Source organism: Musca autumnalis, unplaced genomic scaffold, assembly GCF_047663935.1.
Source record: "Musca autumnalis isolate F117 unplaced genomic scaffold, ASM4766393v1 scaffold_4, whole genome shotgun sequence".
Lineage (NCBI taxonomy): Eukaryota > Metazoa > Arthropoda > Insecta > Diptera > Muscidae > Musca > Musca autumnalis.
Genome location: NW_027411977.1, coordinates 108,922,550 through 108,994,638, shown reverse-complemented (window position 1 = coordinate 108,994,638; position 72,089 = coordinate 108,922,550). Strand labels below are relative to the sequence as shown.

Genomic DNA, 72,089 nt, shown 5'->3' with positions numbered 1-72,089 from the left:
CACATGGTCGTATGTCAAACTGTCCTGAGTATGCTTATGTCAAATGACGTCTGGCGACACTGCGTGTTGCCTAGGCCAAAAGGTTTTTAGGGCCCCTCATACATAAAATCATAAAAAACCCTTTAAAATAGCTTTACGTAACGATTCATAACATTTTTAATTTTCATGATTTTTGGTGAAGTTGGGCCCCCCCCGAAATGAAATCCTGCGTACGTCCCTGAAGCGAAGCGTAAAGGGAATATGGCAAATAAACTCGAAAATAAACGCCATAACAACATGTAGTGAATAAAAATGTGGGGTTGGGGGATACCTATAAGTTTAAGTAAAAAAGCCACGGCTGAGCTAAACGAAAAAAATCAACACTCACAGCACTAGAGGACAGCAGTTAATAATAATGAACAAATTTACAAAGCACAGCAAGAAACACAGTGTCAAGCAAAAAGGAATTATATACACCGGACTGTCGGGGGAGAGGCATATACGAAAATAGCAAGAGGGAAACATGCTACATAAGTAGGTGGTAGGTAAAACATAGACTCCAATAAAACCAGACACTGGCACTCTATGACTCCTCTCATACATGAACTCTACTACTACGACATGTAGAAAACACATGTATTGTGGATTTACGTGATGTTGTAAAATTGCCAACAGCCAACAATACCAAAAACAACAACAACTACCATTACAGTGTGGCAAGAGACAAACAACAACAACAATGGCATCAGCACAATCTAAACTGGCTCCCTCGCCACCCACTCAATGTGAGTTCTAAATAATATGTGGTGCAGAGGGCGCCAAATTTGCAATCAGGACACACAAATAATACCCGAAAAATAACTTGAAATAACAAGCGAAAAACCGTGGTGATGAAGGGTGGATACAAAGAGGGAAAGACACACAAAAACACAAGTAAAATATAACTAGTGGCGGAGCTGCCACTTAATATAAGCAGCATAATTGGCAAAAGATGTCTGAAACCTCTGTGAAAAACAACGAAAAATAAACAACAACAATAACATTTGTTGTTCCCCAACAACAGAAACAACAACTAGTGAAAACGGGAAAGCAACAGCATGAAATTATTGTCCGCATGTTTAGCTAGCCAAGTGTCAGAAAGAGATGGCTTCAGGCAAATTGGGAGTCTGTGGTCGTTAAAGAGGTACCATTATTGAGAAAAAAAAAAAAAAACAAAACAAACGAAAAAAGAGGAAACAAAACGACACACTCAAAGCAACATGAAAACAAGCGAAATTACCCCCTTACTACCTACGTACCAATCCACCATGCATACGAACGAGCCAATATCATCATTTGCTACCCAAACGGGCTCCAATGTTGACTCTATGCTATGCAATAAGACTGTCAAGTTTTTTTTTCAGTTTTTGTTATCTTTCTTTCTTTGGCCAAGGAGGAGAAGAGCCTGGGTGTGTTGGGGCTGGAAGCAAGGAAAGGTTTATTTAAGTTGTTTGAGCTATTGCTGTGGCTGCTGCTGTTTTTTGTTTTTCTTCTTTTTTCCAGCGTTTTACATTGATGTCGTTATACATCGAGCCAGATACATTTGTATCTTTTGTATGCTGTTTGTTGGTGCTTAAGCATTTGCAGCTGTTGTGTAGCTACTTCATGATGATGCTGATTACCTACCACCAACCCAATGATGAAGTTAGTGTGTAGCTGTATTGTATGGTTTATATGTATGAATGCTATGGCAGTGATGATGACGGTGACGTTGGTGAGGATGCTGTAGCTACTTCTGTTGCTGGCTGTAGCAGTATCCATGAAGTGTGTTAACCAACTTAACGCCAAGTTAGTCTTTTGTTTATTTAGTTTTGTTTTTATACCCTCCACCTTAGTATGGAGGTTTTTTCTGTTTGGAACTCAGCGAATTAATCACTTGCGACCCCATAAATTGTATACGTTTTTGATCAGGGTAAAATTCTGAGTCGATCTAGCAATGTCCGTCGTTTCGTCTGTTGTAATCACTCTAGCGTCCACAAAAAATGAGCCGGAACCATTTATTTCTTCACCCGAATGTATTTTTCCATAGACAGGTCAAGTTCGAAGATGGACTAGATCGGGCCACGTTTTGGTATAACCCCCATAGCCGCCCCATTTTAGGTATTTTGAGTACTTTAGCTACATTTTTGACAGAACTACTTGCAATTTTACATTTGAGGTATCCAGTGCTAACAAAATTTATCTACCAGCAATTTTCAACATACAGCTGTGTTCAAAATAATAGGAGTGCTCATTAACACCAAGGGAATGGTCGAAAAAACATGGTTAAACTTACCCATTTTGGTTTATTTTGAATTTGTTTAACATTGTTGACATCCCAACAGTTAATTCATCAGCAGAAATGTGGTAATCTGTTTTAAATTATTTACTGTTTACACCAACATTATAAATCGCCTTCAAATTTGTTGTTCAAAAAAATAGGAGTGCGGAAGAAAAAGGACAATAAAAATATTTTTAGTTGAGTTTAAGATCAAAAGTGTCTATATTTTAGTTGACAGTAGTGAATCCAATAGATTTTATGAAATTTGATGGCTGTTGGAAAACAAAAGTTCTTTTGGAGGTAGCCTAAAAACAGGTGATTGTCCTTGCAGCGATTTTTTCCATAAATTGAGCACTTATTGGGTAACTCAATGGATTTTGTAGACAGAACTTTAGTGATTAGAGCAATTAGAACAATATATAATGATCGGTATCCCAGAAATTTGTGTATTTTGATCCTTGAGCCAAGTTTAAGCCGGTTTCCGTTACCTCTTTACGTAAGCATCGGTTAAAAAAGCGTATCTATAAGGCATTAATATCTCAATCAAGTGATTTTTTGAGGTCCTTAGCATCTTAACTGCACGCAGAATTCATTATATGGTTCATTTTTGAATAATTGGATGATTGGCACATATGAGACATTTTTCAAAACGCTTTGTTGAGAAGGAAACTTTAAAGACAAACTTTTGAAGTTGGCCTAAGACTATTTTTATTAGGTTTTGCATCGTATAATAAAAAGTTTTCTAATGAAATAACCTAAATGAAGTATTTTTGAGTGAAAAACGTAAGTTTATATTGAAAAATATATTACGGCGTATACCAACCTTAGTGCAATCCCAGCCTGCGTATCACTAAATGGTTCAAAGTACATTTCAACCGTTCACATTTTAAACATTTTTTGAATAGAAGCGAAACTGATTGCATATACAAGGTTAGCATCCTAAGGACTTTTAAATATTATTTGGTTAGGGGAATAAATTCCTTATAGATACGATTTTTTGGACGATCCTTGCCTTAAGGGCTAATGTAAACTGTCCTTAAACTTGGCTCAAGGATCAAAATACACAAATTTATGGGATACCAATCATTATATATTGTTAGAGATAACATCCATAGCATCAAACAAATCTAATCGTTAAAGTTTTGTCTACAAAATCCATTGAGTTGCCCAATAAGTGCTCAATTTATGGAAACAATTTCTGCAAGGACAATCGCCTGTTTCTTGGCTACCTCCAAAGGACTCTTGTTTTCAAACAGCAATCAAATCTCATAAAATCTATTGGATTTACAACTGTTAACAAAAATATTGACAATTTTGATCCTAAACTCAACTAAAGCTATTTTTATCATCCTTTTTCTTCCACACTCCTATTTTTTTGAACAAAAACTTTAAACACGATTTATAATGTTGGTGTAAACAGTAAATAATTTAAAACAGATTGCCACATTTCTGCTTATGAATTAACTGTTGGGATGTCAACAATGTTAAACAAATTCAAAATAAACCAAAATAGGTAAGTTTAACCATATTTTTTGACAATTTTCTTTTTTTGTATGGGCGCTCCTATTATTTTGAACGCAACTGTACATATGTCATAGCAATATGACATATGAGGTTCCTATTGTTAAGAACACTTCTGTACCAAAAATTTTCAATATTGGTCCATGTTTAAATATAGCCCCTATATAGCGGTACTTCGGGATTTTGGTTATTTTGAGAATTTTAACTACCTTTTTTACGCGAACTACCTGTAGTTTGATATTTGAGGTTCCCATCGGCCACAAAACTCGGGCAAAAATGGTCAATATAGGTCCATGTTTTGGTATAGCTACCATATAACTGTACCTCCCGATTTTCGGTATTTTTGAAGGTGTTAGGTAAATTTTTTGACTGAACTACCAGTAGTTTGACGTTTGAGATTCCCAGCATACAAGAAACTTCTACACCAAAAATTGTCAATATAAGTCAGAGATGGCCACCAACACCAACTTTTCTATGCCCGCACGTACACAGCCCTGTAGGAAATGTCAATAGTGAATCTATACTGACTTACTACTGACATTGTCAACAGTACTACTGACAAACTGTAGACAACTAATGTAATTTCCTATAGACATTTTATATGAACGTGTCATTCGAAAGTCAGTACTGACAATGGAACTAGTATGTCAATAGTAAGTCAGTAGTTCCTGAGGAACCATGTGTTGACATTGGAGGTAGTGAGTCAGTATAGACATTGGAAGTAGTAAGTCAGTATAGACAATGGAGGTAGTGAGTCAGTATAGACATTGGAGGTAGTGAGTCAATAGTACCAGATTTTCAATACTAAATTTTTTAGCTTATTTGGAACTTTTCATAGATAAAACAGCTATATAGTACGTTTAATAAGAAGATGAAGCTAAACATTTGTTTAAATACTATATTTCATTAAAGAATAAAACAAATAATATTGAAAATGCAAAAAATTTACAAATTGCGTATTACAGTATTTTTATCTTTTTAAATGGCTAAGCCAAAGATTCCACATAAGTAAAAATTAGTAAATAAAGAAAATGTTTTCAAGGCTTGTTAAACATTTTAACATATAAATAATAAAAAAACGTTTTCGATTTATTTTCTTGGCCAAGTCGCACCAATGACTTGTCTGCTTAATATAGTTCTTCTTCTGTTGCACTTAACGTTTTATCAGGCGATTCGCTGAATGTTGATATAACATCTAGGAATTGAAAAGAATAAACATGTATAAATAAACATAATTAAAAAATATGTCCTTAAATTTGCTTGCCTATTACAGCTGTATAACATTGGAAAAATCTCGCAATCGATTTTTTCCAAATAATTCTTCAACATTGTAATTCATTATTATGTTTAGTTGCATTCAGCATTTCCAACGAGACGGGACAATATATACATCAGGCTCCACAATCTTCTCTAAAGGTTCCACATAATGTCTAATTGTCAAAATTTCACCACAAATGTTGTTAGTCGCCTCAGAATTCGTACTTTGCTATAGAATTGTTTATTTTTTACATGTCTTTTATATTTTCTTTTGCTCATACTTGTTTTTGAAATTATATGCTTTAAGTTTTCACGATATTTTATTGATTTTTACAAAAACACTTTTTCACCAACCGCAAAAATTATTTTACGCCAAACAATTAAGAAAATTAAAAAAGGATGCTTCGTTGGGCTATCATCTGTCAATATACACAATGCTTCTTCTTATTAAGGCAAAGGTATCAATAGTTGACAACCTGGTGACAAAGTGTTGACTTTGTCACCATATTAGTAGACAAAGTGGCGACATGTCAACACATGACCCCACACTTCCTACAGGGAGTAAACAAATTCGTTCGGTTAATGCATTGTTTACGTTTCCACTCACACTAGCGCAAGTTATAATCTGCAAATGTGTGTTTTTGGCCATCACTGATATAAGTCCATGTTTTAGTATTACACCCATGTAACGGTACCTTCCGATTTTGTGGGTGTTTGACTTAACTACCCGTACTTTGACATTTGAGGTACACAGCAGTCAGGCAACTTTTCCACCAGAGGTATACATACTTCGGCCCGTCCGAACTCAAAGATATTTTACTTGTTTCTTTAACGAAGGGGGTAGTTACGCTAGGTATTGTGATAAAGTTGGCGCATCGAAAATATTAGCAATTATTTAAATGTCTTGACGGGACAGAGGCTCAAAAAAATTGCCCGAAGAGGCACTCATAAAATGTTTTATATTACCCAGTAAAAAATTATGGTACTACATGCGGAACAACTCATTACAAAGTAATGTAAACAAGTTTCCTTTTCCATTGCCAGTAAAACTGGGTTATTTCTTTAAAAATCTACAAAGCAAAACCACTTATTTTATTCAGTACCACGTAAAGAGTATAATTTAAAATTATGCGGTAGAGTAACAGGTCAACTTTTCAGAATAAAGTAAATTTGCTTGGCAAGATTTCAGAGAATTTACTGATTCAGAGAGCTATCTGCCCATTTTCGGATCCTCAAGTAGCTGAGAGAATTTTCCGTTGTTGTTTTTAATATGTTTGTAAGATCATTTTCTGCTTAATCTGGGTCTATCTTCAGTTCTAGAAATGTGGGTGCTTCAATGGGATGTAAACACAGATCTACTAGAGTTAGTCGAGTAGTTTTGGTAGGGCAGTTGAAAATGTGTGGGGTGTGGGGTCCTATCCACCATATTGTTATTAGGATGGCTCTCACGGTAACACCCGAACAAGTACTGGAACGAAATTATGTCATTGTGTTCCTGGCAAATGAGTGTGATTAGCTTCATCCTACGAACCCCGAAGACCCAAGCTTTAGGGAAATTAGTCTTGAAGTCAACAGGCTAGTTAATAGACGAGCCCAAGTGGAAAAAAGTGGCTAGACCACCTGAAGCAATGCAACATTGTTACAGAACTAAGTCAATTGTGGACAACGGTTAAATCACTCTCGAATCTGGGAAAGAAGAATAATAAAAAGACTGTTGCTTTCAACGACGTGACAGCGGCAGATCGAAGGAAGTGTGAGTTTTGTTTGATCCGGCAGTTTAAAGACCACCTCGAGAGTAACAGAGAGAAGAGCCCTCTAAGCCGAAGAGGTACTACCACAATTTACGGTAAGCTATGTTGCGAAATCATCCAAAGCGTTAGCCCAACACAGAATTTCAATGGTAATGTTGAAGCAACTGGATCAATATTGCGCCAGAAACCTGGAAAGTGGACATGGTGGTGCCCCTTTTGCAGTCAGCAAGGATGCCGGCAGAGGCGAATCGTAAAGGCCGATCATTCAACATCAGCATGGATCCCGCTGCACAGTATCACAACAGCACTGCGCGCGATATCCACACATATCAGTTTTGGTGGCTCTTTACCCATCGATACCGTCAACCATGCAAAGTTGTTCGAGGATATAGAGAAAACGTCCCTGCAGTCGTGTTTGAAACGCTGGAAAATCAACTATATTTGTGGACGCACCAGTTCTGTGTGGAATTTACAAAAAAGAAACATAAGACCCGTAGAAGGAAGTTCCCCAAAGCGGGGTGATATATGCGGAACTGTTTAAACTCTACCTTGCATAAATTCCACACCCTCCAGACGGCATAGAGATCGTAATGTATGCTGATGCTTGTACAATATTGGGGTGAGACCCTTTCGACGATGACATATGTGATAGGTTAAATATCTATATAGCTGACTTAGTGCAGTTTTTTCATCTGAGGAATATGAAAATATCCGGAACTTAATACACTACCAAATTGTTCACCACCTGGACGGTGAGGCTCTCCGTGATCATATTGGTCGATGGTATCTTGATACCGACTTCTAACTACCCCACGATATTGGGTGTAACGTAAGCCACAGCTATTTGCGACAAGATCAGATGTAGGAACAATGTATTCAAGTCGTTGTCGGTTAACGAATTTTTTAATTTGATTGTATATAATATTAATAGTGGTGATCAACACAATAAACGGTCCAGTTTTGCGGCTTTAACTGTCAACGAAGACAAACTCCATTGCGCTCTTTCAATCACCCACCACAATATAAGGAATAATTAAAAACAATAACAAATATTTAAAAGGAACCACAAATTTACGACAAGATAGATTTCCTTCCAAAAACACTTCTCAGATTGTGCCGGTATTAGCTCAATCATCAAAACCCAAAGAAGAAGAAGAAACAGATAAAATCAAGAATCTCATTGTTGGAGTACATACAAAAAAAAACAAAGTCACCAAATTGTTTTTTCGCCACGACACCGATTAACGAGAGCAGAGAATAAAATTATCGAAGAAACGTGAATAATATCGTCCAGTTGACAAAAACTATTTTTGGATTTGACCAAAGCAATTGTTGAAATTGACAAAAACGATTGTTGTTGGAGTCACAATACTATATACGGTATCTAACAATATTTTACAATACATATTTTGCTCTTCGAATATTGTTGGATCAATCATATTTTTTCTCTGCATGCAGTCGAGGTTGCAGTATTTGCAGATTAACAGAAAAAGTTATACGAAGAAACATATTTGAGTTGCCACAGCAACAACAATATGGAACCGTCTAGGGATCCTGACACACCCGAATGGGGGCCATATACACCATACAATGATTAGACTGACTCTAATACCCAATCAGGGTGCTGTCGGATATTTGCTTATTGAAACATTGAAAAGGAAACACAAATTTACGACCAGATAGATTTCCTCCCAAAAACACTTCTCATATTGTGCCGGTATTTGCACAATCATCAAAACCCAAAGAAGAAGAAACAAATAATATCAAGAATCTCCTTGTTGGAGTACATACACAAAAAAACAAAGATAAAATCATCCTGTCATACAAACCAAAGTCACCAAATTGTTTTTCACCACGACACCGATTAACGAGAGAAGAGAATAAAATTGTCCAAAAAACGTGAATAATATCGTCCAGTTGACTAAAACTATTGTAGGATTTGACCAAAGCAATTGTTGAAATTGACAAAAACGATTGTTGTTGGAGTCACAATACTATATACGGTATCTAACAATATTTTACAATACATATTTTGCTCTTCGAATATTGTTGGATCAATCATATTCTTTCTCTGCATGCAGTCGAGGTAGCAGAATCTGCAGATTAACAGAAAAAGATATACGAAGAAACATATTTGAATTGCCACAGCAACAACAATATGGAACCGTCTAGGGATCCTGACACACCTGGATGGATTCAATATACACCTTACAATGATTAGACTGACTCTAATTCCCAATCGGGGTGCTGCCGGATATTTGCTTATTCCTCGCGGGACAGAGGACAAATATTTGTTGCAAGTTCTAGATGAGTTTTATGGGTTGCATGTTCTATATGGGTTTATCTAGGGGGTTTATCCGCAATATTTTACTTAGTATTTATATTCTGTTGGGTGACGTAGGGGGTGGAAGATACCACGGAACGGTCCTGACCGGTTTTAACATGGCATAGCCCAGGATTTATCTTGGTCCCTCTTTCATCTCAAGTGGACACTGACCTCCCCGTTGTGTCACCTAGGGAACTGCCTTTAACACCCGTTAAAGGTAGTGAGCTAACATGTGCCGCGCGTTCACCCATAAGAACGTTAAAAACTTGGGTTTGGGCGTCGGGCTGGTAACCCTCCCCTAGAAAAAACAGCATACTATGAAAAAACGAAAGAAAAGAAAAACAAACCCCTCTAAAGTTGACGAACCCCGCAAGCGTTTTAAGGACCATGATCTGCGAATCTGCACCTGGAATGTTCGCACTCTTTATAGAGAAGGTGCAGTCTTCGCATGGCAGACGTACTTGAAAAGTACAAGGCAGATATTACTGCCATACAGGAAATACGATGGATTGGGAAAGGCGTCACAACAACACCTAAAGGTGACGCACTGTATTATAGCTGCCATGACGTAAAGCATGAGTTTGGTTGCGGATTCGTAGTTAGTCGGAGACTAAAACATCTGGTATCCAGCTTCACCCCAGTGAATGAAAGACTTGCTGCAATTCGAATAAAAGCTAAATTCTTCAACATCAGCTTTATTTGCGCTCATGCTCCCACTGAAGAAAAGGACGAACAGACCAAAGATATATTTTACGAGCGCTTAGAAGAAACATATGACCGCTGCCCTGCCCATGACATTAAAATCATTCTAGGCGAGTTTAATGCCAAAATTGGAAAGGAGAATATCTTTGGCCCAACAGTCGGGAAATTCAGTCTCCACAGTGAAACATCTGACAATGGTATGAGGCTGATAGACTTTGCAGCTGCAAAAAACATGGTAGTTAGCAGTACCAGATTTAATCATCTCGATATTCATAAGGGCACCTGGCTGTCTCCAGATCAAAGAACAAGTCATCAAATTGATCATGTTGTCATAGATGGAAGACATTCATCCAGGGTGTTGGATGTACGATCGTTCCTAGGCGCAAACATTGATTCGGACCACTACCTTGTTGCAGCAAAGGTACGTACCCGTCTAAACGTTGTGAATAAAGCACGAACAGACACAACACGGAAGTTGGACATCGGTAGGCTGCAAACACAACAGATAGCAACAGCATATTCCACTCAACTAGCCCAATTGCTTAACGCGAGCACTCCTTGTCCCGATAACATAACAACACAATGGCAAAATATTGCCCACTCCATGCAAACAGCCGCAAAATCCATACTTGGATTCCAGAGACCTCCACAAAGGAATTCATGGTATGACCAGGAGTGTCGTGCTGCTACCGAAGAGAAAAATGCGGCATATAGAGCTACTTTACAATCAGTAGCAACGCGTAGCGCGCGAGAGAGATATCGGGAGAAAAGGAGAGAAGAGAAACGTCTTTTCCGCTAGAAAAAGAGAGAAATGGAAAAGCGGGAGTGTGAAAAAATCGAGATTACAGGAGCCAGAATGAAGTCCGAAAATTTTACCAAAGAGTGAAACATCAAACAGATGGCTTTGGTACAGGCACATCCTCCTGCAGAGACCAGCAAGGTAATCTGGTAACAGAAACAGATAGCGTGCTTAGGATATGGAAGGAACATTTCTCCAATCTGCTGGTATCCAATAGTAGCGAAGACGATGATGCCACAGATCCAATCCCAGAAGATGGTATAGAATGTATACCGCCCGGCCAAGATGAGGTAAAAACAGCAATCGACCGGCTGAAGAATAATAAAGCAGCAGGAGCCGATGGCTTACCAGCCGAGCTGTTTAAAACCGGAGGCGATGCGCTGATAAGGTGTATGCATCAGCTAGTTAGCACCATCTGGCAGGAAGAACGCGTACCACACGATTGGAACCTGAACATCCTATGTCCCGTCCACAAGAAAGGAGATAAGACTGTATGCTCCAACTATAGGGGCATAAGTCTTCTCCCTATTGCCTATAAGAAAGTGTCAGGGATATTGTGCGAACGACTAAAGCCAATGGTCAACGAAATAATTGGACCACACCAATGTGGCTTTATACCTGGCAAGTCCACCATTGACCAGATATTTACCCTGCGACAAATCCTAGAGAAGACCCAAGAGGTGCAGATCGACACATATCACCTTTTTGTCGATTATAAAGCAGAATTCGACAGTCCACTCCGATCAAAGGTATTCCATGCAATGTCTGAATTTGGTATCCCCGCAAAGCTCATCCGGCTTTGTAAGATGACTTTAACTGATACTAGGTCCTCAGTTTAAATTGGAAAGAACCTCTCCGAAGAATTTTGTACCAAAGGAGGTTTCAGACAAGGAGACAGCCTTTCGTCTGACCTATTCAACATTTTGCTGGAAAAGGTAATACGAGATGCAAATGTCAAAAGAAATGGCACAATTTACACCAATAGCCACATGTTACTTGCTTATGCTGATGACATAGACATCATGGGACGATCAGTAAAGGAAGTAACTGATACCTTTAGGAAGGTCGAAGCAGAATCTGCCAAAGTGAGTCTGGCGGTAAACGGCGAAAAGACCAAATTGATGGTGTCGACGCGCAAAGCGTCCATAGAGCTCGGACCAACTGTGGAAGTTGGTACCTACAATTTTGAGATAGTTAAAGACTTCGTCTACCTGGGCACTGCCATAAACACAACAAACAACATCAGTTGTGAAATAAGAAGAAGAATTGTATTGTCCAACAGATGCTACTATGGTTTAAGTAAGCAATTTAAAAACAAAGCCACATCTCGTCAAACAAAAATAACACTATACAAAACGCTGATACTACCCGTGCTAATGAATGGCTCCGAAGCATGGGTACTTGCGCAAGCAGATAAGGCAGTGCTTGGTGTGTTTGAGAGGAAAATTCTTCGAAAGATCTACGGGCTGATTTGCGTTCACGGTGAATATCGACGTCGTATGAACCACGAGCTATATAATATAATAGTTAAACGTATCGAGATGCAACGATTGCGTTGGCTAGGCCATATCATGAGAATGAGCGATGATGAACCCGCTAAAAAGGCGTATGAATACATGCCACATGGCGGTGCACGCAGAATCGGCAGGCCTAAGGTTCGATGGAGCATACAAGTGGATGAAGAAATGAAAAGGCGCGGTATTCCAAAAAGTCAAGCGAAAAACAGAGAGGAATGCAGATCTTTTCTTAGTTCGGTCTATGGAACAAATGTTCTGTAATGGCCAACTAAGTAAGTAAGTATTTATATTCTGTTATTTCTTTGTTTGCGTTGTATCAATCTAGTGCATGTAGTCTAATGTATGTATGACTACATGCTACCCAGATATGTACATATGTATTGTAAATACTTATATCTAGGTATGTAACTACCTCACCTATCAGGAGTTTACAATTGTGCACGCCTGTTGTTGCTGCTGGGCAGAGGTATATCATCATTCCAAATCCAAATAAGGTCATTGGGCGGGGGATTGAATTTGAGTTGTTTGCTGTTTTGTGTCTTCGTATTTTACTTTTTCTTCGTCACATGTTTTCCCGCCATACTTAACTGTCTCTTTTTTTGTTTTGTTTTTCGCTTGTATGTAGTCATTTTAAGCTTTCATAAGCTTCTAAATTTGTGGTATTTTCATACACGTCTTTTTTCGGGCCATTGTGTGGGTACGACGACTACTTCTCTTTCTTCCTTTTTCCTACGTTGCGTCAAGACGAACATTGTGTTTGTTGCTGACATGAATTTTAATCTAATAGATACAAATGGAAAGGTGTTCCTTTTATGTAGTCACAGCTAAATATGTATGTAAGTGATTTGCGTGTTATTTTCCCCTTAAGACACCTGACTATTATTTCTTTCGAAAAGCACCAACATCAGCCGCTACTAAAACGAAAAGCTAGTTTTTGTTTTCGCATTTATCGTTTTCTGTGGTTTAAATCATTTTCATTTTTATGCCAAGGGTTGTTTATGTATCCTGTGATTTTGTTCTGTATGATATCCTGTTCACCTCTCAATCGACCACCCAATTTCAAGCTAAGTTACAACTTAGATTCTTCACGACCTTCCATAATCAGTTATAAAGGTTGGCGTTAGTATAACCACTTCGTTTTTTGTTGTTTTTTTATGCTTTTGTTCAGTGGGTGTTTGTTTTTGGGGTTAGAGTGGGTGGCTGCTTGCCTGGCCATGTTGCCATTGTACGAAGTTGGGGGAACATGGTTTTTACATGTGTCATGTATTTGTCGTATCTTGTAGAAGTGTAAAACTTGTTCCTTTTTTGTTGCTTTTTGTTATACTTTGTCCTCTGCCCACTCACACACATATACACACGCTCATACTCTCTTAAACAAGAATCGATATATTTGTATTTTTATTGCTCCCTACCGCCCTATTGCTGTCATTTGGTTTTTATTGTTGTTGCCATCGTTGTTGGTTCTCCTGTGGCAGTTTTTGGTGTCTGGAACATCCTGCCGTTGTCTCTCGAAATGATAATAATAGTGGGTGGTTCTCATTTGTTATATGTCGATATTTTTCGTTGCCTTTTTATGGAGGATTTCAAAGTTGTGTTTTATTTTTTTTTTTGTTGGTAACCACATTGGTATTTTTCACGGATTGATTTTCCTTTCTGTCCTTTTTGTTTTGAGTCCTTGTATATATTATTTTTTGGGATCTACGTAAGTATGCATGTATGTGGTAATTGCTTTTGTGTGTAGAGGGTTGTATAAGAAGAGGTATGTAGGTAGCTTTTATTAATAAAATCGCAATCATTTTGTTCTGTTTTTTGGTTACGCTATTTTGTTTGTTTGCTGCTTCTTTGCTTTAGGGTATTGGTAAGAAGATATGTTAACATTTAAATCAATTCCATGTATATTGAATAATGAATGATGCACTTCCCCCGAAGATTAATGCTTGCGATGTATTTGTTTCAGTGTTGAAAAAAGGACACTAAGTATGGTACTGTTTGAAATTCTATTTCGTATAAACTGTTATATTTTAATGATTTTTTTTTTCATAGAAAAAACTCACAGACTGGGGTCTGAGAAATTTTTTCTATAGAAAAAACTCACTGGGGTCTGAGAAATTTTTTCTATAGAAAAAATTCACAGACTGGGGTCTGAGAAATTTTTTCTATAGAAAAAATTCCAGACTGGGGTCTGAGAAATTTTTTCTATAGAAAAAATTCACAGACTGTGGTCTGAGAAATTTTTTCTATAGAAAAAATTCACAGACTGTGGTCTGAGAAATTTTTTCTATAGTAAAAATTCACAAACTGTGGTCTGAGAAATTTTTTCTATAGAAAAAATTCACAGACTGGGGTCTGAGAAATTTTTTCTATAGAAAAAATTCACATACTGGGGTCTGAGAAATTTTTTCTATAGAAAAAATTCACAGACTGGGGTCTGAGAAATTTTTTCTATAGAAAAAATTCACAGACTGTGGTCTGAGAAATTTTTTCTATAGAAAAAATTCACAGACTGGGGTCTGAGAAATTTTTTCTATAGAAAAAATTCACAGACTGGGGTCTGAGAAATTTTTTCTATAGAAAAAATTCACAGACTGGGGTCTGAGAAATTTTTTCTATAGAAAAAATTCACAGACTGGGGTCTGAGAAATTTTTTCTATAGAAAAAATTCACAGACTGGGGTCTGAGAAATTTTTTCTATAGAAAAAATTCACAGACTGGGGTCTGAGAAATTTTTTCTATAGAAAAAATTCACAGACTGGGGTCTGAGAAATTTTTTCTATAGAAAAAATTCACAGACTGGGGTCTGAGAAATTTTTTCTATAGAAAAAATTCACAGACTGGGGTCTGAGAAATTTTTTCTATAGAAAAAATTCACAGACTGGGGTCTGAGAAATTTTTTCTATAGAAAAAATTCACAGACTGGGGTCTGAGAAATTTTTTCTATAGAAAAAATTCACAGACTGGGGTCTGAGAAATTTTTTCTATAGAAAAAATTCACAGACTGGGGTCTGAGAAATTTTTTCTATAGAAAAAATTCACAGACTGGGGTCTGAGAAATTTTTTCTATAGAAAAAATTCTCAGACTGGGGTCTGAGAAATTTTTTCTATAGAAAAAATTCTCAGACTGGGGTCTGAGAAATTTTTTCTATAGAAAAAATTCACAGACTGGGGTCTGAGAAATTTTTTCTATAGAAAAAATTCACAGACTGTGGAAAAAATCACAGACTGGGGTCTGATAAATTTTTTCTATAGAAAAAATTCACAGACTGGCGTCTGAGAAATTTTTTCTATAGAAAAAATTCACAGACTGGGGTCTGAGAAATTTTTTCTATAGAAAAAATTCACAGACTGGGGTCTGAGAAATTTTTTCTATAGAAAAAATTCACAGACTGGGGTCTGAGAAATTTTTTCTATAGAAAAAATTCACAGACTGGGGTCTGAGAAATTTTTTCTATAGAAAAAATTCACAGACTGGGGTCTGAGAAATTTTTTCTATAGAAAAAATTCACAGACTGGGGTCTGAGAAATTTTTTCTATAGAAAAAATTCACAGACCGGTGTCTGAGAAATTTTTTCTATAGAAAAAATTCACAGACTGGGGTCTGAGAAATTTTTTCTATAGAAAAAATTCACAGACTGGGGTCTGAGAAATTTTTTCTATAGAAAAAATTCACAGACTGGGGTCTGAGAAATTTTTTCTATAGAAAAAATTCACAGACTGGGGTCTGAGAAATTTTTTCTATAGAAAAAATTCACAGACTGGGGTCTGAGAAATTTTTTCTATAGAAAAAATTCACAGACTGGGGTCTGAGAAATTTTTTCTATAGAAAAAATTCACAGACTGGGGTCTGAGAAATTTTTTCTATAGAAAAAATTCACAGACTGGGGTCTGAGAAATTTTTTCTATAGAAAAAATTCACAGACTGGGGTCTGAGAAATTTTTTCTATAGAAAAAATTCACAGACTGGGGTCTGAGAAATTTTTTCTATAGAAAAAATTCACAGACTGTGGTCTGAGAAATTTTTTCTATAGAAAAAATTCACAGACTGGGGTCTGAGAAATTTTTTCTATAGAAAAAATTCACTTACTGGGTTCTGAGAAATTTTTTCTATAGAAAAAATTCGCAGACTGGGGTCTGAGAAATTTTTTCTATAGAAAAAACTCACAGACTGGGGTCTGAGAAATTTTTTCTATAGAAAAAACTCACAGACTGGGGTCTGAGAAATTTTTTCTATAGAAAAAACTCACAGAATGCTGTCTGAGAAATTTTTTTCTATAGAAAAAACTCACAGACTGGTGTCTGAGAAATTTTTTTCTATAGAAAAAACTCACAGACTGGGTTCTAAGACATTTTTTCTATAGAAAAAACTCACAGACAGGGGCTTGAGAAATTTTTTCTATAGAAAAAACTCACAGACTGGGGTCTGAGAAATTTTTTCTAAAGAAAAAACTCACAGACTGGGTTCTGAGAAATTTTTTCTATAGACAAAAATCACAGACTGGGGACTGAGAAATTTTTTCTTTAGAAAAAAAATCACAGACTGGGGTCTGAGAAATTTTTTCTTTAGAAAAAATCACAGACTGTAGTCTAAGAAATTTTTTCTATAGAAAAAAATCACCGACTGCGGTCTGAGAATTTTTTTCTATAGAAAAAAATCACAGACTGGGGTCTGAGAAATTTTTTCTATAGAAAAAAATCACAGACTGGGGTCTGAGAAATTTTTTCTATAGAAAAAAATCACAGACTGGGGTCTGAGAAATTTTTTCTATAGAAAAAAATCACAGACTGGGGTCTGAGAATTTTTTTTTTTTTGGAAAAAATCACAGACTGGGGTCTGAGAAATTTTTTCTATAGAAAAAAATCACAGACTGGGGTCTGAGAAATTTTTTCTATAGAAAAAAATCACAGACTGGGGTCTGAGAAATTTTTTCTATAGAAAAAAATCACAGACTGGGGTCTGAGAAATTTTTTCTATAGAAAAAAATCACAGACTGGGGTCTGAGAAATTTTTTCTTTAGAAAAAAATCACAGACTGTAGTCTGAGAAATTTTTTCTATAGAAAAAAATCACCGACTGCGGTCTGAGAAATTTTTTCTATAGAAAAAAATCACAGACTGGGGTCTGAGAAATTTTTCTATAGAAAAAAATCACAGACTGGGGTCTGAGAAATTTTTTCTATAGAAAAAACTCACAGACTGGGTTCTGAGAAATTTTTTCTATAGAAAAAAATCACAGACTGGGGTCTGAGAAATTTTTTCTATAGAAAAAAATCACAGACTGGGGTCTGAGAAATTTTTTCTATAGAAAAAAATCACAGACTGTGGTCTGAGAAATTTTTTCTATAGAAAAAAATCACAGACTGTGGTCTGAGAAATTTTTTCTATAGAAAAAAATCACAGACTGTGGTCTGAGAAATTTTTTCTATAGAAAAAAATCACAGACTGGGGTCTGAGAAATTTTTTCTATAGAAAAAAATCACAGACTGGGGTCTGAGAAATTTTTTCTATAGAAAAAAATCACAGACTGGGGTCTGAGAAATTTTTTCTATAGAAAAAAATCACAGACTGTGGTCTGAGAAATTTTTTCTATAGAAAAAAATCACAGACTGGGGTCTGAGAAATTTTTTCTATAGAAAAAAATCATAGACTGTGGTCTGAGAAATTTTTTCTATAGAAAAAAATCACAGACTGGGGTCTGAGATATTTTTTCTATAGAAAAAACTCACAGACTGGTGTCTGACAAATTTTTTCTATAGAAAAACTCACAGACTGGTGTCTGACAAATTTTTTCTATAGAAAAAACTCACAGACTGGTGTCTGACAAATTTTTTCTATAGAAAAAACTCACAGACTGGGATCTCAGAAATTTTTTCTATAGAAAAAAATCACAGTCTGGGGTCTGAGAAATTTTTTCTATAAATTTTAATATGTTAAATGAACATATACTGGTTGAATTCAGTGCAACAAGACAGTCTCTACAAGAATGTGTAAGGAGATATCTCAAATAATATATTTAGAATAAATATAAGTTATTTTATGTAATTTTTTACCACAGTCTGTAAGGAGTAATGTTCCATAGACTGTTAATGTATGAAATAAAATGAAAAATGAAAATGAAAATGAAAATGAAAAAACTCTCCGACTCCGAAATTTTTTCTATAGAATCATTTGGGTTTTAAGAAATATATTCTATAGAATAAAGTTTCTCAGAATGGGATCTGAGAAATGTATTCTATAGAAAAGAAACTCCCAGACTGGGGGTTGAGGGTTTTTCAGATCTCATAGAAAAAGTACTTACGACATATTGGAATGATCCCATTGGCCTGACTATGGCCATTCTTCCAATGCTTGTTTTACATTTGTATTTTTATTTTAAAGTCTAAAATCTAATTGTTGCATAGTCTACCCTGTCCTATGGCGCGTCTATTTATCACTAATTAATGATGAAATGTAACAATAAGACGAAAAGAAACTATTGAGCAGACACTATTGGTGATGAGGTTGTGATGTTGTGTCAGGGTATAGCACGCGTTAACAAACGAGACAGTTGTTATGATGCTACATACAAACAGCTGCTGCTTTTGTAAATGTCTTATGATGGTGGTGGATGTTAGATGGCTGTGGCAATGAGGTAGTAAATGTTCTATTGAAAATTAGTATATTCAATGTTAGTTTCCCATTACAAAAAATACATACACGCTTTATTTTTATACCCGGTTAATATGTACATATCTACATGAATGCATACATATGTATACATATACATATTTGTGATTGTTCCTTTAATTATTAAAGTTTAATATATTTTTTAATATAATCTATATTAATGGTGTTTCTTCTTAATCCCTTTATTTAAAAAATTATAACAAAGAATTTTAGGTTAGTACAAAGGATTGCAATGTTTCTCATTCTCCTTATGAAACCATAAATATTCAAGGTGTTTTTATGTAATTGTATACATATGTACATATGTATTTCCATAGCTTTGATTAGTAAATGGTTATTAACCTATGTTTCTATACTTTGTACTTGTAAGTCGCTTTAGTATAAAACATGTTTTCTTCTGTTGTACCTATTACATCTAACATGCTTTAATCATGTTTCATTTAAGTTTGATGATTCGCCTTTGTACAACTACTTATTGTAGTTTATTCCATTCTTCTGTAAAAAACAGCAAAGGTTAACGTTTAACAACTATTTAACCTGGAATCACCATTATCAGTGTCATGTAATTTCAATTCTGTGTACTTTTGTATTTTTCAAACCCCACCTTTTGTATTTTAAATTCGTTTGAGTAACATGAATCCATTTCTTAAGAGCGACTAATACCAAATATTCCCCCTAACAAAAGATTAGCCATGTGTCGTGTTATTTGTGTACTAAACTTTGCAAATGACTTGTATTCTCATTACTAATGCTTGACTAAGGGATAATTTCAATTTTCAATTTCATTTTCATTCATTCTTTGTGATGAACGTAAGTTCTTGATTTTAAATTCGTAACTGCGGAATGTGGAAAATTCAATGTGAATTTAATTCAAATTAAAGAAAAAATTGAAACAAAACTTGTAACTCATAAGGAAAATTAAAGTAAATGTGGTAATATACACACATTTGTGATGAATGTCCCACAAATCATTTATTTTTGGTCGACCAGATGGTTTCTCACCAAAAGGTTGTCATTCTAAAAAATACATTAATTTTTAATACGCAATTTTAGACTTTGACTTTGACATATGTAAGTATATAGCAAAATAAACTTTGTACAGACCAAAATATTTATCTCGACCGGCTGAGTCGATCTGCCTATATGTGTCCTTCCATCTAAACATGTAAATCTTGAAATTACGGTACAAGTCGCAATTTTGACCAGTAGTGCGATTCTCTAACTCATTTTTTGAGTTACCGACAAAAGTCGGTAAAATTAAAAAGGCAAAATTACGAATGAAAAGTTGAAGTGAAAGTTGACAGCACTCTTGCTAACGGTAGAACATTACGTCTGCCTTTTATTTGTCGTTAACTTACCGAAAACATCGTTAATTACCGAAATTATAAGCATTTTAATTTCACCGACAAAAAATGTGTTAGAGAATCGCACTACAAATCGTCATGAAGATGTTGGAGATGATGGCAATAGCTCCATATCTATTTTGGGACCGAAAAGCTCCGCTTCTATTTGAGTACCCCTATTACCTGTCAATGAAAATAGAAAATCCACCTTTACAACGATACAAAGTAGGTTGGTGTTGGTGGTCAAACAACAGAGATATCGCAATAGTCGCTATTCCAACCAGTTTCCCTATTCTTTGGATCGTCATAACAAACGAATAGCCTAGCTTTTTATAGACAATCTTGCTATCAGCACGATTACTTGCGAATTGAGTACAATTTCAAGTTTCTAGTTTGTCTTTATCGGACTACAACTTCCGATACCCATCTCAAAAGTTAAAAGTTTACGCTTAAATGCAGTTCGATGTTCGTTTTGATCCAAAAGCTTTACAAAATCCTGCCATGAACAATATACATACATACATGTCTAGAAGTGCCTGACATTCGTCCAGCTTTTGCACATTGTAATATAGTACCTACATATGTATCTCTCAAACCTACATATATGAAGTTCCAAGAAGGTCTATATCAGACAACACCTTAACAAAAGTTCAAAACTTTGCTTAAGTGCAGTTGAAGAACTGTTCGACTAAATGACCCAAAAGCTCAAAAATCCTACTGTGACCAAATAAGATTACTGGTTGCCGCCATGACTATCGAACTGAATTACTTACTAGTCAAATTAGATCAAGTTTCAAGAAAAACTATGGGAGGTGGAGATTTTGATAGCGTGCAACAACATTATATAATTTTTTGCTAGAGGAAGACAATACTTCCTGAGATACACGCAGAAAAATATATGTTAGAAATATGTTTGGATCCAAACATAGTAATTTGTTTGTGTCCAAACAAATATATGCTTGCATCATTTTGTAACATATCTCAATTTTATATGTTTGGGTACCAGCATATTTTTATGTTAGAACATATTTGTTATGGGTGGTGAGGATTTTTGTCAAAGAGAGTAACAACAGGGCTCTCGCAGAGCTGTGTACATGGTGTAATAGGAGACGCAGACGATAACGATTCAAAACGATGCGGGAGGAGATCTTAAACTTCACTTTTTGCGAAGAACTTGATCGATATAGTCCATATTCGAACCCGATCTATGCCTGAAAGTAATATTACCATATAGGTACAAAGTAATGGCCAATTCGGTTACTCCCTTGGAGAACTATTATGTGCACCATTTTTGCGAAACGTGTTCAACTTTTATGTGGAAAGTACCGGAAGGAGTGGACCGACGAATGCCAAATTTTGGAACCGACCGGTTGCTTTGTTCGAGGGTTATCATGCGCACCGGTCAGACAGACAGGCGGACGGACATTGCTCAGTCGACTCTAAATTGTTTAAAACAGATTTCTTCCAAACATACTTTGGGTCTAAACCCGTTATTTCCACGGGGCACATTTTTGGCCGTATTAAAGTGTATATACCCTCTTTGGCCTAAAGTATGAGGGTATAAAAATCAGTAATTCGTCACTTAAGGTTGTCATATAAAGGCGATTACAATTTGACCACAGTCTACTACCTTCTTGATATTGATGTAAAGCTCTGCTGGTTTGTCATTAAAATCAAGACTTCAAAGTACAGTAGAATCGCGATAATTACGACCTCGATAAATCGAAAATTCGTCGGTCCCTTGAACCTATTTCCTTCGCACTTTTAACCTCCTTAATTCGAAATCCACGATAATTAGTATAAAATTGCCGGTCCCTTGAATTACGAATCATCGAGGTTCTACTGTATTACAATTGGGATAGCTTAGCGCTGACCTGTAAAAAATTTCCAAATATTCAGAGCGATTTTGCCACCGCCGAAGAAGTTACAATATTACGTTACGAATCACTGTTGCTATACCGGGCTGTCAGAGATATTACATCTTACATTGTAAAATTTTATAAAAATCTATCAAACAAAGAACAAATTTGTTTCGCTCGACAATTAAAAACCGCTAACATAATAAACAGTTTTTTAATAGATAACACGTAAATTAATATTCTGATTAAGAATTACAAGAAGTTAGATTTGGTAAGGAATATTTGATGTAGACTTGTGGTGTATTTTTTGTGTAGTTTATATTGTAGTTTATATGGTTTTTGGAATAGAACTCTCGGTATTGCGACGTATTGGCGAAACTATATATATGTGGTAGAAGGTAATAGTGAGTACTATATGTGTAGACAATTTTATTCCCGTATGGATCCTATTTTTTGGGGCAAGAAAAGTTTGAATCATCAATAAAACAAAATATGTCTAAAAAAAATCAGCTGACAAAAATATTGCAGCACAATTTGAAATCAAAACCAGTTAAAGTATTACAAGAGAATATTCCTAATATAAGAAATTACTTTTTAAGCCATTTATGTAACAAAATGTAAACGAAATGAAAAGATTAAATAAAAACTGGCATTTTAAAAGCAAAAAAACCGTATGGATCCGTAAACTTATAGAAAAATACTTACACATAGCGTGACACTTAAAAATTTGGATATTTTTAAGTATTGGGCTGGGAGTGGGACTTGTCAATATTACACAAGTTGCGAAATTGGATAGTTATCTTAATCGAGTTATACCAAGCATTGAAGTCTTTTATGTTAATGACCTCTTAATTTAGTAATTGGGACTACAAAAACCTACTAAATTTAAAAAACTTGACATGTAATTATAAAGAATTGAAAAATTGAACGCGATCGCGGTATTCTACATCCAAATCATCAATTAATGATGGAGGGTCAATTACTGTTGTATTGTATCCCAATACGTCAAATGATCTCTGAGATTTCGCGTTTGGCAAAAACCCGCTGTGGGGGAGGTTCCCCGCCCGCTCCATTTTTCGCAATAAAAACTACCTTACGAACTATTACATATATGTAGATATATCACCAATATTTTTGAAAATTTAACATAGCTGAAGCCAAGGTTTACCCTTTTAGAATACGCGACTTGTGGTTCTATACTATGCAAATTAAATATTTTTGGATACAATGAAATGTTGTTGGACGTGGCAAAAAATATTGGCCTTAAAAGATAATTTGTGTGGAAGCTGTGGCTATATTTATGTTAAAAAATGGGTGAAAATGGGTTGAAGCCACCATGTCTTTTTTTGTTTTCACTCGATTTGTGAGTAAACCACACTTCTCTCGATTTTCCTGTCAAAGTAAAAGTAGAAGCAAACTAAATAAGGATCATCTCACTAATGTATTACTTTTCAAAATTTGAACTGCTTCTACCATTAAATGATGCTGACATTTTGAAGCCAGTTTTACAGTGTTTTTTGACATTTTCTTCTAATTTCATTCCGCAAACAGGTTTTACAAAAAATCGTATATAGGATTGTAGAACTCGCGATTCTGAGTTATTTGATATATGTGTCGTGAATGTAGTCTACACAGCTTCATAGAAATCTGCATCCAAATACGGAAATTTTGTGCGCACATTTTTCTAAAAATCATATTTTTCGGGCCTAATTTTTACAATTGTCATTCGAATTCCTCGTACTTGATTGCACATTTTAGTTTTTTACGTTCCGGATCCATTAAATCATTCCCCGTGAAAATCCATCCACTAAAACGCGAGTTAAAAGAAAGTCCAAAGTAGAAAAAATACCTAAAATTGTTTTTGGAAATATCGCGTATTTTATCGCGTTTTCTGCGGTTCGTTTTCACTGCAATGAAAAAACTAGTGCAGCATCTTCGTTTTAGCGGAAACAGAGTTTTGAAAACTTCACTGATAAGGGAGCTACATTCATTTTATCCCAAAAAATAGCGCGTGATGCTACATCCACGGTTCTTAATTGATCGCCTTGAAATAGATATATATCGATGTAGATTTTCATGGTGGACATTGAAATCGGATGCGGACAAAAATTGTATGCACTTTGCGCAAATTAGCGATATTTTATAGGTATTTTAATGCTAAGATGCAGCTGATGCTACATCTTAGCCTCCAAATTAAATTTCGAAAAATATATACAAATTAAAAGATATGGTCTTGCTGTACATGAAAATCACATGCGGACAACATGATTTTGATAATTACGCGATTTACACGTATTTTCAAATGCATATAAATAAAAATGGGTTATTTGACCTCTATTTCCATTTCAGAAGCTTTGACATATATCCTCATTAACCCAATTAGCTTCCCTAATGGGAAAGCTTTAATATGAATGTCAATAAAGCAAAATCCGTCTATTTTATTGGGAGATTTAAGCAAAATGAAGGAAGTATTCCTGTAAATTTTTACAATATTTTCTACTAAATAATGCATGTGAAAAAAATATTTTTTCGAACAAAAAATTATTTTTTGACCAAAATATGTGCTTATTTTGGCTGTAACATCCAAACTATAACACCAATCTGTATGATAGCAGTCTCATTTGATACGCCGTGAAGTTTGGATCCACAACAATTTTTTATGTAATTGTATAACCACTAAATGGGCTTTAATTTTGAAAATAGTAGACTTATATTCAATAATTTAGCAATTTTATGTACATTCCGCGAATTCTGTGTAACATTTTGCAGGTATTATAAAATCTACTCGCTGAAGTCACTTCGAGAGAACTTTTTTGTAACAATCGTGCTCATTAAAATAATTAGCGTTTTTATAATATTTTCTTTCTTAAAAAGCGAAATAAAAGCGCCATAACTTTTGTCCGCAACAACCAAAAATTGGCGCGCGACCAGATTCGTACTGGGAATCTTTTTCTTAACCTATATATCAAAAATCGTTGATGTAGCGCGAAAAAAAATTATCCTTTTTTTCTGAAATGGAATATGAAATAATTGACAATATTCCTGATATATACCTGAACCGATCAGAACCATATGTTCTGGACGTGATTCTTAATTGATCAGGATGTACCATATCAAATTTTAAAGTCATCGGATGCAAATTGTGACCTTAGTGCGGCTTAAATATAAAATCGGATAAAATCGGTTGAAACATATATATGCAAGGTATATCTGCATATATCTGAACCGATTCCTTCCAAATTTTTCAGATATATTTTTATGCTCACTATAAACATTAGTACGAAATTTGAAAGGTCTAGCAGCTTCCAGTGACTTGTTGCCTCAAAACCCTGTAATTGGGCCCATAGTGCATTGATGGAAAACATATTAACTTTTTCAAGGAAAATGTTAACAAAAATGCCACCAAAATTACGATCTCATGGGCCCCTCAAACTGCATCCCAATATGGATACCCATAATGTCAGACATTACAGATCTTCAAACATCTGTAATAGAAATATTGCAAAAACAATAACAAAAAGATCAACCCATTCTGGCAACCTAATCTCTAAAACATACTGACATTAACACAATCAAAATAAAGAAAGTTGGTACAAATGTACGCCCCGTCAACCAGACAGCGGAGTCTGTCAGTGAAATTGTTAGATGACTCCCCATCACCAGCTGAAAGCACCACCCAATGGAGGAAAAGAAAACAATAAACTGAGACTAGTAGGTAGGTATATGACGATGAAAATAGCAATGCAGAAAATATTACAATATGAACATAACGAAAACAACGAACTAATACTCCAACAGGAAAACCAACAACAACAAAAACATCACAGTCAATAACAGCCATTTTTCGAGTTGTTAAGTTAATTTTTTCATGTTTTCTTTCATGCAATAGCCAGTCAATCGTCGTTTATGGGATTGTGTGGCGGGCAAACGCTGCTGCTGCTGCTAATGTTGCTTACTGTTGTCTTATTTTGATGGGTGTGTGGGTAAATATGCTGGGATCTGCTAGCCAGCAAGCTTACTTAGCAGCCCGCCAGCTGAATGTACATAATGTTCTCTTGTATTGTGTTATGTTGTATTACTACAAAACATTTACAACTACTACTACTAAGGCCACTGCCACCACCAAATCATCTTAAAACAAAATTACAAGCGCAACAAAAACAAGATTTCACAAATTAAAAGAAACACAAAAAAACACACGACAGCACAATGAATGAACTACACGGTCATCATCATTGTTAGAGCACCGTTTCTGTCCACGACGTCATATTGGTAACATAGTTCTAACTCGCTCACACCAATGTTTTAGAATAGAGACAAATGTAGGTGGTGGTTTCTCTTTCTTCACTTGGCTGTTGGTCGGTCGCAAACAACTACGCCCCAGATGAATGCGATGAGTGCACAAGAGAGAATGCCAATAGAAGAGTATGAGTGAATATTCAATATTGGCATTTGATTGCGAGAGTATGAGTAAATGGGAGGATGAAGATGGATAGATAGATAGATATTTATTACGTTTTTTGTTGTTGTTGTTGTTCGTGTTGCAATATTCTTGCTCATGGAGTCATTTGAGGTGTTACTACTGTTCTTGTCGTTGTTGTAATTTAGCGTTTACTTTTTTATGCCTTTGTGGTTGTACGTGTTACTGTTGTTGTTTTTGTTGTAACAATGTTGCTAGAACGGAATATAACAACCGTAACATTTGTTCAAGCGAAAATATTGTAACTACAACTTCAATAATACAATCGAATTGTTGAAGTTTGGATGGAAATGAAAAAAAATAGAAAAGTTGCCATTTCCTTAAATCTTATTGAACACAATTGTCTCATTCTCACAGGCATACTAATGAACATGGTACTTGTGTCACATAAAAATATTTATGAAGACTTAACATTCAAATTAATTTACAAATATTTGGTTTGAACTTTAAAACAATTTGGATTTCATTTAATTATAATAGGTACCTACCTATAATACCTAGGTATAATATAAACAAATTGATGCCATCAGCCTGCCTTTGTAACGAAAAACAAATTATACTCGTTCGTAATTTTTGGCAAAAGACAACACACTTTTGCTTTTAAAGTTAAAAAAAAAAAATTAAAGCAAACCGAACGAACTAAAGCAATTAAGACCAAATGTTCGTAAAACGTACATATGTTTATGATAGGATTTTAAAGATGCAAATCGCTTTTAAACCTTCCGAAATTTTCTAAACTTATTTGTTGTAATTTTTCGAAAGAAAAAGCCTTACAAATATGACTAATTTTGGAGAAAAAATGAACTATGTATTTAAAATGATTAAAATGGATATTAGGGTGGGGCGATTTGTGTGGAAGGTAAAAACCTTAATGGGCCCTTCGCGTTTCTGATTCCTGGGATTGAACTGAACAAAAAAGTCCACTGGACCATATATCTACGGTGAAAATCGAGCCTCCCGATTTTGACTTTAAGTTTTTTATTGAAATTTTTTGGACATATTGGCATATAACAGCCAAACCATTGAGATTTTCGATCCAACACAAGGGCAAAAATTTTAGCCAAGACTGTAATTAAAAACTCTCGAATGCATCGCAAAAGCATTGGAACGCTCCTTTAGACAGTTTTGGCCTTAAGAATGTGCAAACTTCTCGGAAAATGTCGATAAATTGTATTGTGCTACAAAATTTTACCAGAAAATTATTCAAGCGTTCTGATGCAAAATTCTATCGTGTTGAGATCCATGGACAACGAAAATGCCTTTAGTTCGTTTGGGTCACTTCGATTTGTTTTTTTTTTTTTATAACGGTAAAAGTCGTGAAAATCGAATAAGTTATTATTTGTTTCAATCGACAAATGGCTAAGCTATAGTGGTTTAAGTCTGAAAACCCCCACAAACAAAACTATAACTGAATTTCTCACAATTTTCAAAATAAATATTGAACAAAACAAAAAAACATTATATTATTGAAAATTGTGAGGAATTTAGTTATAGTTTTGTTTGTGGGGTTATCAGACTTAAACCACTATAGCTTAGCCATTAGTTAACCGTCCAAATAATAACTTAATCGAAAGACATTAATCCCCCCTTTAAAAGGAAGAAAAATCAATAGAAATCCGTTGTGAAAAAAAGAAGATATGCCCCTTTAAATTTAAGAATGTAATAAACCCAGATTTTCACTACTTTTACCGTTATAAAAAAACAAATCGAAGTGACCCAAACGAAGTAAAAGCATTTTCGTTGTCCATGGATCTCAACACGATAGAATTTTGCATCAGAACGCTTGAATACTTTTCTGGTAAAATTTTGTAGCACAATACCATTTATCGACATTTTCCGAGAAGTTTGCACATTCTTAAGGCCAAAACTGTCTAAAGGAGCGTTCCAATGCTTTTGCGATGCATTAGTGAGTTTTTAATTACAGTCTTGGCTAAAATGGTTGCCCTTGTGTTGGATCGAAAATCTCAATGTGTTGGCTGTTATATGCCAAAAGGTCCAAAAAACTTCAATAAAAAACTTAAAGTCAAAATCGGGAGGCTCGATATTCACCGTAGATATATGGGCCAGTGGACTTCTTTGTTTAGTTCAATCCCAGGAATCAGAAACGCAAAGGGCCCATTAAGGTTTTCAAATCGCCCCGGTCTAAAAAAATCCGAGTTTCTAAAACCAAGGACTAACTATATATTATTCACGCCTTAAATTAATTTAGCAAATTTCCTAAGCTTTTTAAGAACTGTTCGAGTTTGCGAGGAGTACCAAATATTTTAGTTATAATATTGACCAAATTGAAAATAAAATACAAAATGTCATGTACACGTCCCTGGGCCCACGTATAATAGATACATACACCCCGATATACAATATTTTAATGATTTTATTTTAATATATTATAGGGGTTTCTGTTATTTAAAAATGTGTTCTCTTATGCTGAAAACGTTTAAAAGTACCAACACAGTTTTTGGTTAAGCCCTCACATAAATTGAAAGTTTTTGCCATTGCACTATAGGTAATTTGGCCTGTTTCTGAGGCAAAAATTAATAGCGGTGACCTTATTGACTTTTTATACATTTTTAATGCTTTAATGCAAAAGTAAGATAAAACATAGAATTACACAGTAAAATTCGGATATAGCGAACATCGGTTATAAGAAGCTAGCGAACAAAGTTTTGTGTTTCCAAAGAATTTTTCATAACATTAGTATACACATTCAACTTCTTAAAACGCGAGTAGAATTCTTTACAATTTGCAAAGATTTACAGGCCCGCTTTAAAGCACAAGCGGATAGCGACGAATTCAAACACTGTTTCAAATATTTTAACATATGATATTTAAAAGTAAGCCTTAATAAGAATTTTACAGGTGAACCCGATTATAACGAACGCCGGATATAACGAACAATTTTTCTTTTTCCTTCCCCCTATTCTCATGTTACCTATTTTATTCGTTCCAACCCTATGAACGCGGTTAAAACAAAAGAAAAATGGTTATAATGAACTAAAATACTGATCCTCCAAAAGATTTTTATAAACATTGATATGTTTAAATCTTAATAAATATTTGGTTTTTAAAAGATCCTAATAAATCACGCAATCATGATCCCTAGTTAGAATGTATTACGGCTATAATTAACAAAAATGTTGTCCATGACACGTTTGTAAATTTTTAGAACACATGGTGAATATTTCTTTAAAGAAAATGTCTTTTTAGTTCAAATCGGATGCTTTTTTGTGTTTAATATTTCCTTCACCAAACAAAAAATAAAAAATATATTTTTTAAAAAACGCAAAAAATCGCACCTTGGTAATTATGTAGTTGGTTTAGAACCCTTTGCTGAAGATTTTCCCGGTGGCAGAATTTCTGACAAAGTTGGACAATTTTGTAAAATACTATAATATAAAACTACTATTTTTTAAAAAACAAAATTCTTAGGTTGTAGATTTTTTATGCTTTAACAAACATTTTCAAGAAAATTATTTCTTAAAACAGAAAGTACACACCGCCACCATTCCACTAAATATCATAAATATGTATTTGATTATTACCAAACTCTTACAAATAGAGTTTAAATTCTGCTCGGAGTTTTAATATTTTTTAACATTTTTATTTGTCTTCGAAATTATGGTTTTAACTTCGAATTATACCGCGGGTTTTGAATATTTTTGAAAACAAATTGCACTTCCATAGAATTTGACATGTTCTTTCTTCGAATCAAATTAGAAAACTCGCGTTGTTAAAAGTGCAAAAATCGACTTTTTGCCTAAAAAACCTGTCCAAATTACCTATAGTGCATTGGTATACTAAAAAAAATATAAAGCTTTGTCCAAAATCTAATTTTATTACCACCTGATTTAACCGATTTTATAATATGTGGACCTACAATTTTGCAATTGATTTTCTTTTAGTTCAGTATTTTGACATTTTAGGGAACAGGAAATCCTTCAAGCAAAAAATGATTAAGATTATCTCACACTTTGGTCTAGCTCCCATATAAAAGTACCACTCAATTCTACATACATATTTTCTACGAAATTTATGTTCAGAAGAATTAGGATTACTTAAATATTGTAAAATGTAAAAATACATATTATTGCTGCAACGATATATTTTTGTGAGGCACTAAATTGCACAAAATTCATAAATGAAAACTATAACTAATGATACTTTTAAATTCTCAATAAAACGGCGATTACAATAGAAGTCCACAAATGGAATATTGACAGAGCTTATTAACGCTGTTTGCTATTTTATATTTGACCACTGATTTAAAACTTCGTATTTGTTATTAACTTATTATATGTGTTAGTACATCAAGTAAAAGCAATGATATTTGTCATTAAAATAAATATTTAAAGTGTTTGGTGTTGGTGGAAATTCCTATATCTGAGTGTCTGTTTCTTTATCCACATTTTATCATCGATTTGTTAAACCAATCCGAATTATTAAATTAAAATATTACAAACCTACGCAGCATTGTAAAGGTTAGATTTTCCACTTTATTAATTAATTAATATAATATTCACATAATAATTCCCACAGTGTTTTGCCCATAGCAACCTCTGAATATTATCTGTCCATCACCAAAATCAAAGGGCTTTTTCCTCTCTGGACCTCCATCTCCACTAAAAAAAATTCACAATAAATATTGCTCCCTGTAACGTGATTACCATGTTTACATGTACAGACTGACGAAGATACATAGGCTCGACTCGATAAGACATTCATTTTGGTATACATAAGGCCAAAACCAATTTATAAAACCCTCCCCACATAGTGGGGTAGGGTATAACAAATGAGAAAAACATTGTAATATTTTGTCGGAACTTAGATCATGTTCGAAGACTGACCATTCGCTAAAATTCTGCGCACGCTAACTCTCGAAGGGAATAACTGGTTTGATCCAACGTAATATTCCTTCGGCCCACTCCATTGGGTACCTCCCACATACAAACTGAAAGAAAGTGAAATGAATGTGAAGGGCCTGCTCTCTCAAATCGTTTTGATTTTATTGCAAAAGGTTCTTCTCGGAGACACTATTACTGATGTACATGACGACTTTCGAACCTGATATTGTGTTGGTCCAAAGTTTGCACATCGTAATATTACTGCGAATCCTATATAAAACTCGTAGTATTTTGTCCAGAAAAGTAAAGGAACAGAAAAAATTTTAGATCTGGTAACAATGCACAGTGGCCAAATCACCGAAAAACCTTTGCAAAAATCGAAAAAAAAAACGTTTATCAGTTTACGCAAAATAGTGTCAAATATTGTTTAAAGAACGCCACTGCGTGTAGGTATGAAAAAATAGACGCCTTTTATGACCCGCAATAGGGTTAATTTTTTTAAGAAAAACATTCGTTGCATTCTTGTCAGTAAAGTTGCCAAAGACATTATGCACCTAAAGTGCAAGGATTCCAAGTAATCTTAACTCAAATATTTCCAAAACTTTAGAAATGATTGAAGCTTCTAACCCTATTTTAGTTTCTTGGTATTTTGGCAAAATTGATACCGACATTTCCTTGGTATGTAATGCAAATAGAGATTTAAATTCTTTGGGTACTTATAGTGAAATTTAGCGGAGAACATTTTTGTCTTTGACGCCATTCATCTAAAATAATGATTTGTATGACAATTTAGCCAAAACTCACATGAAGTACTACCTTAAGCCTAAAATGTGTTTTTAATTTTGAATATTTCTGGAGTTTGGGTAAGATATAGAGTTTTGGTGTATTCTAGGACCTATAGTAAAAATTGATGGCGAACATATGTGTAGAATATTTTGATCTGATACGATCACATTTTATAGAATAAGGGACCAAAAAGACAACTTTAATGACCGTCTGAGGATTAAAAAATATGAAAAACGAAATCAGCGACCCGAAAAACATAAGAACATAAGGCAGCGACGACCACAGAAATACAACCAAAGCGAAGACATGTATGAACGTATGAGTGAAAAAAGCAACAACCACATTATGTTTTTGTTTGTTTTCATTTATTTACACTGTACGTGAGAGAGAGAAGCAAATGCAAAAACAACTCAGTGGGCGCCCTCACTATACGATCTAAGCAAAGAAGCTCGTCCCTGACATAAGGTTAAGTCTAAATCCATTCATTGTTAGAGTTTTGGCCTGGTTTTTCGAAAAATTGGCCACTGTGCAATGTCAAGAAGAAACATAAAAATTCATTTTCTTCCTTTTATTTAAATGTCTTTAATTTTGTTTTGATAGCGTTCTATGTTTTTGTTAATTTTTTTCGTCATTGTCAAAATATCAGTTCCACCATTTTTTACCCGAAGAAATTTGTCTAGTAGACTGCGGTAGAAGAGAAAGTCATTTTCTTCTCTCTCGATCAGGAGGGTTACCAGATCGACTAAAAGAGTACCAGACCTTATTAACAGTAAACGGGACCAAACAGGACCTAAACGTGGTTTATTTAACTCAACTTTATCATCTTATCAAAATAACAAGTAAAAAAAGCGTTAAGTTCAGCCGGGCCGAACTTGTTATACCCTCCACCTGCAACTGTATTGCAGTGAATACCAACTATTGGGAGATCTCGTCCTATGGGTTTCACAACCTTCAAAATACCGAAAATCAGTAGGTACCGTTCTATGGGGGCTATATTAAGACGCGGACCAAATGAAGAACAAATACCAAATTTCAGCCACTTCAAAATACTGAAAATCGGGAGGAACCGTCCTAGGGGAAAGTTTTATACCCCCAACGAAGACTAAATACTATAAATACTAAATAAATTTCAGCCATTTCGGTGTGATAATGAAGCTAAAACCTTCAAAATACCGAAAATAGGGAGATATCGTCCTATGGGGGCTATATCAAAACGTGGACCTACAAAAACATTTTATGGTAGAAATGTTTCCTAGCATCTGGAAGCACAAAATACAAAGCTACAACCGATTCTGTGGTCAAATGGGACTAATACATTCAAAATATCTTAAAGTGACGCGTACTATATATCTTGGCTATGTCAAAACGTGGACCTATATAAACAAACTTTGGTGGAAATGAGTTTTAGCCTCTGGAAACACAAAATACCAAATTACAACCAATTCGGTGGTAAAATGGGACAAATATCTTAAAATGACCAAGCGTCACTGTGTATAGGGACTATACGAAAAAGTGGGCCCGCTTTCAGTACCAAAAGTCCTACGTATGTACATATAATAGATTTTACCAAAATTTCATCCACCTACTTCAATCCGTTCGGACGCTAGAGTGATTTCCACAGACGGACGGACATGGCTACATCGATGTAGAATTGCACGCTGATCAAGAATATATACATATGTATATAATTTGAACTGTACCTATATTGAGTTTGTTTTTTCGTTTGAAATGCTTTGAAATATTCATTTGCGGCCCTATAAGCTGATTTAACCATGTCCGTCTTTCCATCCGTCCCTTTGTTGTAATCACGCCATCTTCCGAATGATTTGAGATAGAGGGCTGAATTAGTAATTTCCCTACCGAAAATTGTGGGCATAAGAAAATATAGTGTTTTTATCCTGGAACCTATCTCCGAACTTTACTTGGCTTTCCATAGACAATCTTAGTTCGCTGCGTCGTTTCATTTTGAGTCGTACTTTTTGGAACGTATCTACGACGCAAAGCGAGGTCTTGGTGTAGTTACAAACGGAATGACAAAACTTAATTGAAAACAGAAATATGCCCAAAAGAACGAAAATTGTATAGGACTTTTTGCTTGGTGAGACAGATTGGTTTAGATTCGTCAGGAATTGTTGCCTTTGCAAAATTTCTCATCCATCCCGTTTATGCTTTCTTTTTAGTTTTTAATAGTGTCAAACTATGAATTTTCTTTCTTCTGTCCGTCCCTTTGCCTATCCTATCTATCAGTTTCTTCATAATTAGCAGAACGTTCTAATAGCAATGGAAAAAAGGCGGCAACAACACAACCATGATAAGAAGACACTTAACCAACCAGCCTGGCCAGCCAAGCAGTCAGTTGGTCAGTCAGTTAACCAGCCATTGAGTTTTAAGCATGAATGAACATACAAGGTATAATAAAACAAAATGTAACAACAAAACCAATGACAATATGACCGACCCGGCCAACCAAACAACTACTACAACAACAACTTCACATTTAAAGTGGTAGTGTTGTTATGTTATTGCTGGTGCTGCTGATTACTTTTATTATTAACCCAACAAAAATAGTATCTTAAAAATATTGTACTTAGATACGCTAGTATAAGAATGTGTTACTGAGTATATATTTGTGTGTGTGTGCGTCCATCCAACTGTCCATTTGTACGCGTGTTTAATCGGAACATAACGAAGAAACGCCAAAAAAGATACTTAAAACCGCCACTTAATGCAATACAAAACCTATCTACAAGATACAAATTGAATTGAAATTCAAGTAAAAGGCAACAACAACAACAAGGAAAAAAATAACTCTGAGTCCCTCTTTTTATAATATTTTTCTCACTAAGCAGTTTTTCAGTTTTCGCATTGCAAATGTTGCTCTTTTTCGTTAGGCCCCCATAATACACTCTTTGGAGTGAGAGCTCAAGTTTTGTGTACTCAGTAACGTTAGCTAAAAAAAACTAGGCACGACGGACGACGTATCTATGGCTTGTAGTATTTGTCGTTAAGTCGTCACAACAAATGTTAATACACAACCAGAATCATATCAGCCAGCCAACAACAATAAAAACAAGGCTACTAGAAATAATACGAACACGATGATGAAGATGACGACTGTTCTCATTATTGTTCACAATAATATCTCTGAGTGAACAGAGATAATTTCCAATAAAGACACACACAGATACTTTGCCTTGGCTTTACCTTTTTCTTGGTGTTGTTTTTGTTGTTGTTGTTGGAAAAAGGGGGTTGTGGGGTGGTGGTGTATTTTCTTAACTCTCCGTTTCTCTCTTACTCGCTCGGTGCTCTGTTGTTAGTTATTAAGGCTCTGGAGAGCAAGAGCATAAAAACTTTGTTGTTTTCACTAATAGCTATGGTATTGGTAACGGTGGTGTGAATGGATGGATAGATGAATGAATGAGGCTAACGAAACGATGATGATAGTTGTGTGTTGGTGGTGGCGGCACAATACATGTTTGTATCCATGTCCCTCATGTACATGTACATTCATCGGATTGTATCTGCTGCTCACAGTATTATTGTTGTTTTCTGTCGTCTTGCTGTTGTTGTTGCTGCTATTGCTGGTTGTGTTGTACGTATGATGATGTCGATGTTGTTGTATATGTGTTGTGTGTCGTGTTTGTCGTGTAATTCCCATTTGTTGTACACCACCACTTTGTACATGCTCAAGTAACCCATGTTAGTCTACTTTTGACTGTTACGCAGATTGTTCGTTCGTGTCGTCCGTTTGTTTTCTACACGCCGAGACACCGAGAAGAAGTAGAGAAGCAAGTTATTAAGCAGCAGTAGAATTAAATACAAGAAAAAAAGAAATACTTAAAACACACTCACACCGCTAAGCGTGAACAAGCTAAAGAATCGAAAAAATTGTACGTAACGCCGCCGACGCCGCTGCACAAAAAAAAGAATTCAATCAATATCGTTCGTTTAGTTTCAAATTTTGGATAAGAAATCGCAGAAAACACCGGGAATATTACATTCCATGTAAATCTTGTGTAAAAAGAAACAAAATTATTAACCAAAGATTAACAATAAAATGAAAATAGTTGGCTGTAAGTGAAGAAAAACAAGTGTGGATTTACCGCCGGCATAAGCCAAACGAAAAAAGTGCATAACAAATATAAAAATAGTTTAAACAAAAATAAGTTTACAAAATGTTAAAAAGCCTGTTGTGTTTATAACATCAAATTGTTATTACATGTAATTAAAAAAAAAAAAACAACAACAGAAGGCATAATCTTTGCAAAAAGGATTAGTGCAATTTTGAAGAAAATAAAGTTGTGTATTGCATTTCAAAATTTTGTGTTACAAAATAAAACAAACATTTACAAATTAAATGACAGTGCACAGTAATGACAGTGGTGTGTGTTTAGTAATGGTGTGTATATTTTGATTTTTTTGCTATTCAATAATAACTGCAATAAGAACTGACTGTTAATTGATTTGAAGTTGTGGAAATTACATTATTGTAATTTTGGGAACAATTGTGAAAATAATCACCAAGAGAAACAAATTTTTGCAATGTGGATTTTATACCTAGTTAGCGGTTGGAAATTTTCGGATTAATTTCAATAGTGTTGTTATATTCATCTTCAAATCGAATTTTTGAAAAACGTCATGTGGGATTTTATTTCAAACCATGTATGCATATGAAATACTAAGAATCTAAGAACCAATGGACTAAATTTGGTGATCCGAGGCTAGAAGCTGTTTAAATGAACTTACAAATTTAAGGCTATGTTTCACGCAGTTATTGATTCAAATGGTAGCGGCCCTTGAATGTGTTTCTTAGCAGAAATTTGTTTATTGGGGAACTTTCCCAGTACAAATTTTTCCAGTAACTTTTATTAAGGGAGTACGGCTTTTTTACCCTGGTCTCTTGAGTTGTGGAGTACCATTCAGTTGCAATTTGTTCAAATCGAGAATACCTAAAAAGGCTTTATGAATATGTCGGCTATGCAAAACTGTCAGCGTAGCAACAAAGGCCATTTAATGGAGTATTCATTCACATTCGAATTCCGACAAGCTGTTGATACCAACATCTCTATAATTTGATCTCTTGAGAAGATTTTGGTCTTAATTTCAATCCCCAACAATGTTTGTGTTTCCCTACACACAAAATTTTAAAACTTTTCAAATTTAAAAAAAAAAATAGTAAAATTTTGAAAATAGTATATTTTTGATTCTGGTTTTGGAACAGACCAAAAATAGATTTTTGTTTAACATCTACTCAGTATAGTTTGAATTCCTTCAGATTTTGATATAGTCATTCCAATTAAGACCGACATTTTTGTTTACTGCTCCACGGCAGTTTTAAGACGAGTATTTCATTACCCGTATTAAAGACATGTGTATATTTTAGATATTGAGGTAGAAATTGGTCGACATTGAAATCTAATTAAAAAAATTCTTGACATTGATGCATGTTTTGGAACTGTCTGTAATTAAAATACATATTTCTTTAGCACATAATAACTATTTTATTCATAGAATAGTATGTAGCTAAACAGATATTTTGTTGTTGCAACCATATAATTTTTGTCAAACACATGTGGTTTAACAGCCCAACAAACCAAATGTCGGATGTCCGACAAGTCTGACCAATTTCGTAAGCAAAATCGTTCAGATTTCGTTCCGATTACTACACGATTTTTTGGAGGGGAAAAGTTCAGATTTTATACCCATTTCGGAGCGAATGTACTTTTACATAATTACTAGACACCGGAATTTCCTTATTTTCCAAAAACACAAATATACAAATTATGATATTCTTACATGATTTTGAACATATTTATGACCAAAAATATATATTTAATTTAATTTTTAAAAAATATGCAATCCGAATTCTTATAATTACAATACCCATTATGCTCTCAAAAAATGATACCAGTTAACATATTTGTTCTTTCTGTATAAAAGTCCAATTTGCCATATCACTTTTAATCGTAGAAAAGAGATATTGTAGAAACAATTTTATTCTAATAACATAATAGTATATTTCAAAAAAAAAACTGAAAATTATTTTCATTGTTTCAACCATGTATTATGTGTCAGGCACAATAATAATATTGTTGCATGAAAAATATATATTTTCACAATTTTTAATATATACTATTTTGTTCTTAGAATATGATTCCTCCTCCAAAATCATCTCTCTTCTCCATTTTTTAGAATCTCTTGCAACTTTCTCATGGCGGGAAGGTGATTAAAATAAAAATAATTTGCCACCACTTTAAACTCCTTGAAAATATCGTCATTATGTCTAGAATATTTGCAAATCTGAATTTTATTTCAATTGTTAACTAATTATAAATAATGCAACAATAACACCTGTCTATATTTAAAATATTCTTATCAAAATCTTGATAGAGAACTTAAAATATTAAAACACGAGCAAACATATTTCACAGGTGACATATAAATTTTCAAGAGAATTGTTAGTCATAATAATTGAAAACAGTTTTAAAAAAACAAAAAAAAAAGAACACAAATATTTTGAAAAAAGTCCCTTTCTCCCAAGACAGCATATGATAAAAACAACAACAAAATTGATTTCAATAGACAATCAATATCAATCTAATCAATATAAAAATTAAATAGAGTACAGTTGGCTTTAATGCGAATGAATATTTGCTATAATGGAAAAAACTCTTATGGAATAGTCTGTCTCTGTGATTTTAGGAACTTTTTGGAACATTTTACAAAGAATTTGAATTCGTGACTGCTATAAGTAATACTCTAGAGAAAATCTCTGTTAAGTTTGTTGTTTATCTTTGAAACGTTGTGAAAACAATATTTAGTATTGAATAGTTCCATAACAACAATTAAAACCAAACAAAAAAAACATTAAAAATTGCCAAAATGGCTTTGAATTGTTGTTGTTTTTTGTTTTTTAACAAAATGGTGGAACTGTGAATTTGTCAATAAATTATGTACATACAAACATGCTTATAATAAAACAAAGAAACATGGGTTAAATAACACTTGAATGGAAATAATAATAAAAAACGAGCTTCACTCACACACCCAATAAACAATCGAACATATCAAACAAAAGTTATGTGTATTGGTTGATGCGAATGAAATAGATTTTTTTTGCAATTCCTATTGATTTGATTTTTGTTAACGCCCCATATTTTTCTTGTGCCTCTATAAAAAAAAAATCAAAATAAATTCATTGGCTTGTGTGGCTGCATACTATGTCTCCTCTTCTTGTTGTTGTTGTTCTAATTTGATAAAGTTGAAATAATTAAACTTGTTACTTTTTGTCTACATACATAGCACACATGTTTGTGCAATCTTTTTGTGTTGTCTATTGCGTTAAAGGCATTGTTTTTAGCTCGTTGTTTTAAACATGGTTTAAATTGTAATCAAAAGACATAGAAATTACTTTGTTGTTTAGCTACTGTTTTGCTATTGTTATCTTCAACAACAGCAACAACAATAGGGTATACTATTTACCACAACATGGTAACATCCTCAATAACAAGTTTTTTGCAATTCATTTCAAATTCCTAGGCAAGATTCATTACACAGAGTAGTAGAATACAACTTTTTCATTGATTCTGTTCGCTTATCTTGATGTCTATGTATTTCAACAAGAGAACTTGAAAAAAAAAACAAAACAACAACAAAAAATTAAAGCAAACTATCAACAACATGATTGTCATGTTTGGCAGCTGCATAGATACATTTGCATTTAGGTTTTTAAATAGTTTTTTTTTAACAATTGTTTTGAGTTTTTCTCATTTAACTTTTAAGTGATCTCCTTTGACAAATGCCAAAATATAACATTAATTTAGTGCTCAGTCCCACCTCCATCTGTTTTGCCACCGAAAGCAAATTTTTATTGTTGCAAGTTGTTATTCTAATTTAATTAGATTCTAATTGTAATGTGCTAATAAATGTTGCCAAAATTCTCGGGAAAAGGCCAAAAATGCGTGTGTGTGTCTTTGGCCAGCAATTTAAAGGTGACTTTATTTTATGTGACAAACTTACATACCAAAATATCAGATAAATAAGGCAATCTACAGGAGAAGTGATAAATGTATTTTATTTATAAAAAGAAAACATACACACAATTGAAGCGAACAGTTATCGATCGATGGAAACGATGTGGGTTAAGCCTCCTTTACATAATCCTAGGCCTACATACAGCTAAAAATTATTTTATTTCTGTGAGAAATGAAAACGGACAACGACATCGCATTCAAAAGAAGTCTTTTGTGCAATTTAAAAGAACTTTATAAAACCTTTAAAGACCAATATCCTGATTACTGTATCGAAGTTCCAAGTTTTGCAGCTTTGAGACCTTAACATTGTGTACCTGCTGGATCTAGTGGTACACATCAGAGCAGTACGCGGGGGGAGGGGCCCCAGGGAGTGAATGACCCCTCTTAAGAAATTCAATTTCGAGAAAAAATGCGTTTTCAGTTGGCGATTGAAATTTGACTTGCCACCATAAAAAGATTACTATTACACAAAGACTAAAATATCTTCTTGGATCATATAACAGCTAGCTAGATATCACTGCTAACTTTATGTACAAGATCAAGCCTGATTTGAAGTGTTTTAGTGCTTCATAAACTCAAAGAACAAAAAAAAAACAGTTTTGTTGATTTATGCCAAAATCGTAGTAAAAAAAATAAAATAGAAGTTGTAGAAAAATATAAATTGCCAACTCAGAAAACGCATTTTTCGAGTTATGCCACTCTTTGGTTAATTTTGCCACTCCTGTTGTAATTTTATGGAAAGAGTTTTTTCAGCTGTAAAAAAAAACAAAATTCAAAATTTGAGTTTTAACTAAAACCGTAACTAGGAGGGTTGGCGTTTTTTATTTGGGATGACGACTTCTATTTTGTTTTCAAAATTTTCAGGCTTAATCCCATAGTCGTTGTTTTAATATTTTATTAATAAATTGAAATTGTTTTAATAACATACTAAAACAACGACTATGGGATTAAGCCTGACTATTTTGAAAAGCAAATCCGTAACTTTAACGTAGGCCCTGACTAAACCATAAAAAATCCTAAAAGGTCTGTTATCGTTCTGCGGTCCGCAGAACACCAAATGTATATGGGTGAATATTTTATTTTAAGAATTAAAATCGTTTCAATATTTTTAACCTTAAATGCGTCGGGACACAGAAACAAGTCTTTTCGCAATATTCATCCATATACCAAACACATGGTGAGTCACATAGAGTTCTATACTTAATTCTAACCCCCATGTTACGAGCTCTAACTTGAGTTCAAATGACGATCGTCACTAAATCAATTTTGTATTTTATATAGGTCAAAAATATATTGAATATATATATATATATTTAAGACGCAAATTTCGCAAATGTAATACTGCCACCATTTTAAATTTAATATTGCCACTGTCACTTAAAATCGAAAATATTCCAATATTTCATCAAAATGTTTGCAATACTTCCTTCATACAAAATCATTTTCAAATTCCCAAAAAATATGAGTCCAAATAATACCACTACCCACTACTTTGGTGGCAGCAGCAGACACGAAGTCTGTTAACTACAACTACTGTTTAATTATTGACTTAATTCATTGCATATCAATAAAATTGAATCTTTTTGTTTAAATGTTGATAAGGTCAAGCCTATTTCTTTTTCGGTGGGGAAACTATGTATGTATATCAAGTCAATTGCCTTTGGTTTCTTTCATCGTCAATACAAAATAAAAATCGAAAAACAATATAAATAACAACAAAAACATAGGTTGTTGATGGTGACACGAAATGTGTAACTGATTAATAATAAGGCGGCATTTTTCTTTTGTCTTTTATATATATTTTTTTCTGTAAACATTTGGTGGCTGCTTGTTGTACTCTGTGATTACATAGACGGACGAGCCTAAACGTCGTTGCCCAAAGTAGAAGAGTTGGTTTTTATCAACAATGATCTGAGTATAGATTAAATATAAACAAAACGCCGGTGGGTTTTGTGTTCGAATTGTTTGTGACAAAACCGGGGAATTCTATAACAAATGTTCAAGTCTTTTTGGGGTTTTACAGCTCAATATGATTGCCTGGAATGGGACAAGCAATGTAACGAAAGTTATAAAATTGTAACAACCAATATAAAGAAGAAGAAAAACGAAACTACCGAAAATCGTAATCAATAAAAGACCGCTATTGACTGATAAAGATCACATAAAAATGTAACTACTTAACGAAACGAGAAAATGTTTAGAGGGGGTAATAATCAAAAAGTCCAATAGCTCAATATTACCTTTTTTATTTACCCATGCTTAACTTACTTTTAGCGCTTTTGTTTGGTGGCCAATATAGCCAGGGAAATCTAGAAAATAAACAAGATTTTCTTCTTCGTCTTCTACTTCAGCTTGTGTTTGTTTTTGTCATTGTAAAATATCAATAGTTGTGTAATGTTAAATCATCGTCGATGTCAATCTCTTTACATTTGATTTGAGTATGTAGGAAGGGGACGGACGGACGAACGACATCCACATTTTGTTGGCTCCGCTTTAACGATTTCTAGTGTTGTTGTTGTCGTTTTCTGATTAGTGACACATGAACATGATGTGTCGGTTTACATGAAACAATTGTAAATATAAATAAACCACAATTGTTGTTATTGTTGCTGTTAACGATTAAAACGATTGATATTTCATTTTGGTATTTATTTAAAAAACAGCTTTGAGCTTTGTAATATTTTTCCGCTAAAACAAATAGCCCTTTCGGCCATGTGATAGCCATCAATATTTAGTGGCGAGATAAGCCTGGGGTAGTTAGTTAATTAAAAAATATATTAATTTTTATCTTTGGCATAGTACATTTATTTCATTATTATTGTTTTTGTTTTTTTCTTATTGCAGAATGCCGTTTCAACTCGACCAAGCGCATCGCCCACCTCAACACAAACACCTCTGCACCAACAACTGCAACAACACCAAGCATTACAAACCCAACCCACAAATCTAAGCACTTCAGCTTCATCAACAACAAGTCACAACGCCACAACAAATCATACATCATCGGCGTCTGCATTAACGCTTAACGCCACAGCAGTTGCCGCCGCCGCCGCTGCAGCAGCCGCTGCTGCCGTTGTTGCCGCCGTGCCGTCTTCAACCGCCTCGTTAACCACGCCCTCTGTTGCCAACGCAATGGCCGTTACCTCAACAGTACCGCCGGGCGCGCGTTCCATATCACCCGCCACACCATACAGTACACCATCGTCGGTGTTATCGTCAACGGGAGGACCCGGTTCGGCAGCCTCTGGTCCACCACCTCCACCGCCAACACAGCCCACATCAGTATTACCCGGTCCACTGGCACCGGGATCAACGGGCGCTCCACCACCACCACCATTACCGGGTGCACCAGGGTCGGCCGGTCCCGGCTCGGGTAATCGTTGCTGTGATACGGGTCGCACAATATATACCGATCCGGTTAGTGGCCAAACAATATGCTCCTGCCAATATGATATTTTAAGTTATCAGAGATTAGCTGCCGCTGGTGGTTTAGTTGCTGGTCCCGGCGGTGTACCCATGGGTGTATATCCCGAGGGTATGTCGGCGTATTTATCGGGAATGGGTGCTGAACAACCGCCATTTTATGCAAATCCGGTAAGTGTAAATTTTTTTGTATTGTTTTATTTGAAAAAAAAAATCATAAAACCAATTAAATATTAATATATTAAATTTTTATTATTTTAAAATATATGAAATTAACTACTGTTTAAATGTTTAAAAAATATTTATTAACTTTTTAAATAATTCCAATATATTTATAAAATATCTTTAGGTATTTTGGAAACATTTACTAAATAATTTCAAATTAATTAAGAAATATTTTTGCGACGTTACCAAAATACGATATAATAAAATAATTTGAAACACAAGAAAAACATTATTAAATTGTAATATATTTGATATAGAGAGAATATTTATGCTCTCAAAAATGAATCTTTCTCTGTGAGCTGTTTAGTTATAGCAAAAATAAATAAAAATATTTAATAAATATTTTGCATCTATTTTTTATAAATAAAAAATAAATAAATATAAACATAAAATAAATAAACATATTTAACAAATATTTTGCTAATATTTTTTATCTTATGATACATATTAATATATTTAAAATGTTTAAAAAATATAATTTTAATATAAATACTTTAAAAATAATTTATGTACTCAATATTATATATTTAAAAAATAATTTTCATAAAGAAGTACCATAAAATATTTAATATTTATGCAATACTTTAAAATATATTTATAAACATTTTAATATGAAAAATTTATTTTAAAATATTTTTAAAAGTATTTTTGAATTTTACAATAAATATTTATAATATAAAAGAAGATATATTAAATATTTAATTAATATATTTTAAAAGATTTTTTTTTAATATTTAAAACATATTTTAATTATTCTTTGTATTTTTAAAATTATTTTAAATACTTAAGAAAATATTTAAAGTTTATATAGTATTTTTTATAAATATTTTTGAACTAATATATACAAAAATATTTATAAATAATATTATATAAATTTTAAAAATTTTTAAATATTTAAACTAAATTTAAAAGTATAAAAATTTATTAAAACATTTTTAAAATATTAAGGACAACTTTTAATATATATTAATACATTACTTTTTGTATTTTTAAAATTATTTTAAATATTTAAAAGCTATATATAAAATTGATATAAAATTTTTGTAAATATTTCTGAACTAAAATATTCAAAAATATTTATAAATGATATTTTAAAATATTTAAAATAATTTTAAAAATATAAAAAATGATTAAAATGTTTTGGAAATATTAAGGACAACTTTTAAAATATATTAATTAATTATTTCGAATTTTTAAAATTATTTTAAATATTTAAAAAAATATTTAAAATTGATATAATATTTTTTATAAATATTTTTGAATATTTTAGGTCAAATATTTTGAAGTATTTAAAATATTTTTTAAAATACAAAAATGATTAAAATGTTTTTGAAATATTAAGAAACATTTTTAAAATGTTTACTTTTATTTTAAAAATATTTATTATAAATCTTTAAAAATATCTTAAAATAAATGATTAATATTAAATGTTTTATAAATATAGTTTTTAAGTATTGTATACATTTTAAATATTTTATTATACTTTTTATGAGAAATATTTTTTAAATATATAATACCGAGTACACACATTATTTTTAAAATATTTATATTAAAAACATATATTAAAGCATGTATCATAACAAATATAAGCAAAATATTTGTTATATACATATATTGAAATGAAATTGCTCACAGAGAAAGAATTATCTATTTACTAAATATTTTTAAAATGCTAAGTCAATATTTGAGAAATCACTAATGACCTGTTTCTCTAAGAAGATTCGAATTTAAATTCGTTTGAATTACTACCAAACTCCTGCTGCTGTAGGAAATGTTTGATTGAAAATAAAAACAATTCAAATATTATTCAAAAAACATAAGTTTGGTAGTATTTCGGACGAATTTGTGTTCGAATCGTCTTTGTGAAACAGTTAATAACTGAAACTAATGCCTGAGAAAGATTCACATGTTATCAGACCCCATAAAATTGCTTTGAGAGCAGATTCTATTCCATTAAGTAGTTTCAGTTTTGCCAAAAAATTGTGAAATAGTTTTTTGTTATGCTTTCAAAATACATAGTTTTTTTCCCTCTGCATGCGACACCTATTAAAAATGTTGTTGCCTTATAAAAATCAAAATATGCTTTATGCTTTCAATCAATATCTTGAGTGTCTGAGTTTTCTGCTTTTCTTAAAGTTGAAACTGGAAAACCTGTTTCAGTTTAAACCACTGTTGTTGTATGGCCAATAAAAACCTGGGCTTGATTTCTTTGGCACTAAATGTGAGTGTGTGTTTTCAACAAAGCTCACAATGAGACATTAAACACTAAATAGACAAATTTGCATAACAAATTATATGCACAAAAATCTATAAAAAAAGAAATAAAATTAAAATCAATAATTTCAATCAACAAAAAAACAAAACGGCAACAATACAACAAAAAATGTATATGGCGAAAAACAAAAATGTTTTACAATCGACGAATCCGAGTTTCACCCATTCAGAATTCGCGGAATGTTAGCATATTCTATATAGTATGATAAACATTCTTTAAAATGATGTTTTTTAGGAGGGATCCCATAATATCGACCATTAAAATTAATTTACGTGGAAGCTGTGTTGGCATCAATGTAGAAAAATAGGTAAAAATGGGTTGAAGCCAACAAGTTTTTTTATGCTCCATTCCGATTTCTGGCTTAACCTTACATTTTATAGACATATGCCCAAAGAAAGACTCAAAGAATACTTCATGGGCAATATGATACTGGTGTATCATTTTTCGATATATCCACTACATCCACCTAAAATTGATGCTGAAATTTTGAAGCCGGAATTTCGGGGTTTTTTGAATTTTTTTAATAATCCGGACGCGCAACAAGATAATATTCCAAACTCATAATAGGATTATAAAACTCGTGATTTTGCGTCGTTTATGGCTTATCTCATGAGTGTGCTCCTTACAGCATCCTAGTAATTGGAGTCTAAAATCCAATATTTGATGTGTGATTTTTTTTAAAAAACCTATTTTTAGCGTTTAAGATTTACAAGTGTCATTCAATTTCCTTTGTACCCCGCGTGAATTTAGTTTTTTTACGCGACGGATCTAATGAGCCCATCCGCGATCGAATCCATCCACTAAAACCTCGGATATAGATACCCTGAAAGTAGGAAAATCAGCAAAAATTTATTTTGACAAATCCGCGTACCAAACCTCGATTTTCTTTAAATTTTTTTACGTAAATGGAGTCCTTTATACGCGATTACAATATTTGCGAAAACGCGTGTCATAAATTACAGAGATTCGCGAGTAATATAGGATTTTTACCAAAAACAGAAAGTGGAGGCACATCCGCGGTTCTTGAAGAATCTGATTGAAATATGTGTAGATAAAAATATTTTTGATGGGCGCTACTGAAACCGGATGCGCATCAAAATCGTATGCAAATTGCGCGATTTTTACCCACTTTAATGTTTTTTGCATTGTGTGATGCAACTGGCGGCACACTTTGACCGCAGAGTGAAACATCGAAGTATGCATAAATATTGAAAGAGATTGATTCGCTGTATCCAAAAACGGATGCGCATCAACTGATTTTAACTTATTCGCGAATTATAGGCTTTTTAATTTACACATTTTTTGAATGATTGTAATTTCAATATTACTCTTAATTTCCAATCCTTATAAGTTATCACAGTAAGCAAATAAGCTTTTACGATGGTAAACCATATTTCTTGATGAAGTTTTAGTAGTACACATTAATTATTGTATGGGATTTTAGCGAAATAGTTGGAGAACTCCCAAATATTTTTTTTTCATTTTTCGAATCAAACCAAAAAATATATTTGCAACAATATTTTTCAACAATAAGTTTTTCTCTTTTGATGTTGCTATAATATGCAATTTATGTAACCAATCTCTATAAATTTGGTATCATATTTTTATACGCATTGTCTAGATTCCGCATATATTTTTTAATTTATTTTTAAGTGTTTGTACGGACTATAGGACAGGATAATTTGGATTTTCTTAAAAATTTTTGTACTATTTGTTGATTTTCCGCGAAAATAATAATAGATTTAATAACTATTTAAACATCTACGAATAGATATGGAATGCTGTTAACGATTTATGCATAAATTTTCTCATAACAACAAATAAGATATTTTTAAATATTTTTTCTTTATATGAGAATAAAAACCGCCATAACTTTTGCGCGCATCGTCCAATTTTGTGAACGCGAACAGATTTGAAACCAGAATTTTTTTCTTAACCTCTATGCCAAAAATTGTAGATGTGCTCGCAAAAAATTTTTTTAATTTTTTTCAAATGGAATTGCAAAGGATTTTTGTTTTTCGCCATATATTCCAAAAGGAAAGGAATACCACAAATTTGTTAAAGACAACTTTTTATACCCCCGTATACTTTGGTATTTGAACCATAAAAAGAGACGCCACATTATTTTTTTAATCGGCGTTTTCAATCATTCGAACAAAAACCTGGCAATCAATAAAAATTCTATGATTTATGAGTTTATCGTTTGTGGTTAATTTTTTCAGTATTGTGCTGAAATGTATTATGAAAAAAATTACATTTTTAAATTATTGTTACTTGTGTTAGGGATTGGTTTCAAAATTTGCTGTTCTTTTTTATTTCTATGTCAAAACAAATTGAGACATCTCCATAAAAAATATAACTAATTTAAGAGGAAAATTAAAGATTTTCAAGGAATTTAGAATGCCATGTGTACAATATTGGTATTTTCTTTTCAATATTTGTGTAAACCACTTAAATAAACAGCACGAGCCAAACATGACCACAATTGTTTTAAAAGGAAAAGAAAACGCTTAGGCAAATGTATACTAGGAAAACAGGTTAGAATTGGTTGTTCTTAAAAGAAATAATATATTTGAAATATTGTTCCTATAAAATATATTTATTTACTGAGAAATATGTTCTCAAAGAGTGTTAAAAATTGATTTTCAAAAGTTGATTTTCCAAATAAGGCATTTGAATTTTACATTTACGAAATCTATATATATAAAAATGGTGTAAAAAATGTATAGTAATTCATAAAATGAGAACGGCTAGGCCGATTTCTGTAAAATTTCTTGTCAGTTATTCGTATTTTCGAGGAGAAGGTCTTTACGGAAGAAAATTTTGGAAAATCTCTCTGGAAAAGTCGAAAATTAGAAAAATCGAAAATTGAGTTTTTGTATGAAAGTTTATTCCTTAATAGCGAGACGAAGTTCGCCGGGTCCGCTAGTAAAATATAAATATTTGGTCTGATCCAGTACTACAAGAATCTACTATTTTTTCGATATCATAAAGGAAAAAATGTTTTACATTTACGTAAAAAATAGTAGCTTTTTGAAGGTTCGGGAACAGGCATATTAACAAATTGATTAAAAATTAATATATACAAAACAATTAAATAAAAACTAAAGCCGACGGCGAAATTTTCGAAAATAGTCAAATCTTTTTCAAGCAAAAAAAAAAAACTAAATTCGGCTACCTTCCATTGCCTTGTGCAACCAACAACCCCTGGGTAAAATTATTGTAAAAAAACCAAACACATTTGTTTGTTCTTTTCCAGATACGTCTCCTTGGAATTTTTTATTAAAGCCCTAACTTGGTTTTATGGAAATATTAGCTCGACAGTTTTAAGCAATTTCTTGTTTATTTCTCGCACTCCCTTTTTCAATATTGACAAATCACTGTATTGTGTATTTGTTTCCAAATGTAACACCAACTCCGGGGAAAACTTATTTTCCCGAACAAGAAATAAGGGAGCGTCATTTAGTGGAGTTCGTACAATGGTGGTTACATACAAGCTGTAATGGTTTTTTGCGCTCCAACCATAACAGCGTCATAAAAAATTTGGACAATATGTCGTAAAAAAGGGAGGAGTTTGTGTTAAGGGTATGTTTTTATTAGGTCTGTTTTGTTATGGTTGATTCCAGGAAAAGCTCCCTTAAGGCTAAAAGAAAACACACGTACATACATATGAACATGGTGTTTATTAAATGCATACTTATACACATACATTGTAAAGTATATTCATGTATGTATGTAAGAGCTAACTTTTAATACTCACCCCTATTTTGAAACCTCTATGATAATGTTTGTTCTGCATGCGGTATAGATTGCTTGACAACTCAAGTGTTTTTCTTTTTTTTTTTTTTTTTTTTTTGGAAAAAAGGAAAAAAAGTTTATTTGTCTTTAAAGTTCATAGAAAGTTATGGCCAGCTAGATTGGCTTTACTTTATTGATTTGTTTCTCCGCATCGCCATCAAGTGTTTTAATACAACTTTTTCATGGTTTGAGGGTTTAGAGCCTCTTAAAGTGTTGATGGAATTATGGCAACGGCCAATATTCTCTATGTCTATATTATCACACAATACAGGGCGCCACATTCTAGTGCGCTGTTAAGTGGTATTTCCATACGTTTCATTTTTGTTGCTTCTCTTTAAAAAAAAAAACTCACAGAGAAAGTGTTAAAAAATAACACAATTTCCACAAACAAGAAAAATGAAGCAAAGCAATGATCCTGTTAAACATATGCCACGGGGTCTCTGGGTATAGTCAAGTACCCAGATGATCTTCAAGAATGTTTAACCATAAAACACAAGCGCACACACAAATAGTTAGACATCCAGCCAGCCACTTCATAGAATTCCGGGCCCTTATTGTAGATTTATTTTTGATGGCAACACATGTGCTGGCTGTTGGCTGCTGCCTTTGCTGCACATGCTGTCACCGCTTGTTGTGTTGACAAATTTATTAATAAGGCTTTAATATGGCAATGCAGCAACAACAACAAACAAGTGTGGCTAGGGAAATATTTAAGTGAAATCTTCATCAAAAACAATTCAAAACTCATTTCAATCAAAACAGATAGACAGCCAAATAGATCTCTGCGAGACATATGGGGGTATAAGATAATCTATTTTATTTCCCCATTTTTATTTTCAAAAAGAACATTTCTTGAATTTTTTCCCAACTCCCTAAATCCATTTGTGTACATCACCTATGGCGGCGGCATTGTGACATTATAATGTCAAAGAAATTACTTCTTTAAGTCTCTTTGACATTTTGATAATGATGTATGCCGCCGCCACTGTAAATGAATGAAGTGTGTCTTCATTTGACTGACTCTTCGAATGGCAATGAATTATTGTAACATTTCCATTTGGTGGAAACCATTGATTGCTCCACAATGCATGCATTTGAAGAATTTAAAGTTTAAATTGTGTGTTGCTTTCCTCTTCCCCGTTTTTTTGCGGCCCTCCACCACCACCTCTACCACGAATTGGTAGGCAAATGAAATTTCACAGTTTTTTAATTTTAAATGACTAATTATATGGTGGCATAAAAAGGCGCAGAATGATTTATAATCATCATTGTTGGCACAATGTCTATGAGGGTGGTGGGCTTAAGGCTGCTGAAGCCCCCCAAAACCTAAACCGAACGTTTGTGCCTGCCTCATGATATACATACACATATTTATTATCCAAATTAATTAGTTATGAAGTGCCAGTGTCAACAGAGCAGATACTTATCGGGTCATGCATGGTGTTTAAGTAGTCCAGAAAGGGAGGAGGAAATTTAAAGAAGCATAAAATTAAGTAATAAATATTAAAATGGCTTGGAAGTTTTTTCAAAGGGATTGACTTAGCGATGGTGGATGCATTTGGAAAAATAGAAAATTCGAGGGGAAAGAGGATTTGAGCATCTTGGGTAATTGTTTACTACTTGATTTGTTCAGTATTTTTTTCTGCTCTATTTTACCTTAAACAGAATTTGTTGTGTAAAAATAAAATCAATAGTTTTTATTTTCATAATAAATCCGGTTGGATACAACAAAAATAACGTAAAACAAAGACCATCCAATCGTAATAACAAAAACAATAAGAAATTTTGAGAAACTAGATTCAATTCCAAATCGCTATATCTAAGTTGAGCAACAATTTTCATGAATTAGTTTTCGCTATATACACACAGAGAAGAGATATTGTAGCAGCAATCATATTCTGAGAGCAAAATAGTGTACTTTAAAAATCTGAAAATATATATTGTTGGTGCAACAATATATTTTGTGCCATTATGTTTTCTGATACAAAATATATGGTTGAAAAACAATATGTATTTTTAATTTTTTAAAATACATTATTTTGCTCTTAGAATATGATTTCTCTTACTCCTATCTCTTCTCTGCGTGTAAACGTCTCACTTTTCACATTGCTCAAATCTGTGTCATTTTGCAATTGTTTCTCTTAGTTTTCATCTGGTCTTTAGCTAAAATGTTGCCGAATTACTTTACAAATTCCTGGTTCAAATACTTGTTTCCATTGGGTACTTCTCTTATTTTCGGTTCTTCTTGGTCCACGAAACCAAAATAACCAAGCCACGAAAACAAAATTCCCATTGGTCTTCGAGATATAGTCGCCATTCGAACTTCTCCCCTTTCCCATTCCTTTTTTAATCATTTATTTCAATATTATGGGAATTGAGTACCTATATCACAGAACATTATTGCCTTAATACTTTGTTGATAATGGTCATAAATATTGAGAAACCAAATAAGAGAATCGTGTGTGTATGAACATCTAAACCACTTTATCATTGGCACAAAACAGCTTCCGCTACAAAACATTATTTTCTTTTATGAAATTCAATCGGTAGCAAATATCTATTCATGATTTTTCCCGCGTTTTAAATGCCTTGGATGTTAGGTGTGCCTAGTTGCCCGGCTGCCTGCCTTCCTGAAGAGCAGAGAAAACACCAGGAGAATTTATCACACCTTTTTCAATATAAATTTTCTGAAACAAAAAAACAAGAAACAACAAGCCAACAGCAAAAGCATTTCAAAAGCTTGTACGTGCAACCTAAACTAAATGTCTGATATTAAATCTCAACAACATTCGGAAAACAACACCATACAAACAACAACAATAAGAAGAACAACATCAGTGTTTAACACAATATTTACTGCTAAACAGAAGTCATATCTTTTTTTTGTGTGCGTTTGGCGTTGTTCATTCTTTGATTGGAGATACATGGCCTGGTGGTGGCAAAAGAAATTGCGTACACGCAAACAAAATGAGAAAAAATGAAAGAAAAGTACAAGAAACGCAAAACATGATTTCTTGATATCGCCAACAAAAAATCTGTAATCAGCAACAGAAAAAACACAAATAAAACATCTCTACAATCATAATAGGGAGAAAAAATAATTTGGTAAGCTACTACTTGAGAGAAGGTGATAATGGCATATGAAATAAAAACAACAGCAACAAAAAAGAAATTAAAAATTCATTCAAAGAGGAAAGGTAAAGAAGTACATTATTGAATGAATGACTGACTGGGTTGGTTGGCTTAAGCAATTTAAAAACGTTTAAATTTCTATAACCAAACACTTGGCCAAATATTGCAACAGCAATCACACTGTGGTACTGCTGCACTCAGGCACACACACACATTTACATATCCCCTATCCGTCTGTCTGGCTGGACATCAAGCTGTGAAGCACTTTACACACTCTACATTTGACCAGCCCAGCAGACACATTCGATTTCAAAATTCCAACAACAACAAATACTGCAATATTACCCGTATGCACTCTGTTGTGTCTACAAAACGGCAGGGGAACTGTCGCTGGAAAACTGGAAAATGACAAGAAAATGTTTGTTTAATTTGTGTAACAATTGTCTAATGTTTTGCCATAAGAAAATTTAGAAGATATCTGTCCATAAAAATAAGTTATTGCTTGTTTGTAAACCACCATTGTAAAATTTTCAGAAAATTACAAAAACAACAAAATACTGCGTTAATGTGCACCAGACGTCATTGTCTGGCTTTGAGACTTGTCTAAACGAGTATGCAAGTGTCTCCGTCTGGGTCATCAAACATAATTTGATCATAAATAATAATAATAATTGTGCAGCATGTTGAAGGTCCTTCTCTGCCACTTCCAATATTTTTTACAACATGTTGCAATTTTATTAAAATGCATAACGGCAATTTAATCGTCTTGTTTTTCTATCGAAAAAAAAACTAATTACAAATATTCAATGAATAACCAGATATGGTTTGGCCAATATCACGGGAATTACATGAACTTGTTGGAAAAATATTCAGATTTTTATCATCTTCCTGTTCGTAATGATAGGATGAGAGGAGAAGAAAATCATGGCAATCTTAAACATAGATTAAAAAGAAGATAAAATTCAGGTTTGAAAAAAGTTTTTCATAAGTGAATGAAATTGAAAGAAAATAAAGGAATGGGTAATAAAAAAAATTAAAAAAAAAAAAATAATGCAATAAATGTTACACAAATGGGGAAGGGAGAGAACAAATTATACATATTTTCATTCATAAATTATATTTTTTCACAAAAAATAAACTGGGGAAGAGAGAGAATAATATCTATTTTAATTGTAATTTTTGTTTTAATTGAATGAATGTAAAACAATAGTTAATAATTAAATATTAATTAAGAAATAAATGTTCCTCAAATGGGAAAGAGAGAGAGAATAAATTATTATTAAGTTTGTCGTTTAGAGTTGAGCTTAATGACCTTTGATTTCTGCAAGTGAAAAAGGAAAACCGACGATTCGAACCCACACAACCACCAATTTATGAGTGTTTTTTTTCGAGGACGTGGGTTCAAATCCCAGCCGAGCTCAGCCGGTTTTTTATTTTTGAAATTTTGCCTGTCAGGCCGAAAAACACTTTGCATTTGCAAGAAGGAAGTAGAAGTGAAACTAGTCACATAAATTGGTGATACTGTGGGTTCGAATCGTCGGCTTTCCTTTTTCACTTCCAAAAAACAACGGTCATTAAGCTCAACTCTAAACGGGAAAATTTATAAAAATTAAAATGATCTATTGAGCCAAAAATACACTTATAATTTCCCTTGTCATATACTCCACATTTAATTCATACAAAGATTGCAAAAATCTATTAAAAATAATAAAACCTCAAGATATTCATAACCTACGACTTTGTTGCATCTATTTTTACGCATTTTTATTAAGAATTCTTGACAATTCTTTTGTTATTAAATTCTTTCACCCCACATAACTAATGGGGGGATGAGGTCGATACTAAACTCTGATTGTTAAAAAAAAATTATACAAAAAATTCATGATAATAACAAATAAATAAAACTCACAAAAGTTCAAACTACAAGCATCAGACAATATGGAAAAAACGTGAATACAGTGAGTACTGGAACAGCAGCACCCGGCAGTCCATTATCACATTGTAATATGTAGTAAAAATTAGTCGTATTAATCTTTTGTGTTTCGTAAGTATTTCAAGTTTTGCGTGAATTTCTTTGAATTGAAATGGAATCTAGTAGTGGCCATCATTCTTATCACTCGTCTTATTAGTAAAATAATAAGTCAATACGCAAAATATTTTTGTAATTACGCTTCTTTTTTTAAATGCGAGCTCATCATCTTCATAATCATGAACAATACATTTAATTATCAATGTTTTTTTTTAATTTTCTTATTAAGACGCCGTTGTCGTCGGCAAGTCATAAAATATAAAAATATTGTATTGTGTACAATGTTGTTCTTTGATTTAATTATTTGTTTAACATGATTTTTTAATAATTTAAGTTCAAGGTGATAACATGAAAGAAATTCCCAAAAAAAAGAACACAAACATGAAAAAAATAAAGACATGCAATAAAAAACACAACAATGTATGAAATAAATAATTTTAATATAGAGTTCATTTCAAAGTGCAAATGGGCAAAGAGGAAATCATAATTTTAAATAGTAATAAACATTTGTTATATATGGTATTTTTATTTTTAAATTTCATTATTTTATTTATTTATTTTATTAATTTTTTGCTTTCTTTTTTATTTTCAGGGTGGTTTGGATTTAAAAGAAAATTTAGTTGCTGGTGGTGCACCATGGCCTTATCCCTCGGTATATCATCCATATGATGCAGCTTTTGGTTATCCATTCAATAGGTAAGTAAAAAAATGACATGTAGATACATACAAGTTAGGCATGATAAAAATTATGTACATATAAATAGGCGAGAGGAATTTTATTCAGATGCAAAACCTTTATCTTTAGTAAGAATTCCACCTAATGTCACTATGGTATCATTAAAGATTATGTTTCCTGCCTTGTGTACTATTGTTGCTGGGCAAATATAGGGTGTTTGGGGATACACAAGTTGCCTTTCAATTTTCGACTTATTGAAAATGTATACAAAGTCCTAGCAACTAGAGTTGTGTAGTTCCGCAACTAACTAGTTCCAAGTAACTATTCCGCAAAGGGAACTATTGGAACTATATCCAGCTCTTCCGTTCATATGGTTCCTTGTCGTGAATAAAGTTACTTGCTATCGTAAAGTTCATCTCCTTCCTATAATTCCACACTCACTTCGTTCTTTCTCATTCTTTCGTTCATTATTCAGATGTTACCACGTTGTTGAATAATGCATGTCAATTCAAAAACAACGATGATAGAGGAAGATTTTGTTGAATTATTTCGAACCCTGAGCTATTTCAAACGAAGGAAATGAAAAAAATATGAAAGAGAGGAAGATTCCTTGAACTACATCGGTCTAGGAACTATATTAGGGAACTAGTTCCTTTTAGGAAAAGGAATCAGAACTATCGGACCGCTCCGAAAACTAGATTTTCTAACTTTACTAGCAATGTCTAAGATTGGCACCCAAAAGTTGACAACAATTGGTCGGTTTCTTTTTTTATTTTTTTACTTGCAAAAATGCTGAAAATTCTGACACGTAAAGGAACAGAGCTAATAGCAGATTTGAACAATAATTGGATCCAATAGACATGAGTGGCAGGAAAAAATTGCAAATTGTTAAGAAATAAAAGAAAGGTTTTTGGCAGAGTTAACATAAAATTTCAGACCAAAACATGGGTTATATTTAATATAATCGGCTGTCATTTGATTTTTGAGATGAACCTTTCTGCAGCAAATGTCCATCGTTTGGTTGATCCATGATGAATGAATCTTGTTTTGTCATATTTTTTCTTATTGTCTTTGTTTTTTATATTTCTTCCTCTTCTTCTTTTTTTCACCTCATCAAATAATGACAAATAACTTTATTAGAATTTATGACCAAATTTTTGCTTGTCTTTATTTTGGTTTCGTCCATTGTTTTGGGGGTTGAAATTGAAGTGCACTGATTTACCTATTATCCAAATACATAACTTTGCTTTTAATGGCAAAGAAAAAAGAACGACAACAAGCTTTTTGTTAATGAACATGTGTAATCCTGAAATGATAAATTATTGAATGAGACTCTTGTCGAAAAATTTCACCCTCACAACTAAAACATAACACTCTGCCAAACACAAAAATACTATGTGATAAATAATTCAAAAAGATATTAAGGGGAAGACATGAGTAACCAAAATTTCAATATTGAAGACATTAACACCGACAAAATCAATGTATAAACATAGGCATATAATTTTTATTATAAGGGAAGGTACTAGGAAGACTTCTCTCATGCCAGTGAGTGCATCCAAATTTATGGAACCTACATTTTTATCGCCGTGTCCTATGAATGTGCCTTAACACAAAACTTGTAGAGAAGATTTGTATATATTTCAAATATTTGGAATTATCTATATCTATAAAATTCTTTGGACATGAGTGACTGATCATCGAAAAGCCCAGAAGAAGCGGCAGAAGCTTGGATCATGTCATTTTTCATAAGAGCCATGCCTCTTTTTGGCGAAGGCAGAAAATATTTCTATATTGGTAAAATATTTGACATAATCTGTATCTATAAAAATTTTTGGACATGAGTGACTCACACACTGACACAGAAAATTTTTCATACGAATCTTTCTTTCTACATGAGTCTGAATGTTTGGCGGGGAAATTATAGAATATTTCTATACTTTTAAAATAGTTGATTTACTGGGTGACTGATCAGAAAAACGGCCATTAATTTTTTTAAAGTCGAGCATTTGTTTGTGCAGTGTTCGAGAAGATTTCTATATATTTTTCAAATACTTGACATTATCTATATCAATAAAATTCTTAGGACATGAGTGACTCCTCTGAAAAAAACAGCTGATATTATTTAGTTGCTTTATTAAACTTTAAAAGATATTACCTTATTTAGTGGAATATTTCGTAACAATTTTGAAATGCACTCAGCCAAAATATAATTTTTAAATCAGTTTCAACACGAATTACTACCTACCTTGATTACTATTTTCTTTACTGAAAACCATCTCCTCCTCACATTAAAGTCTATGTTTTTGCCTAAGTCATTCATTTATACTTTCCCTTTTTTGTTTCGTTTTTGTTTTATTAAATTAAAAATTAACTAACGTTTGTTGTTGATTTTCTAAATCGTCTCGTCTTTTATGACTTGACCTAACTTGCACAATGTTCTTGTATTATAAATGTTTAAAACAAGAGGCGCCTATTGCAATTCAAATGACCAAAGTAATAAAAAATGTAAACAAAAATGCATATAAATTTATTTATTTTTTTTGTTTGGTATTCAAACTAATTTCATATTCTAAACTCATATTAGATAGTTCATGTTGTTCGACACACAATTGAAAATCAATAAGTTTTTTTTTGGTAAGGAATAATTATTAATGAATAACGGCGAAAAAGAGTGTGAGAAAATTAAAAGGCAAAACAGTAGCTCATAATTAAAAACAACAAACAACATAAAAGTGTATAACGGAAGTCCAAGGCCAAATAATTGAAAGATTATTGGTGATGGATGGAATGAATGTGGCATTTTAAAAATGTCTCCCCAAAAAATAATGATATCTTCTAACTACTCACTTTCTAGCACTTTCCCATTCAACTTTGTGGAGAAGAGAGATTAAAAAAAAATTTTATTACTAAAACAAAATATATTTTTATGTTCATATTTTGTCAACGATGGTTAAACTCTTTCGAGCATTTTAACTCAGATTTAGTTAGTATTTCAAAATATTTCTATAGGTGGCGCAGAGAAGGAATATTGTTGCAGCAAACATATGTTTTACTTTTCTACAAGAGTTGTTGTACCATACTTAGGAAGAAATGTAAATAAAAACGCTTTTGAATTTCCACCTTATGAAGGCAATTAAACAATTTTAAACACGTATATTGCAACAAAGCAAACATATATTAAAGGTATTGGCAAGGTATTTTGGCTGTGTAAAATATATATGTATTTTAGTTAAGGCAACAATATGTAGTTCAAAACATTTACAATACCCTCTGTTGCTATCAATATATTTTTACTCTGGTCATAAAACGTTCTGGGGAGCTCATAGTATTACATTTTTTTTAAGAAAGGAATTCTTTTCTGGCCTCTGGAGAGATACATATTTATAGGAAATATTTTTTCGTTTTGATATTTAGGTTAAAATATCGAATCTTTTTTTGTATTTTGTTTTAATTGTTTAATTAAATTCTTAATTGATTGAATGTTGTTGACAACAAAAATACACATTAACACTCTTCTAAGACACTTAGATTGTCCATTCATTCATCCTGTCTGGCTGGTGCTATTGTTTTGCAGTTTGTCGAGTCAGATTGTGAGAAAGACAGAGGGGGGCAAATATGCATTATCAACGACAGTTATTTCCTTTAGTTGGCAATTGCATTAAAAACACTAATAATTTGTTGAGGCTACACGATATTAACAAGCAACCAAGAAGCCCAGGCAATGTTGAGAAAATGTAAATAAAAACGCTTATTAATTTCCACCTTATGAAGGCAATTAAACAATTTAAAACATCCCGTCACGTAGATTGCAACAAAAAAATACAAACAGACAAATATACAGACGGTCATACCTGTATGCAGGTAAACGGTAAATTTTTTACACCAAAGAAATTCAAATGACAGACAAGGAGAAATGAAAAAAATAAAAAATAATAAACACAAGTAAGAGTTGAGTCATAATCAAAATTTAATCAAAAAATGCAGGTGTTTATTAATTTCCACTGTCTTGGTATAAAACACTTTTGAGGTCTTTAACTTACATAAAAGTTAAACAGGAACATGCCAAGTCAAGGAAAGCTAACCCTCTTCATATACTTCCTTTGATGATTATACATATTTTTAAAGCCATTATTTGCATATGTCCATTTATGTTTTCGACGAAAAATGACCATGATATTGTTTTTGTTTTTGGCTACTACTTAACCATGTTATTTGGGTTGTTACTGTTTTTCATGCTCGTCTTGCCGTTGTGCAACAATAGCCAATTGTGGATATGTTGTGGAGTGTTCAATTGCTGATACATTTTTGCAACATAAAACCCCCCGTCTTCCACCCACTACAAATGACCACCACATAGCTAGAGGCCTGCTCGAAATAACCAAAAGCCACATAATTGCTCTATAAAAATGACCACCAAACATACAAGCATGTGTTAACCCAGCAAAACAACAAGAACAACAACTCCAGCAATATGCTGAAAACAATAACATAAATTAAATCTTTATGGGAATTGAATGACGATGAAAAGCAGCAAATAAACGAAAAAATAAAATAATGTTGCCATAACATGTTTTAATGGGAGGCAATTAAAATTGCAACAACCTATAATTGTGTTAAAACAACAAATATTACAACACACGTGGCGTCAATGACCAACAAAATTGAATAAAACATTGAAATTATTGCAAAATTATTTCAAGTCAAAAAATCATTCTTAATATTAGTTGAATTATGGCAAAAATCAATTTAACGGTATTAAAAATCAAAACAATTATTTTTTTATATTTTTCTCATTTTTTTTAACAATCTCTTCTCCCCTTTCTTATATTTCCAGTTATGGCATGGATTTAAATGGTGCCCGTCGCAAAAATGCCACACGTGAAACAACCTCAACCCTCAAAGCCTGGTTAAATGAACACAAAAAGAATCCCTATCCAACAAAGGGTGAAAAAATAATGTTGGCTATTATCACAAAAATGACATTAACGCAGGTGTCGACATGGTTCGCCAATGCACGCAGAAGACTGAAGAAAGAAAATAAAATGACATGGGAGCCACGCAATAGAGTCGATGATGATGATTGTAATTTAGATGACGATGATCACAAGAGTACAGATGATAATGATGTATTAGGTAAGTTTTGAAGTTCAAAATATTTAATATTTAATTATGTATGAAAATATTATTTAACTCAAAAAAATTTTACATAAAATTTGAGAATTTTCTTTAAAAATCGAATGTTTCAATATTTAAAAAAAATCAACATGCCAGAATTTACTATTTTTTTTTTTACAAATTTAAAAAGCAACAAATTGTAAAAATTGTATTGCAGATTATGGACCAGAGCAATATTTTATGTTGAAATCATGTCCAATTTGATTTATATAATTGATATTTATTTTAAATTCGATTTATTTAAATTTTTGTTAATTCTTATGTTCACTTCAAAATCATACTATTCGAATTTACAGTATTTCTATTTGTAATTCGAAAGTTCTTTTTTTGTTTGCAATTCGAATTCGTTTGAAACATTTCACTTAATTTTATTTGAAATCTGATTTTACAAATTTTTTATTTGTAACTCAATTGTTTATTTGTAATTAAAATTGTAGTTATTTCAAATTAGAATTTTTTAAGTATGATTCAATTTTTTCATTTACAGTTTTTTCTATTTGAGATACAAATTAAAATATTTCTATTTTTATTTTTTTCAATAATCTTCAAAATTCCTAAAATGGCATTTGAAAATTCGTTCATCCCTTTAAAATTTTAATTTGAATATTCAAAATTCCCAATATTTTCCCTCACATAACCTCTTACAACAAAAATCTAATTTCCCCCCTTATTGTTCTTCCATCTCATTTTAGATGCCAAAGACTCCGGTTTGGGTTCAAACGAAGACAAAGATCACCGCATGCCCGGTGAGGGTAACAACAGTGAATGGTCCGGTTCAAGGCCCGGTTCACCCAATGGCTCGCCTGATTTATACGATCGTCCCGGCATGATGCCGGGCGGTGGTCATCCGCTGTTCCATCCCGCCGCCTTACATCATTTCCGGCCACCAGCTGGTTCACCCCCCGATATTGCTGCCTATCATCATCACCAGCAGCTAATACAACAACACCAACAGGCCCAACAAAACTCGTTACATGCCGCCGGAGCGGCAGCAGCCAGCACAACAGCTAGTCTTGCGGCCAAGCCACGCATTTGGTCTTTGGCTGATATGGCCTCAAAGGATGCCAGTAATAAGGAGGGCGGCAACAAGGACAGTCCACCCGGCAGTGATTTACCACCCACACATCCCGCATTTTATGGTCATCCTGGTCAACATGCTAGTCCGGGTAAGATTTTGTCACCACTGGCGGCGAGAATACCAAATTATTCGCCTTATGTAAGGCCTGATTTATATCGGGGATTCTATGGACCGGCGGCAGCTGCCGCAGCCCATTTGGGTGCCCCCTCCCAAGAATTTCTAGAACACCAAAGAACATTCGGCGCCAGTTTGGCTGCCCATAATGGTTTGAGCATGAATCCGTTGTTGTGGAAGGCTGCCGTAACGGGGGCCGGAGGTCCTCATTTTAATCCTCTAAGTCTCACCACTGGCCATCCCCACAATCCTGCCCATCAAGTGCCACCATCAGGAGCCTCACCTTCAGGGTCCAGCACCACATCCTCCATGGGTTGTGATGTAGTACAGACACCACCTTCCAGTCAGCCTAGTTCCCACCACAATATTGGACCCATTTCCCATAATTCCAATTCCTCAAGTTCTTCCTCGAATTCGGATAAATTGTCGCCAGGCAAACCATGACAATCACGATCAGAATCGCCAACACCCACTTCAACTACAGCGAATTCCTCCTCCATGATAAATTTGGTCAATGGATCAATGATGAATAATGGTAAACCAAATAATATTGTACCCACAACAACAACATCACCGCTTTCGGCATTTCGTTCATTGATAGCGTTTCGTGAGCAGCACTTGCAACAACAAACACCCAAACTTACATTGAGGCCCTAAATTAAAAAGAAATAAAAAATTAAAAAAAAAAATTGAAAATTTTTGGACAATAATTAAACATGTGATGTGAAACAACAAAAAACAACAACAATAGAAGAATGATTAAACACAAAACAAGGCCTAGGGTTGTTTGTTTTTTTAGCGCACAGAGTTGCATGCCAACATTGCAAGCCATGAAACAGCTGATGCTGGCCGATTAGAGAAATTCAGCAAAGGCATGAAAGACAGTCAACAAAGAAAATTGAATAAAAATTAAGAAAGAAAAAACACTTATGCAAACAGAGCTTATAGAGTAATTTACAAAAGAAATTTTAATTAAAATTGTTTCTTTTTTGATAATTTACTGTTGAAACGATTGAGAAAGAAAGCGAGCGGGAGATGAGGTCTTGTAAATTGTAAATATTTGAATTAAAGCAAAGTTAAATGTCACGGATGATGATGATCAATGATGATAGTAAATCTCCCATATATGGCATAAGGTCACATATCAAAGTGAAGGCAATTACAGTTCTAGATATCTAGAATTTTATTGAGTGTATTTTTTACATAATTCATAGGTTGTTTTTTATGTTTTAAGACCACTTTTGAGTTTCTTTTTTAGTTAACATTTTCCACACACACACACATATATATACACAATATATATATTCTAGTATACATATATACAACCAATTTGTTCCTGTATGATAATTTCTAAAGTAATCATTAAACAACAAAAACAAAACCAAGGCATAAATGCATTATTTTATTTATTTAAATTAAACGAAAGCACAAATTATGTTTTATTATATAAATACATATTTTTATATAAGAAAAAAAACCATAGAAATGCCCCCCATCCCCCAAACTAATACCTAATTTTTTCAAGTGTAACGAGAAAATATTTTATGTAGACATTTATATAAATATTAGACTTTAATATGTAAACATAAGTCGGCTGTAAAATCTGTAAATAAAAAAATAAACATAATTAAACATTTATTATTATGCATTATGGATAAACAAACAACCAACAATAATAATAATATAAACAAATAATTTTTCTTTTGTAAAATGTAGTATTAAAACGTAAATCAGAATTATTTGCAAAATAAAACTAACCATATATATTAAATAATAAATCATAGTTTAAATGTAAGTTTAAATGAAAAAGAAAAAAAAAACAAAAACAACAAAAATATCCCATAAATGAATTAAACAATAAAAAAAGCTGTTGCTAAATAAATAAACAAAATTTGTATTATATTTATAAAAAAAAAAAAATGAAAAAGAACGACAAACAAATCATTTAGGTAAAACAAAACCAAACCACCAGGATGGGATAAAAGAAAATTGTGGTGGACCAAGGAAGAAAGAATTTCTGGGGAACAAAGCTGAAGTGGAAATATGAAAAGTGTAAGTACTCTTACTCTCGCAATACATATGTATGTATGTGAAAGAAAGAAAAGAAACAGGCACAATGGAAATTAAGAGATTTGACGGTGAATAACAGCCTTTTTTTGTATTTTTTAATAAATCGTTCATACTCAAAGGCTGACTTTCGTATCGTCAGTTGCTTTCATATCACTGACAATCTACGAAGAATTATGTGTCTTAAAGCCGTTATATTTAACAACTGCGAAGCTACGTGTTTCAAAACTTCAAAAATACGTAGGTAGGTAGGTAGGTACAAAAGCAATCATGTATCATTGTTATTTCTGATACATTTAGTTGCACTTTCGAGGAACAATGCATGAGTGTACAACTGAAATATTTTGACGAAGTTAAAACAATACAGAGCAAATGACGATACGGAAGTCAGCCAAATGTATACGTTTTAAATTTGGTTTCTATAAAAAATTGAGCTTTTGATATCAGTATTTCCATAATACATAATACTTCAATACTTTTTGAATTGTTTTCATTGAAAATTGTGTTCTCTGTAGCAATCAAAAAATTTTGAAAGGTGCTGATAATCGTCCTCTAAAGTGCGTTTTTGCATGTATGTATATCTGAAAATGTCTGTAAATCATTTTCCCATCATATGTCTGTGTTTTCAGCGAAATTCGGCAGCAAAAACAAATTTTAGTCCATTCAAAATAGACATGCGTATAAGGGGGAAATAGTAAAAATTCCCACAATGCTGAATTTTGGTGGAAAGCTAGGGTATTCCATTATAAGTAACGTCTTAAAAGTCCCCATCGATCCCATGCATGCAAACGAAGTTATTCATTCCATTTTTTAGTTGCTTTATTCAATTTTTGATTTTTCTCAAAAATGGTGAGACCTATTAGAAATCCACTAAAGTAAAAGTTGTAGGTTTAAAAATTATCTACAAGAGTGATCTTTACAAATTTTCAATAGGAGTCACCATTCTTGAGATATCGCTATATAAGTGTCAAATTACAAATGTGAAGAAGTAAACCGCGTAAGAACATCAGGAGGCTCACCGCTTAAATACATAACAAGCTTTCAAACGATACCCACTTTTCGGTAATCGGTTCAATAGAACCGGGTCTAACGCGGATTTAAACCTGGCATTTCGGGTCAAATAACCGGTGAAGCGGATCCGATGCCCATAAAAATAATACATTTCCGTAATCAGCACAACAAACCCTAACTTTTGACAAAATTTAAAAAAAATAGAGTTTTCATTGGGGTCGTTCCCGTTGTGTTTTTTTAGAACTGATGTGTCTAAAGAATGGTTCCTTCTAGAAAAAAATTATAAAGACCAAACTTGAAGATAATTTTTCTGTCTACAATATTTGTCTTAGTCAATTTTTGATTACATCAACCGTTTTCAAAAAATAAATCCGAAAACCTAAAAAATCCTTAAAATTTTACCTTTGACCACGAATAACTTTTCTTGTACACATGTGATTGATGGGGACTTTTAGGACATTGCTTCTAATGACAATTGCTAGCTCTTCACCAAAATTCAGTTTTTTGGGAATTTTTGCTATTTCTATGGCTAATTTTGGACTATTTTGGCTCTAAACGTTGGACCATTTCCCATAATTTTTTTGAAGCACAAGTACAATTCTCTATTTCTAAAATTGTTTTTTGACATTTTTGAAAATTAACCCTTTTCATCCGGTTGGCTGGGTTTCCATTATTAAAATCAAAACGGTTTTAATTTTCCTCAATCACAACAATTTACACACACATTCTCATTTTTTTAAATGTACCCAGCAAACCAATCGTAACGATATCGTAACGAAATCGGAACAAAATTCGGACGTTACGTCCGAAATCTGATCCCAAATCGTAACGATATCTTAACGAAAGTTGTATGAAGTGGTTGACATAATTTCGGAACGAAATGTCGGAGCGAAATCGGATCGATTTCGGTCAGAATTCGCAACGAAATCGGAAGAAAATCCTTGGGAAATTCGGAATGCGAATTTTTTCCTCCGAATTTTCGTACAGATTTCTGAACGATTTCGGAATAATGTCGTATGAAAATCTGAAGTACCTTCCGAACTTTCGTAAAGATTTCTGAACGTTTTTGGAATAATTTCGTATGATTATCGAAGAAAAAATTTTTCTCTTTTTTATTGATAAATTTTCTTTGTTATGTTTTTTATTGGAAGATTATAATTTCAAAGATATCATTTTGTTGTTATAGTAGAACAATGTAGACTTTGTGTACGAATATGTTGAGTCTATCAGCACTAGCTTGAATTATTATATATTGCATTTATATTTAAAATATTTAAAAAATGTATATGCGAATTTTATAACCAAGCATTTTGTTTTTCGACAATAAACTAAAATGTTGCTTGTTAGATATATACAAAAGGTGGTTGTTGTGCGAAGGGATATTTGTTTCAGACATATCGATCCGAATTCGTAACGAAATCGAAAGAAAAACATTAGCATATTCGAAGGGAAATTTACTTCCGACATTTTCTCCGAAATCGGAACGAAATCTGTACGAATTCCCCTACGAAAAATCGTATAGAAATCGATACGAAATCTGAACGAATTTGCTTCCGAAATTGTTCCGATATGTCGGACATCCGACATTTGGTTTGCTGGGTACACATCCCACCATACCATTGCTATCGAATACGATATCGTTCTTGAATGATTCACGATAGTTTTGCGGATATTTTGTTCGAGAACACACAGGAGACACAGGAGAATAAATTGAAACGTTTCATTCGTTGCTCAGTTTGTGGCAGGAAATGCGAATTTTATAACCAAGCATTTTGTTGTTCGACAATAAACTAAAATGTTGCTTGTTAGATATATACAAAAGGTGGTTGTTGTGCGAAGGGATATTTGTTTCAGACATATCGATCCGAATTCGTAACGAAATCGAAAGAAAAACATTAGCATATTCGAAGGGAAATTTACTTCCGACATTTTCTCCGAAATCTGTACGAATTCCCCTACGAAAAATCGTATAGAAATCGATACGAAATCTGAACGAATTTGCTTCCGAAATTGTTCCGATATGTCGGACATCCGACATTTGGTTTGCTGGGTACACATCCCACCATACCATTGCTATCGAATACGATATCGTTTTTGAATGATTCACGATAGTTTTGCGGATATTTTGTTCGAGAACACACAGGAGAATAAATTGAAACGTTTCATTCGTTGCTCAGTTTGTGGCAGGAAAACCTTCGTTTTCGAATATCGGTGATAATTTATTAGCGAATGAATTGACCACCTCTTTCTCGTCTTAATTTCTTTGTTATGTTTGCGATACTGTTGATAAACATTCTTGTTCAGTATTTGGTAAACTACCCATATGTTGTCTTTATCAACGCTTATTGTTTGAAAAAAGCAAATGGGAATTTTATACAAAGAAAAAAATAAAATTATTTTTTGGAAAAAAATCCGAAGTGAAAAATGTTTCTCGAAACAATTTTTCTTGTGAAGGAAAAACATTCACGAAATGATCGAAAATGATATCGTTTTCGAAACTTGTCAAGCCGATGAATAGGGTTTATTTTCAAAATTATACTGCGCAACATTTTTAAGGTGATCTTGTGCAAACAATTCGAACTGAGGATTTTTTGAAAGTACAGACCCAAACGACGAGAAACCCTAGTTGGGTTTTTTGTGTCAGATCCAGCTCGGATTTTATGGCCCCATCTAAACATGGTTAAATATTGAGTTTTTAAAGAAATTCGGGGCTATATCTCTGAAACCAATCCGAATCTTCTTCCGACCTCTAAAGCAAATTAGTAGATAAGGACAAGAATAAAATATTTGGAGAAATAATGAACTCGAAAAACTGCATTTATTGTATAAATTTCAAAATATATGCAAAAATTCCACAATTTTTATACATTTCGCACCGTATTTCCAAATCCGTTAATTTTTTCTGAATATTTTCTTTTTTAAAAATATTCCCTGGAATGTAGTACACAACTCTTCAGAACATGTCATTGTTGTAAAATGCCTCTATGCCGTTGTTTTCAGTACATTTTTCAACGACCATTTAATAAAAATGTCAATAATGTAGTGAAAACCGAAATGTTAGAATAAACTGTTGGTGTGAACTGTGTTTGAAATACGTGTTGTAAAAGATATGATGCAAAATACCGCTAAAAAACATGAACTAAGCATTTTAGAGTTTCAGAACGTTCTAAAGGATTGTTGAGAACTTTATTTGAAAGATTTTTGCAAAGGATTACTTGGTTCAACTCCCAATAGTTTAGCGGATACTGACCAGAATTTCAGCAATTATGTAAAATTTTCTATATTTTATAGATTTTGATGCCCCAGATGGAGTGTTTCTTATGTGGTTTTTTCAAAAGATAAGTTCTACTAGTTTAGGGCTACAATATTGCTAAAGACAGCAAGGCCAAATTCCTATTCGTTTCTGAGATAAAGGCCTGATAAATGCAAAAAAGTGTAGATTTAGCCCGGTTTAGATGAGGCCATAAAATCCGAACTGGATCTGACAGGACAAAACCCTACTAGGGTTTTTGTAGTCTAGATATGTACTTTCAAAAAATGCGTACTAGAAGTTGTTTGCATTTTCAGTGTTGCATAGTGTTATCAAAAAGACATTTTGGGAAATGAAAAATTGTGTTTGCGAAGAAATAAAAAAAATTTATTTATCCATTTTTTTTAGAGAAAATTGAAGATTTCGATTGCAGATTGAAGATGGATTGAATCCTGATTGAATGGACAAGCAAGATTGATAGTGTATGGGTCGCATAAAAACACAAATGTGCCCAAAGTGTTTTACATTACAAAAGTTGAAGAATTTATAAAAATTGTTTTCAATAAATTTTTACGTACCTCGAGTGTCTTATATTTAATGCAATTTTAAATTCTTGTTATTACTTGGTTTGAACAAATTTCTATGTTGGGACTTATACTAGTGATGTCGCAAAGTACATACTTATCAACTCCAAAAAGAGAATACATCCACAAAATTTTCCGAAATCCTAATAAATGGCTGGGAATTCTTAAAGCTCAAGAATTTGATGCTTTCATCTAATAATAACCCAGCAAACCAATCGTACCGATATCGTAACGAAATCGGAACAAATTTCGGACGTTACGTCCGATATCTGATCCGAAATCGTAACGATATCTTAACGAAAGTTGTATGAAGTGGTTGACATAATTTCGGAACGAAATGTCGGAGCGATATCGTATCGATTTCGGTCAGAATTCGCAACGAAATCGGAAGAAAATCCTTGGGAAATTCGGAATTCGATTTTTTTCCTCCGAATTTTCGTACAGATTTCTGAACGATTTCGGAATAATGTCGTATGAAAATCTGAGGTACCTTCCGAACTTTCGTAAAGATTTCTGAACGATTTTGGAATAATTTCGTATGATTATCGAAGGAAAAAAATTTTCTCTGATGCCTCTTTTTTATTGATAAATTTTCTTTGTTATATTTTTTATTGGAAGATTATTATTTCAAAGATATCTAATGATTTTCACTGTTGTTATCATTTTGTAGTTCTAGTAGAACAATGTAAACTTTGTATACGAATATGTTGAGTCTATCAGTTCTAGCTTGAATTATTATATGTTGCATTTATATTTAAAATATTTAAAAAATGTATATGCGAATTTTATAACGAACCATTTTGTTTTTCGACAACAAACTAAAATGTTGCTTGTTAGATATATACAAAAGGTGGTTGTTGTGCGAAGGGAAATTTGTTTCCGACATATCGATCCGAATTCGTAACGAAATCGGAAGAAAAACATTAGCAAATTCGAAGGGAAATTTACTTCCGACATTTTCTTCGAAATCGGAACGAAATCTGTACGAATTCCCCTACGAAAAATCGTATAGAAATTGATACGAAATCTGAACGATTTTGCTTCCGAAATTGTTCCGATATGTCGGACATCAGACATTTGGTTTGCTGGGAACCCATTTTACGATAGTCAGCAGTTTTTGCGTATATACACTAATACCTCGATTTGCGTTAATAATTGGTTCCGGCGAATTTCAACGCAATACGAAACAACGCAAATCGAAACAGATGTTTCCATACGTTTGTGTGAAGAATTTTTTAATTGGTTCCAAAAAATTATTTTTGCAATTTATTTTCTAAATTTTGCACTAAAAATTCATGCAAGTGCTATATAAATGATATTATTATCTATATATATAAAAGAGCTTAGTGATAAGTGAGTGAGTGAGTGAGTGAGTGAGTGACATGTATATCATCGCCCAGACGAAACCGCTGAAGCTAGAAAGCTGAAATTTTGACTGTGGGTTGCTGTCGGTGTGTAGGGCTGAGATAAGGCTGGGTTTTTGGAAATTCTACCTAGAAGGGTACGAAAAGTACTAAAAGGTACCAAATATGGTACCCTTTGTATTAGGCAAACGGGAAGAGCTAGAATTCTGAAATTTGGAACGAGGGTAACTGATGGAGAGTTAGAAAGGTGTACCAAAGGGTTTTTGAAATTCGACCTCTAAGTGTACGAAAAGTACTAAATTTAGTACCAATTGCATATTTTGAACGGATTTAGCTAGAAACTTGGAATTTGGTATGGAAATGAAGGTTGGGAAGTGGTGTTTATAAAAGGAAATGGTTTGTGAAATTCGTACTCATGTGTACGAAAAGTACTAAATGGTACTAAATTTAGTACAATTTGGATTTGGGTGAAAGGAAACCTGAAATTTGGAATTAAGAGTACTGACGGAGCATAAGATTGAGATATGGGGGTAGTTTTGGAAATTCGTACTTATGGTTACGGAAAGTACTAAATGGTACTAAATTTGGTACTATTGGATTTGGGTGAAGAGATAGAGCTGGAATCCTGAAATTTATAATTGAGATTACTTATGGAGTGTAGGATTGAGATAGTTATGGAAATTCGTACTTATGGGTACGGAAAGTACTAAATGGTACTAAATTTGGTACTATTGGATTTGGGTGAAGAGATAGAGCTGCAATCCTGAAATTTATAATTAAGATTACTTATGGAGTGTAGGATTGAGGTACTTTTGGAAATTCGTACTTTTCGGTACGGAAAGTACTAAATGGTACTAAATTTTGTACAATTTGGATTTGGGTGAAAGGATAGAGCTGGAAACCAGAAATTTGGAATTAAGATTACTGACGGAGGATATGATTGAGATATGGGGGTAGTTTTGGAAATTCGTACTTATGTGTACGACAAGTTCTAAATGGTACTAAATTGTTTACAACTTGGATTTGGGTAAACGGATAGAGCTGGAAACTTGAAATGTGGAATTAAGATAACTGTTGAAGTGTTCGATTGATATATGGGGTAGTTTTAGTACATATGTTTACGAAAAGTACTAGAAGGTACTAAATATGGTACCCTTTGTATTAGGCAAACGGGAAGACCTAGAATTCTGAAATTTGGAACGAAGCTAACTGATGGAGAGCTAGAAAGGTGTATCAAATGGTTTTTGGAAATTCGACCTCTAAGTGTACGAAAAGTACTAAATTTAGTACCAATTGTATATTTTGAACGGATTTAGCTAGACACTTGGAATTTGTTATGGAAATGAAGGTTGGGAAGTGGTGTTTATAAAAGGGAATGGTTTGTGAAATTCGTACTCATGTATACGAAAAGTACTAAATTTAGTACAATTTGTTTTTGGGTGAACGGATAGGACTAGAAACCTGAAATTTGGAATTAAGATTACTGAAGGAGTATAGGATAGCGATATGGGATAGTTTTCGAAATTCGTACTTATGGTTGCGGAAAGTACTAAATGGTACTAAGTTTGGTACAATTTGGATTTGGGTGAACAGATACAGCTGGAATCCTGAAGTTTGGAATCAAGATTACTTATGGAGTGTAGGATTGAGGTAGTTATGGAAATTCTTAGTTATGGGTACGGAAAGTACTAAATGGTATTAAATTTGGTACTATTGGATTTGGGTGAAGAGAT

At 33.2% G+C, this 72,089-nt stretch overlaps 1 protein-coding gene across 3 annotated transcripts; it reads left to right on the top strand.

The window, feature by feature from the left end:
* The first annotated feature begins 35,561 nt into the window (after window positions 1–35,561).
* On the top strand, window positions 35,562–62,819 carry mirr (iroquois-class homeodomain protein mirror). Of its 3 annotated transcripts, none has more exons than XM_073980790.1 (5): window positions 35,562–36,518; window positions 42,997–43,746; window positions 55,627–55,730; window positions 60,548–60,846; window positions 61,581–62,819. In XM_073980790.1, the coding sequence occupies exons 1-5, from the start codon at window positions 36,477–36,479 to the stop codon at window positions 62,522–62,524; spliced, it is 2,139 nt and encodes a 712-aa protein (XP_073836891.1). In that variant the 5' UTR covers window positions 35,562–36,476; the 3' UTR covers window positions 62,525–62,819. The 3 variants fall into 3 exon arrangements, with proteins under 3 accessions (XP_073836891.1, XP_073836892.1, XP_073836890.1); XM_073980791.1 differs by having other exon boundaries at window positions 35,822–36,192; XM_073980789.1 differs by lacking the exon at window positions 35,562–36,518 and adding an exon at window positions 39,948–40,110.
* Window positions 62,820–72,089: the final 9,270 nt, after the last annotated feature.

Coding starts and splice junctions, on each gene's coding strand:
- mirr (XM_073980789.1), top strand. CDS start 40,045: ATGTTGCCAAAATTCTCGGGAAAAGGCCAAAAATGCGTGTGTGTGTCT. Junction 43,747..55,626: donor CGCCATTTTATGCAAATCCG/GTAAGTGTAAAT, acceptor TTTTATTTTCAG/GGTGGTTTGGATTTAAAAGA. Junction 55,731..60,547: donor TTTGGTTATCCATTCAATAG/GTAAGTAAAAAA, acceptor TTATATTTCCAG/TTATGGCATGGATTTAAATG.